This window comes from Cavia porcellus, unplaced genomic scaffold (assembly GCF_034190915.1).
Source record: "Cavia porcellus strain 051 isolate PalLab524CR breed Dunkin Hartley unplaced genomic scaffold, mCavPor4.1 scaffold_2, whole genome shotgun sequence".
In the NCBI taxonomy this organism is placed as follows: domain Eukaryota; kingdom Metazoa; phylum Chordata; class Mammalia; order Rodentia; family Caviidae; genus Cavia; species Cavia porcellus.
The window spans coordinates 122,894,053-122,966,141 of NW_026947485.1; positions in this window are offsets into that span (position 1 = coordinate 122,894,053).

A 72,089-nucleotide genomic window follows, 5' to 3' on the forward strand; every position below is an offset into this window, starting at 1 on the left:
TATCCTCGCTTTTCTGGATACAGTTCTGTGGATTTTCATGTACAGACAGGTTGGTGAATCTACAACCATGATCAGAATACAAAAACATTTGATCACTGTCAAAATCGTCATTCTGTATAGTCACTTCCTCCTTAGATATTCACCTTTGGCAGTCATTGTTCTGTTCTCTCTCATTATATTTCTATTTCTCCAAGAATTTAAATAAATATCATCGTATCACTACTATTTGAGCCTGATTTTTGTTCCCTTATTATGCTTTTGAAATCCATCTAGGGTAGGTTATTTATGAATAATTCATTCACTTTAGTTGATTTAGACCTCACTGTATGGAGGTACCACAGTTTGTTTACCCATTCATCAATTAAAAGACATTTAAATTGTTTCCAGAAGTCTTATAAGCAGGACAACCAAAAATATTCATATACATGTTTTTATAAGGACATAAATTTTCATCCTCCAGGGTAAGTACTCAAATGTAAGATTAGTAGGAAATATGTAATTTTAACTTTGTAAAACACTACAAAACTGTTTCCACAGGAGCTGTAGTCTTATTCTCACTGGCCTACGTATATAGGTTCCAATTATTCTGCAACATCAAGAATTCTTGCTATTGTTAGTAATTTTCATTTTAGCCTTTCAAATCTGCATGTAGTAGTAAGACACTCTGGTTTCAATTTAAAATTTCTTTCATATTATTGCATGCCACTCCTGCCCTCTTTGGTAAAGCACTCATTCAGATATTTTCTCAATTAGGTTATGGTTTTGTATTTTTATTTTTGAATTTTGAGTGTATTTTATATATTCTGGAATGGCCTTTTAAATATGTAAATAGCAATATTTTACCATCATCTGTGGTTGGGAGTTCATCATTTTAACTGTTTTTCAAAGAGTAAAACTTTGTTTTGTTTAACATTATAGTCATTTGCTGTTATAATCTATAGTGATAAACATAAATGTACGACTATCTGACTGATGGCTTACCTCCATTGCTGACGTTCTAACTTTCCTTGTGAAGTGATTACACTTTTATCTTACAAAATCCCTTTCAAAAATATTCTAAAATACTTCAACTGATGATTCTCTTAATTTTCTTTCATTTTACCTTTATTCCTGAAGGATATTTTTCACTGGAAATAAGATTCTAAGTGGCTAGAAGTTTTCTTTCAGTACTTTAAAACTGCGACATTTTCTCTGACCTCCACAGACTGACAAATCCTCAGACACTCAGCATGAAAGTTACCTCCCATATGTAATGTGTTGATTTTATCTTGATGGTTTCAAGGTTTTTTGGTTTTTTATTGTATTCGCTCACTTGCCTGTTTTAGGTATTTAGTTGTGATTATGATATGCCTAAGCAGAAATCTCAGGCGCTTCATTCTGTATGGGGTTTGCTGAATTTATTAAATCTGTAGATTTATGTCTTTTACCCAACTTGAAATATTTCCTGGAATTATAGCTTCAAATATTACCTTAATCCTGAGTATTTTTCCCTCTTACATCCCTTTCAATGGCACAACTGTTATGCCTGTGTTTTCCTGTGTACCCTTAACTATTGTTAAGCTTTTCAGTAAGTTTTATCTCTGTCTTTCAGGTGGAAAATTCTGTTTTTATAGGTTGAATGTTTGTGTTCTCTAAATTGACTTGTTGAAACCCTAACTCCCAATGTGATATGATGACATCAGAAAATAGTCTTTGAATGCTTGTTAGAGTAAGATGATATCATGAGAGAGAGCCCTTCATGTTGGGGTTAGTATCACTGTAAGAGTTCTATTGATTCTCTCTGTCTGTGGCTCTCTCTCTCTCTCTCTCTCTCTCTCTCTCTCTCTCTCTCGTTAAAAGAGGTAAGGAAACAGTACAAAAATAGCTCTTTACAAGTCAGGAGAACCTTCACCAACAAAAAAATCTGATAACAACTTGATCATAAACTTTCCAGCCTCCAGAACAGTGTTAAGTTCTGTTGTTTCAATCACAGAATAGTCTGTGTTTTTCATTTTTATTGCCTCCCATGTTCACCAAGACAGTATTAGGCATATCTTATAATGAATTATTTGATCAGAGTGTGCCATCTGTATCTTGTTAAGCAGTATCTATTTTGATTTATACTTGTGTTGGTTAGTTTTCTGTTGCTGTGACAAAATGCCTGAGTGAATGATTTGAAAGGGGGAAAGACTGACGGGACTATGGTTTCCAAGGCCTCCATCCATAGTTGAATGGTTCCGTTACTATGGACACGATGGGCGAAGAGTATCTTGGTGGGAGTCTGTGGCAGATTCAACTTCACACCTCATCCTAGACTGGAAAAAGAAAGAGAGGGAAACAACAGGTGCCAGTGGGTTTTCCTCTAGTCCTCCACCCTACCAGATAGAGCCTCCCACATCCCGGCTGGTTCTCACCCTAACTTTCCTCATTTGCATGACAGTTATCTCTGGGAATCCTCACAGTCACCCCCAAAAGTGTCCTTTATTGGACTCAAAATGTAGCTCAGGGTAGAGCCCTTGCCCAGCACTGATGAGGCTCAAAAGAAGTGTGCCTCGCTAATGTGCTAGATATTTCTTAATTCAATGAAATTGACCGCAATGAGTCTTCAGTCGTTATTTTTATTTGATGGACTTTTTAAAACATCTTTTTAGTTGCTGATACTTTCTATCACTTTCAGTAGGTTAACATTTCCATATTGAATCATTTATTTAATAGTTGCTTTTACAGTACTTGTTAGAAATTGCCAAAACCTATGTCTTCTGAGAAAGGACTTTATTTATTTTCCCAAGTGAGTTGAAATGTTTCTAGGATTTTGGTAAGTGAATTATTTTAGATTTCACTCCGAATATCTTAGGTTTATATTACTAGAACTTACTTACAGGCTTCTAAACACTCATAAAGCTATGCCATGCATTTCATTCAAGTTTTACATTCTGTGACCACTGAGAGACATGATATGTTCTTACATTTATCCAGAAACAATCCCACCAAACTGCCTTCAATATCCTTCAATATCTCTGCACTGTTCTAGTTTGATTTCTCTTCAATATCAGTCACACTCAAATAATCAAGGAGAGTAAATTTTCAGTTGTAGCTTTCTTTTTATATTTATAGTTGTGGTCCACATAGGTGGACCCGCAAGCAATGCATTCATGATGATAACCTGCTACACCAATAAGAAATTACAGGCAAGAATACAAGTATTACTTATTACTAAAGTGCTTATATTTTTAATCATGTTATTTTTCTCCTAACATGTAACTAAGTATTTTTATTCAAACTTAAATAATTTTTATGTCACTCAGGAGCAATAATTCATAGTAACTTTAAAATATGTCAGTGCTAATAATGTACTAAGTAGACTGCTGCACTGAAACCTGGCAAATATATTAACCTTTATGCTGTCATAGGTTTTCTTTCATTTCAATACTATATGAGGTTCTAGAAAAGAAAAAGATCCTGTAAAATTACCTCCTATAAACTTTGAGTTAAACAGCCGCAATCTCAGGATATAGAGTACGTCTCCACTTTGTCCAAGTGGTTTGAATTGAATCTCTTTTATCACCATAAGGATTTCTAAAATGAGTTCAACTATTAATGAGACCTGCTCATGCAGAGCTGCCAGCCACTGTCTGTATATTTATTTTCCCTTGAATAGAGCAAGACACAGCTTAACTTTAAACAGGTGAAAATCCTTCCCATGATAACTTTATACTATGATATGGGCAGTGTGATAAAATACTTCATAGTCACAAATAATAAATCCATTGTGTATTTTTGGGTAAAATTTTTTGCACATTCAGTCACAAATGTAAGCAAAATATTTTTATTAGTGTAAGACATTTTGACTAAATGTTTTAATCATAGGGAATCCTTTAGTCTTTTCCAGTGTACATGACTACCCTTTCTTGTCACAGTTTCTGCAGATTTCTTTGGTTTAAAAGAATATCTACTCTCACACTTTCACGATAAGTTGGTTTGGTGGAACTCGTAGTGCTGGAACTGAAAAATTCATTTTAAAAATCATATAATTAAACCATTCTGGGGGCAGAGGTTATCAGGCTAACTCAGACAGCATTGTGCAGAAATAGGAGACCAAGGTCCATAAATCTTATCCAAGTGATGTTTCTGCACTAAGTAAATTGTTTTGTGAGTCTCCATTTTCTTTGGGAAAGTTACATATACATCCAAACTCAAAATTTAAACTTTCATTAATACTCATGGATGACATGAGGGTCTTCAGATTAGGAAATTCTGAATGAAAGGTAAATTCGTAAAATGCATCTCAAACTAAAATAACAACTAGACATGTTAACATTTAAAATATGAAAATGAGACAACATTCTTAAATAAAATATAGTAGAATAATTCCCTTTATTTGTCAAGTACAGATAAATTTAATGGAAAAATCCATAAACGCAGAAGAAAAGAGAAATAAATCTGACAACAGAAAGGAGAAATATTGAATGATAAATTTAAAAATATATTTTCCTGTTCACACACGAAGAGCTAATCAACAGGTAATCAAAGTGAGTGCTCAGAGAAGCTTTTAATATATCTAGAAACTATAAATATTTAGTAAGACACAGAGGATCACAGCCATGTAATGTATGTTGAAGGGGAGGATAAGCCTGGCAATAAATTAAGGATTAAAATCTGAGCATTTAAGAACAAGAGCATGCCACTTTTCTAACATCTGGTCCTTTCCTTCCTGGACATTAAACTCTCCTCTGATCTCAGACTTCCCTTTTGCTCACAAGGAAGCTCCTCTCTCCTCACCTAGAGGAACCTATTCAATAACAAGAGTCATGAAAATAACAGCAAATTTTCATAACATTCACAAGATAAAACGTGAAGGCAAGTGTTTCACTTACTTTTTACTCATCACTGAGAAAAAATACTTGATGCCCAAAGTTGGAAAAGGAAAGGTTTATTTCTTATAGTTTTTGAAGGTTTCAGTCCATGCTCAGTTGACTCCAAGGCAGGGTGGCATGGCTGGACAGCAGTACATGTCGGCTGCAAACAGCAAGTTGGAAACCACTAAGAGAGAGACACACCTTCTTCCTCCCATTACACTGTATGCTGGCTCCATCCTTAGGTGGGTGTAGCACTGACACCACCAAACCAAGCATTAGACAATGAACCAATCACAAATGCATAATGCAAAGACATGAGGCCCGAGGCCACCTACATAAACCATGACAGCAAGGAAGAGATGGAAGACTGAGCCTTTTCGTTGTCCACTGGATTATTAGCGGATCCCTCCCAGATGGGGGCTTGGCTACTAACAGTGCAACCAAAGACCTGGGGCATGGACAGTCCTGGGACAGTTTGGAGCCCTTTCAAATCCATAGGGAAGGATATAGAATAAGACAGACCGATGATACTAGCAACATCAGGAAAATCCTAAAGACAAAATATGCTAACTAACCATGAAGTCCCTTTAAAATTGTGCAAAAAAGAGTGATAGGGTTGGAAATATGTTTTGGAGATTACTCTGGCTGAGTACACCATATGAATGGATACAGACGATGAGAGGAAAGAGGTCAGGAAACTCGTAGGCATGGACATAAGAATAAGCACCTAGAAACTCAAAATCTATTTTTTGCCTTCTGAAAAATTAGTGACGCTGTTTGGCAGTTGTATTACTTGCTGCTAACCCTGATTAAATCCCGAAATCATTTTTTTAAGGAGAGATTAAAGGAAGAGAAGTAACAAGTGACGACCAAATGGAAGGATCTACAATTTTTCACACATACAAAAAATTCTTTTTCAAAGGATCCGTCAGTGAATTTAAGAAACACTCTGATGCATCTGTGGTTAAAACTCTGATATTTCTTTTCAAGGTGACACTGCTACAGTATAACTGCATCCAGGAATAAAAGAATTTTAGGGTGTCCATCACAGGATATTCAACGTGACAGTAAAGTGTTACCACAGGCTCGCCCTAAGGCTGTTAGACCACACACCTTCTTCCATTAGAAATCTTCGCAGCGTGTGTCACATGCCTGTAGAGGTTCTTATTTCATTTCTTCAAATCAACAAACAAGAGCATTACCAAAGTGTCTGGTCTGAATCCCTTCAGAAATGGAACCAAGAGAGAGACACACACACATTAGCCCTGAAAACACAGGCTTAAAGGACAAGTCCGGGGTCTTTTGCTGTCTACTGGCCACCAGACGCCACTTTTGGCGAACACGATGGGGAACATGGCTGAATTATTAATTAGTGTTTTCCCTCTGCGGAACGATGTAAGGAGAGAATAAAGTCATCAAACCACTGCAGTAACTATTAGTCATGGTAAATTCTGGAAAATAACAGCAGAACCTGATTTCATCACAGGAAATGATGGACAGTAGAAAATCAAAGGAAAACTGGGAATTAGTCTTTGAGGAAAAAGAAATAGATGGTGGCCCTTTTGGCAAGTATCTTGGGACAAAGAGCGTAACTTTGCAGGAATTTCGAAGAGACAGCAGTGCTGGAGAGTAGTGAGCAGATGGAAAAGAGTTGATGCAGAAATGAAAAGCAAAGCACAGCCAGGTCAATAAAATCAAATTTTATTTTAAATGAAATAATGCCCTTTTTCATGGATTTTTAAAAAAATAATTTATAGTGAGCATGTAACAAGATCATTTGGGCTGCTCTGCCGTAAACCAATTCTACAGAGGCAGGAGAAAAAGGTGGAGGTCTTCAAACCACTTCAGGTGACTTCTAGACAATTTAACAACGTAGTCCTTGCTCAGTTCTCTGTTTAATGGTGTTGAAGAGAAATGGGAGGGAAGAGGAAGGCCGTGTGTGTTTACAGCCAATAAATTCACACCTTTAAACTGATAAACACTTAACCTGAAATTATGTTGCTGTCCTCAACATGAGAACATAGCAGTGGATAATTATGATCTTATAAATGAAGCCAGGGCTATAAAATCACAGGTGAAATTGGAAACGAGAAGAGTTCACGGTGATTTATCACCTCCTACAAAACGGAAGCACCATCAAGCGCTGGTAGTCTGTACCACAGGGACCCAGGCACAGCCTGAAATGTGCATAAGGGATTAATAGGCACCTTATTATCCTTGTGCAGTGAGGAATTGTTTCCCCCACGAACGTGAATCCTCTCTCATATAATAGCATGATAAACACTCCAAATTCCTATAAATCCAGCTTTCTCAGTGCAGGAGCCTTGTCTCACTCATTTCTCTGGGTCAACTGCAGGTCCTTTTCTGATCTACAGTAAGAGAATGAACACAGAACTACCAAGTTTTGAAAGAAATCCAGCTCTTCATTTATTTTGAGCCCAACGATCTTTAACTAGCAGAAAAGAGAGAAAAAGTTTTGCCTGCTGTAACTGATTCAGGGTCCCTTTCTTTTGCAATTTAAAGCAGTCGAGCACAGTTATCCATGATACAGTTTTACAGAGAAAGAAATCTATTTTCCACAAAAAGTAATACATTATATGTCCCTGTTTCAGGCTTCTACATTAATGAACAGCTTAAGCACTATTGAAATTGAATTAACTGCCTCAGTACTTTGAAATTATTCAGATGGCTTACTGAAGGCTTTCATAGATTCCAAGTACCTGAGTGAAAATGAAATCATAAAAGGAATATTAACAAACAGATTAAGAACCTTCCAGTTGGCGATAGAACCCACTGGTATAAGTAATTAAATGAAATTAATACTACTGATAATATTTCCTATACTTGATGTACATCATTATCTATTTCAATTTCCAACACATCTGTCATACTGCACTTATTTTTAAGCTAATACAAATAGCAGTATCCTGCTATCCATGTAATAATACTAATAACTTTTATGCCATGCTAAGCCTAAAACTGAGTCCATGAATACTAAGTTTGCTTATCAAATATCTGCATATGTGTATAGTGGACTAAACAGGATCTGAGTAACACACTCAAATTTTAAGTACTGAGGCCTGACAAACATCAAAAGCTTCACTGATTTTCTTTCTTAACTCGAGGCAGAAATATAGCAATTATTTATTCCTTGCTTTGAACTGGGTATTTTCAGAGGGGAGGATGTGTGATTCAAGGTGAGGGTCCAGTTTTACCACAGCATGAAGAGCAGATGAAGAAAACCCAGTTCACCATTCCCATTGCTGGGACAGGCTGTAAGTCACCTTCTGATCCTCTCCTGGCCAGACAGTGATGTCATACTCTCTACCAAGTCTTCTTTCTACAGCTGCTGCCATTAGAAACCAAACTCTAAGAAACTGGACTTGCAGAGCCAAGTTTCTTCATTCTCATGTATTCATCTCTCTCTTTCAACTAAGAGATGATATTTTCTTCCTATCCCTGTAGCTAATTCCCTTTAAATAATGCTTCAAAAGCAATATATAACTTTATTTTTTTATTTTCTTAGAAAATTCACCAAATGTGCCTTCAGAGAGCAACACAAGTAAATTAGAATTACGGCCAATTAAAATTTACTGAGAAGAAAAATATTTACAGGGAGACATCAATCAGGAGTCTATTGTTCAGTGAGGAGCTACAGCCAGTCCTGAGGTTAGAAGATTTCAGCAAGTGTTTTTATCAAGTGTCCACAATTATGAACTCCAGAGAAATGACAAAAGCCTTGTATGTCTAGCGGCTTCTATCAAAAATTAACATTGAATTATGTGGATTTTGTACATGCATATCTCAAGATCCAGCCTATCTCCTCCATATTTCACTGAATTTTACATGAACCCAATTAAATTTCTATTTTTAATTTCCTGAATTGGACTAATAAGAAAATAGATTCACAATGTTTTAATGGATTGCTCAAGATCACTGGGCTTGCAGCTTTGAATCAGAGACAGGCTGCTTTACTCTTACAACTGAATTTTCTAAAAATATTTAATTAGCATCTATTATGGTTTTTCACAATCCTGTGTGCTTGACTGCTGTTATTTTCCTTCAGTGACTGAGAAAACTGAGTCAAAGAAAAGAAGCAGCGTAATGAAAACATCACAGGCGATCACTGCCAATTCTAAACTGAAAAGCTGGGAGCTCGTGTTTTGAAAAGCAACCTTACAGTGGTTTGCGTTAACTTTACCTGATTTTCTACAATTAAACACCCTTGAAAATTTTTGTACTTTCTAATATAGAAATTGAAGATCCCGATTTCTATAACTCTTTGCCACATAAAAACCCACTCAAGAGTCTTTGTTGTATATCAGAAGCCAGAATTATTCCAGAAGAAAAGACAACCTATGAGAAACATGGGTTATTTTCCATACAATAAACCAAAGAATCAACAACCTATATGCACATGAAAGTGCAGCTTGTATGGAAAATCTGTGCTCCTTCTTCTCAACTTGGCTATAAGCCTAAAATTTCATTAAAATGCTCAGATGATGAATTTGTACAAAATATGCCTCCTAACCAGATATCATCAATTTTTGGGCATCCAACCAAATGTATAACCACTTGTAGCTGAAGGTCAATTATGAAATTTTCCCTTGGTTTCTGAACAACAGTATCTATTGGCATCCATGTCTGGCTCACTTAACCCACAAAATATCACCCTTGACTGTGGAATGTTTTGCAGACAAATTCATTCATGTCTCTTTAGGTTGAGGGAAATCAAAGTTGAAAACCTGAAAGATACTCTAGAGTTTGGTTTTGTATCTGTCAAAATAAAGCAAGGCCACATTCAAAAGTATTTTTGTTTTACAATAAAATGTAAAAAGCAAATTAGGACCTGGAAGATTCGAACTGAACAGGGGGAGAGTTCAACTCAAAGAGACCGCACAATGGCTTATAAAGCAAAAGGACAGGAGATTGGTTAAAAGCATCTAGACCATTTTGAGAAGCCAGATAAACTTCCATCTATGTTTGTCCAAAACATTTAGAAAAAATTAATACTTTCAAGAAACAAATGAGGTTAGATTTTGTTTATGTAGCCTAACTTGTTTTGTCCACTCAATGACCTCTTGAGTGTGGTCCGCATTTTGTTTTAAGAGTTCTACAGGTGATTGAGCTCTCATGAACCTAACTGAATAACTGGAGCAAGATGCAGTCAGGTCTTACCTGTGCTGAGTGAGTTTCTACTGGCTGCAGTATTAATTACATTGAGTAGACCCTGAATTTTTCAGAAACAGGATATAAATTTTGCTTATGTGGAGGAGGTTGAAACAGTGTGATAATAAACCTAGAAGACCAAACTAATTAATTCACTAAAGTTTGGATTATGCATAGAAACAACTATTTAAATACCCTAGGTCAGCAGAGCACAATACTTAGAAGTGTGAGTCTAGTAGCTCCACGGCCTAGGCTCACATATTACCTCTACTCCTCCCTAGCTGAGTGATGCCTGTTGAGAAATCGATAATATATGCTCAAAACATAATATGATCTCTGCACCACTGAAAGTAACACATATTTGTTTACCTTGGTAATGCTCTTTTGCAAACAGGTTCTGCAAACTTAACTTAGATGCTGCATTTCCATTCTTCTTAATGATCATGTGACACTCATTTTCCCAATAGTAATTGTTTTTCTTGCCCAAACCAAATAAAGTAACTATTTTTGCCTTCACTTGAACTCTGATCAATACACTGGCCATTCTATTTCCTCTTGAGTACCACTGATGCATTCCAAATATTCAAGAAATTAGAGGGTGTGGAACACTTTAAAAGTCAAAAAGAAATTCTATAAATTTAGTCATGAAGGCAGGATTAGGAGCCACATCAGTAAGGTGAATTATTTCTACAAAAATGGTTGTTAAAAGTTTGAATATATTTCCAGGCATGCTCCTTCAGGTACAACTCCGTACAGCTGTCACCTTTAAGGGCTCACTCCACTAGCTCTTTTGCTTCATGCTGCTAAACTGGCAAAAGACATCATCAGGAAAATCTTGCTCAACTATCAGACCACAGGAAAGAAAATTTCTCTGTAATTCTCACTTATTCTTAAATGGTTCTCGACAAGTAACTCTAAAATTAATTAGTAAATCATACAACTCCACACTATACTGCATATTCCATGTTTCCCTAAATTAAGTAAGCATTTTAAACTTGTCAGAAACCTGGTTACCTGGTCTCAGTGTCTAGAAGTGGTATTATTCTCCCAGCTTCTACAATCAAAAGCTCAGGAACCATGCCATCATCATTTTCATATTTTTCCTTATATCTTAGTTCCAGCCCATCTGATTTTGGACCTGACTCAAACTATATTCTGAATGAGATCTTTTATCACCATGATGTCAGCTAAACAGTAAGGTCCAGTGAAGGAAAGAGACATCATTTATTTCAAGAAAAAGTCAATAACCATTGCACAGACTTTTAAAAATGCTGAAATCTCACTTTGAAACTTGGACATTTCTAAATTATTTTCTTCAGTGTCTTCTCTATGTCTTACATACCTGTTTTCCTCACTTTTCATTCAGTGGTTTCCAATATATTATCCACTTTCCCATTGCTAAAAACGAAATCCCAATAACCAAAACTCAAGGAATAAGAGATTTATTTTAGTACCTGGTTGTAGATGGTTCTGTCCTTTTCCCCAAGGAAAAAGATGACCCATAATAGAGGAAAGATAATTACCTCATGGCATCCAGGAAGAGAGAGAAAAGGAGAGAGATGGGGACAAGTATACACCCTTCTACACCATAGTCTATGTGCCCCACCACCACCCCTTCTGACCGGGCCCCATCAGAGTATATTTTATCATGAAGGTATCAACAGACTCATCCACTAGTGGGTATACTGACCCTGTAATCAAATTCCCATTACATAAGGCCCACCTCTGAATGTATAAGATTTTGGGGAGACATGTTAAGTCTAAATCATGACATTCTATCCCTGGTCCTTAAAAGAGTCATGTCTATCTCATTAAGCAAAATGCATTTAGTCCATCTCTATGCGTCTCAACATCTCAGCACTTTTAGCATTGCTGAAAAGTTCAACTCCTAAGTCTCCTCAGATACACAAGGCAAACTATTAGCTGTGAGCTTTGTAAAAATCAAAAGAAAGGTGAATGCTTCCAGTATATAATTGCATAGCGTAAGTATTCCCCTTCTAAAAAAGAGAAATAGGAAACTGGAAGGGAATCAAACCAAACAAAAGGCAGGCAAACATTAATTTATGAAGCTTCAGGTCCAATTTCCAGGACAAATTACAGTAAAATAAGAATGCCACCGGGTATAGTCAGCCCGTTATAATGGTTTTGTGATTTGCAACATACATAGCATGTCTTAGGATGGCTCTGCTCACTGCCTGCAGCTCTCCTCAGCAGAATTCTCTTATTCCTTCCATCTCCAATTTCTGAAAATCTCTGTCACTCTGTAGTTATACAATCTCAGCTGCAAGCACTATCTTTTGGGGGGGCTCCTCATTAGGGCTATGACCTTATCACACATTTTTTGTTTGGACTTCTACAGTTTTTTCTGAAGTATGGATAGAGGTCTCTTGTATTCTACCTACCTGAAAAATCAGCTCCACATTGGTGATGTGAAGATCTACCATAAGTACTCACTTAGACCAAGGCTTCAGGAGCATCTGACAATCTTGATGGCTAAACTTGGGCAAAGAATTCTCTAGTTACCAAGAAAAACCAAGGCATCCTGAGGCACTCTTTGCAAAACAAATTTTTTCAAAGCAGTTTACCCCTCTGTACCCTGGAGCCTGGGATAGGGAATCTGGTCATTTCCCAAGATATCCTCATGTCATCTTTCCTATTATCTTGAAGCAAAGCAGTTGACTTTTTATTACCAATCTTTTCAGCAACTATGCTCTCTTTGGCTCGAAAATTATACATATTTCCTTTCTGGCTTATTTGCAATTTTTAAACATATTTAGGTTCTGCATTTTGCTCTTGATTCTGCCTATAAATCTGGATAAAATAAATCAGCAGTATCCATGCTACACCCTGAATGTTGTATTGTGCTGTAATTTCTTCCATTAAATCAATTAGTCCACCATCTTTGAACTGAATCTTATACAAAATCTTAGTGACAAGACAAAATACAGTTAAGTTATTTGCTAGGTGCTAACATGAATGACCTGTAGTCCATTTCCAGTAAAAATCTTGTTCCCAGCTGAAACCTTTTGAGCCTAGACTTTAGTTCCTGCACTCCAACCAAGATTCTGACTTTTTGAGCACTCACCATTATCTCCCGCCAACTTCTTCTTACAATTTTCTAAGGCTTTTCCTGTCAACATCTCCAAAGCTTTCCAAACTCTCTAGAGTTTGGAAAGTTCCAAAGGCTTCTAAAGCATGCAGTCAAGTACAAGCACATTAACAAGCCCAATTCCATGTTGCTGTAAGCAAAGCCAACACCTTCAACCTAAAGGAAAAGAGCTAGTTTGTGTTGGGGTTTTGGAAGGCCAGCCCATGGTTTGCTGATTCCAGGGCAGAAATGACATGTTAGAAGGCATGGAAGAGAGAAAGGCTGCTCATCACATAAGGCCAAGTAGTGAGAGAGAAGGGAGGCACCATGGTCAAGAACACATTCTTCCATTTCACAACCCATGTTACCCACCCTTTTCACCAAGTCTCACTGCTTAAGCACACTCAGCTCTGAATGCTCCCATGGTCTAATCCTTCTCCTCTGAAAGCCCATATGCAAACACATGGTGTCTTTTATGTCTTTATGGTGTCTTTATACTCATTAAACTTAACCCATAGCAATAAGAATCATGTAATCTTCACAGATGCTGAAATCTCACTTGGTCATTTTGACATTCCTAATGGCTTTCCTTCAGTAGTCTTTTAGGTCTTACGTGGATCTTTCCCACACTTCACTTTGATTTCTGAGTATCACTTTCTCCCTCCCTGACTGCCTCTCTTTCAAAAGCACACCTAACTCTTGCCTGTAGTGTTCTCTGACTCCTCCCCTTGTTTTTTGTTCCTGCAATGCATATATACATATAATATTCTTAATGATTTGATTATTTTACCTCTCTCCAAATACAAAAAAAATTTATCAGGAAAGTAAAAGTTCTATGATGCTCTCTATTGCTTGCTCAGAACCAGAGCATTACTAGGAATTCAGTACTATATTTAAAGGGGCAGACTATATTAATTTTTGTTTGATTATTACAAGGACCATTAGTTTAATTAAAAGTACCAGAATTCTAGATTGCTCTACCTTCAACACCACAGTGTAAATCATATTATTGGTCCAGGTCATATTTTGCACTTTTTCTGACGGCTTCACACACTGTATATAGTAGTGAACACTGGGTCCAAGACAAAAATCAAGACTGGCTAAAGAAGGAATCCTTTAAGTGAGACACTTACCATTCAAAAACTTTTCTTAGTGTGGACTGGTAGCAGTACAGAACTATTCTAGAAGAAAGGCATCTATTCTAAAAAAAGTTCAAAGAATTGCTACATATTCTATCTAAAAGCTTGTCTTTAAGTTGCACTGCCATAGTTGCCTTAATATCCTGAGTAAATGCAAAATGTTTACATTTCGGGACCATTTTGTCTTCAGGAAAGAGTCAGCAGTACAGTGTTTGGCTGAGTGAACAACATAGATGAGGTCACATCAGTATTTTTTAAAGCTTCTCTTTTTCTTTGGGATGACCTCATGACTCACATTCCCATATTTTAGATCAAACCCAGTAAAGATATCCTGAAAGAGGACCCACTGGACAGCTTGAGAAAGTGGAAGAACAACGAGGTAAGTGTGTTAGAAGTGAGTGGCAGTATTTGAGCAGTACTAGTGACCATGTGTCTTTTGATGTGTTGAGGCTTCTAAATTTACACATCCACCTCACTTTTCATCGTCCCTTGTATGTTTTGGATTCTCTGTTAATTTTATTTGTATAATCAAAAGTGATTTCCATTATAATAGGAAATAAATGAACTCAATCTGCAATAATTCTCTGGATGTTATTGTCTTTATGTTTTTCTCTGAAATTTGTCTGTGCATACATAGCAAGTTACTATAATATAGAGTTTTGGTATTAGTATAAAAATCTCTCTACATATGTTAAAAGAATGTCCAGGAGTAAGGAACATTCTTAGGTAAAATTTTAATTCTTTTAGCCATCAAGCAATTTTCATACTGAATCCTGAATGAAAATTTATTATACAAAGCACACTCTAATTGGGTATTCAGTAAGGATCACTTCATTAAGGCTTGAAGAAAAAGACATTATTTTCCAGCAGGGTCAGAGGAATAAATTAGGTAACGAGAAACGTGATTGACTGTAAGTCGTCTTCTTAACTTACTTTCATTATAATTATCAGTAATAAAACCACCCAATCAACAGGATTAATTTCTCAGAACAAATTGGGCTAGAAAAATGAAACTTATTAGGAGGCCAGGAGGCCAAAGAGAGACAACTTTTGAGTTATTCTTCAACAACTATTTGTTTAATAACGACTACATTGACTTTGGTAAAGTATTATGAGGAATACAATCCAGGCAAATATGCTACCTAGTCCTAAGAGCCTCACCATTGCAGCAAGATCTATAACATGTGTAGAGAAGTATATTTTGAGACCTTTTGCTTTTGTTAATATTGTCAAATGTGGTACAGCTCTAGGAGTTCTGAGAAAACGTTACACCATGTTACACCCTGAAGAAAATGCTTTATAGAAGAGTTATTGAAAAGTCCTAGAAACACTGACAGAACTTACTTGCAGAAAGTTAGTGAAAGAGATTTCTGGGTAGAAATAAAAGTATTTACAAGGATGTAGAAACAGGATATAGAAAAAAGTCAAATTAATTTGAAGCCTGCAGCTTACAATAGAGTGTAGGTAAGGTGAAAAGTTTGGAAGAAGACTGTGAGAAACACTTTCTACACCTAAATTGCATCTAAAAGACAGTAAGAAACCAAGAAAAGATGTAAGTAATGGGCTTGCAACAGTCATAACTGTGTTTTAAGATAATAATATTGTCTGACTGTAGTGATACAGGATCAAGGACCTCTATCCAGAGGGCTTTAGAAGAACTGAAAGGTGAAAACAGTAAAATTTGCGAATCCTGAAGACAAGGTTGTTCTCATTATGTATCATTATTATTAACAGAAATTAATTGTTGCTCATTAGTACTCTTGAAAGTAGAACCCCTACCAGCCTCTCATACTGTTTTTGTCTGGTATGGAAGTTTGGTTTTTGATCCCAAAACTGATGAATATGAGGAAATGTCATTTTGTGATTAGGATATTGCAGATGACCAAGTTCACTTTGGCAGTTGTAAACTATCTCTGGTGAACCTTTCAAAGGAACTAGTGATAAACAGAGATACAAATTGTGAGAAGATCTTGATACAGGAAGATTCTCCACTGATACATGTGATGAAGAGAAGATCTATGAGGCCAAAAATGTGGGTGACACTGAGATGGCCAGCAACCTTAGATGCCACCAGGAAGAAATGTCCAAGCACAATCTAACTCATAACTACAGAGAACTACATTTTTATTATGATCCAAATGAGTTTGGAATCTGATTCTTACCCAAAGCCTCCAGAAAGAAATAGAGCAAAGTCAAAACCTTTGTCTCCATCTGAACCGAAAATTTAACCATGCCATAATTGGGTTCTTACATAGTAAGTAATTATCTGTTTAAGCCACTTGAGTATGTGACAGTTTTTGATGCATTAGAAAACTAATATAGTCTAGAAATAATGAAAATGACCCATAGTGTGTAATAGAAAAGATTTTATATTGAGAAAAACCAAGAAGTACATTAATCTTGAGCTAGCAATGTAGAAACTTTTACCACTTTAAATTGCTACAAAATAAAAACTCATTTGCTTGCCTTGAGAATACTTTTTCCTTTTTCCTTAAAAGAAAAAGTTTTGGTCATATTTATATGATTGTTCTTATATGTTTCTATGGGCAAAATGTACATTTCCAAAGTCAACTGTCAACAAAATTGTGTGTTAGACTGTAATGTATTATGCACACTCCTCTTGTTTTGGTTGAAATTTTCTCCCTAGGATTCCTTCTGAGCTATGTCTCAAAAGTCTGGAGCACGGCCATGTGGTACTTATAATACACTCTAAAAACTCCTAACTCCTACTACATCCACCACTGCTTTGCTTTCCTTGCAAGATTCATAGGTGCATCTGGGAGTCACATTTAACCCTTGTTAAAGCAAGAATATATAATTCTCCAAGGAAATATAATGTTAATTATTGAATGCTTTGCAAGAGGATATCTTTGACTATATAAATGACTTTAGTAGCAGACACAAAATCACTGGACAGTACGAAAAAGACAACATAGTTTGTTTGGTATCTTTTTGTATGTACCTCGTTACACGCTGTCTTTGAACAGAGTTGATTCCTCATGGTTATCTCACCTGTCATTAGATATTTTTCACTAGTTTATGCCTTCTGTCATACATGAAATCTTTAAACAATAATGATATTTGATTGAAAATTTCTGATTAAAAAAGTACTTTTCTCAATGATGAATAGTTAAAGAAAATGATAAAAAGCTGACTTTTTAACAGCTATTTAATGAGAATATCTTTGCATTAAAAATTACAATACACTTAAAGGTAGAGAAAATATAATTTCTGTTTCCAAAGGAATAGTCTAATGAGGAAATCAGAGAAAAGAAGGAAATGAACATTAAAAACTAATTACAATAGTTAAGACACTACTACTGATCAGTGATATACTGTATTTTTTATTTTAAAGAGAACAAAGCAAAATAAAACGTATCAGAACACATCAAGACAAGCAATACAGACTTCAAAACAAGACAACAGGAAATCAGCAATGGCTATCACATCTTTTGTTTTCTTCAAAATAGCTGTCCACATCTTAACAATAATGAAACCAAATAATAGAAAACAGACTAAAATCATTCAAAACAAAAGAATGAAAGCATCATTGGACTTCAGAGCCAGATAATGTCTCTTTTTCTTCAAAACAAGCTTCCTATCACACACAATAAGATCAAATAAAACACAAAAGAATAAAATCAGTCAAGAAAAAAAAGCATTACAGTACTTCAAAACAAGGTGATAGGAAATCAACAATGGCTACCATGATATACTGTATTTTATTTCACTATACATTGTGAGTTTGTTCTCTACTTGGTAGCCAAACAATGTCTTTGTCTGCTGAGTCACTATAGCACAATACCACAACCTAGATGCTTGAGACAGAATGTTCTGTCTTGAAGTATAGAGGAGATATGTTCAAGATCATGATGCAAGCAGGGTTGGCTCCTGCTGAGAATGATGAAGGAGGACCATTCCCATGCCATATCATACCAGGCTGCAGGTGATCTTCTGCATCCCTTGGATTGTGGAAACATTACCTGATCTCTGCTTTCATCTGCATTCTCCTGGTGTGTAGTATGCAAATGTGTGTGCCTGTATATGAAATTCCCTTTTATATGAGGACATCAGTCAAGCCAGAGTAAAGGTTGATTCTATTACACAATGACCTCATCTGAACTGATAAACCTGGAATCATCCTGTTTCCTACACGGTACTATTCTGAGGTACTGAAAGTTAAGACTTTTGCCTCATGGCTTTGCAGGAAACACAATCAAGCCACTGACACACGGGAAACACAAAAATGAATGACAGTGTTCTGCTCTAAGTGAATTCATAATCAAGAAGGAAAGATAAAAACACATGATCAAATGTGAGCTCATGAGATAAGTGTCATTAAGAATCTGAAGAAGATACTTAAGAGAACATGCAAAAATAGGGTGACAATGTGTGAAGATTAGTATGAATGAATCCACAAAGAAAAACTATCATTTAAATATTATTTTAAAAGTCAAATTTTTCATAACACAAGAAGAGTAATGGGTATTTCAAACATGAGGAGGAACATATTCAAAGGAAAAACAGGGCCTGAGTATTAGAGAAAGCAGCTTTCTTGATTTGTGGGGTGCTAGAGTGAGGGGTGAAGGTGACAAAAGTGAGTGGTATTGGATGGAAATCCAGTTGGTTCTCAGAGGGACCATGACGGCCGCTATGAAGAGCTCCATGACTCCCAGGACAAATACCCTGGTGTTGATGGAAATTAATCAGAGCTTTAGGTGAGGAATTAAAACTTGTCGCCGCCATTTTACACGTACGTTCTAGAGAATGAGAGACAGGTCACAAAGAACTTGAAATGGTTTGACAACTACTATGTTTCTATGGGCAAAATGTACATTTACAAAGAGTTAACAGGGAACTAGTTCAAGTTTTCTGTTTTTAAATCTTGTTTTATAATAATATCATTATTCATGTCTGTATTTCTAAGGGATTAAGTACATTAGATCCCCACAATTATTAATAGTATAACATTTACCTATCATAGAGAAACTGGAAGATGCCATCTGGACAGATTAATCCATGTTAGTGCCATGCATCCACTGCTATCATGTGACTCCTGAATAGACACCATCTTTTGTACTAATTCTGCCTACTTTATTCTTCCCGCCTACTTAAGAAGAAACATCAGACATGCCCAGATAATAAATAAGCTTGGATGTTAACAGTAAAGTTAATAATATGATAAACAAAGAGGTGAAAGAACTACTCTAAAATAGAATAAAAGAAGCATGTGTGAAAACATGTGTGAAAACACGTATGTGATCACGGGCAGGATGCTTGTTCAGAAAAAAGTGAGATAATTTCAAAGTTTGACTATAGTCTGAAACACAGTATATTTATATTAAATTTCTTGACTACTAAAAGTAAAAGAATGAACTGCTTTTAGAAAATACACTGAAATGAAAAGGGATGAAGAATCTAACTGTCAAATTAGAGAGAAAAATATACAGGCATGTTACATGTATGTAACATGAGGAGCAAATGCATATCTGTTCTAAGTTTAAGCATATGAACACATGTACACATATATATATACATGCAAATATACACAGAGAAAATAGCTTAAATAATACAATGAGGCAAAATTTTTACAACTTTCAAATCTATACAGGAACTATTTTTCTGCTCTGACTTCTCTTTAAGTTTAAAATTATTTAAAATAAACCTTTCCAAAAAGCAACATAGAGTTTTTTAAATCAACAAGTGTATATTTGAGTTTCTTATTGTACCTTCCATTCTCACTTTTAAAACTTATAGGTAATATTATGTAAGCTTGATTATACTATACATCAAACTGTAAATTATTAAATTCTGCCTTTCTGTAAATTTTAGAATAAATTATTAATTTATATAAAAACTTTGATTTAAAAGTATCTAAGATGATATAATTTAATTTTCTATTCTAGATCTTAAACTTAATATATATTTAACTAACACTTGTCTTTAAGACCGGTATAGAACATATGATAAGGTGCTGATCATTTCCTTCAATACAATTGCTCTGAAATTGAACATATAACATTTATAAATGTTATCAAATTCAGTCTTAATTAAACTTTGATTCATTAGCAATATAATTCAGTATCTGGAATTAAATTAGATGAAAATATGCCAGTGCACTATTAGAAATCTAAGGCAGTTAAATTGTGAGTCACCAATCCTTTGGAAATAAGTACATATGGTTCATTTTATTGAAGTCTCTCACCTGAACTGGAATAGTGACTGAGAAGGGCACAGAAGTGTTTAATCCCTTTAATGCTCTCATATTTTAGCAAACAAAAATTGTCAACACTTTGTATGGAAGCGTCAGTGGAAGTAGACATGACATCTGGTAAATTAAAAATTTATGAAGCCACACTAAAATGTTTTGAAATTATTATATTGATAAAAACTATTGGCTTTAAAAAAGAAAAAAAGTCATGAAAAGAGAGAAGGAGATATAAACAGAGTAAGGGAGGGGAAACCAGCAGGGCAGAGAATTAGAGAAACAGTAAGAAAAACGTATTTTTATTTATCAACCTCTCCTAACAAGGAAGACGTTGAGTCAAATAAAGAGAATCATAGCATCCTACTTACAGACCTATTGTAAACTGTTTTAAGATCTTCTGGTCAAAGGAACAATAAAATCTATCTAGTGAGAAGGCAGTGTAGAATCCCAAGATGATCACAAGCAGACTGCCATTTTCCCATCAGACAGTTTTGGTGGCCAGTACCACCTCCCTGCTGCATCTTCCCTCATCCATCCAAACCCTTATTTTTCTTTACTTATCCCTTCTGCACATTGTTTTATGTTTTACACACACACAATGTGCACACACATAACACAATAATTTATTCTAAACATTTGTATAATCATTTCACCTTTTAGATGAAAATCTCCTTGAAAACTGATTCCAGCTTTATGTGACTTTCTATTATCACTATCTAAAATAAGTCTGGAATGCAGTCAGTAGTCACATTTTAGATGGATTAATGGATATATGGACTGTTATTTTAATAATTATTGTAATTATGCTTCCCAGCCCAGTGCGTTTGCCTAGACATATAAACTCTGTTCTGAAACAGTTGGTAAAAAAGGAACTGAAAGTGCTGAGGGTAGAAGGGACGGCTATCTAATATTCTACCTTTGAGAAGTAAACACACTCAAAGTCTATCCTTCTTAAAACTTACTATTTCAATAAGCGCTACCATTATTCATTATTTTTCAGGTCATCTAGGCTGAGACTGCTTCTATCATGATGAAGACTAGATTTTCAGAGGAATGATCTGATTATAGTAGATTAAATATGTCTTATAACTAAAGGACATTTATGCATGCCTAAGATATGGTATGTAGTTAAGGAACTCATGAAAGTGTTCTAAGAGAGCCTCTCCTTTTCCATGAGCCAACACCTTCCCAGGAGCTGGGGTGACAATGTGCAATTATTCTGCCACGCAGCTTTGACAAGGAATGCACCATCATCAATTAGGAATTAGCACACGTATGGCTTCAATTATATTGATTTATCACTAGCAACTTTTTAATATGGAATTTAGTTACAGCCTATCATGCCTCGGTAATTAAAATGTACTTTCGTTTATTATTTCAGATAGACACTTGGGGAAACAAGTAAAGTTATAAAATCTTCTGGCATTGTCTGCTCCTTTATTCCTGCTAATTATGAGTCAGTTTGTCTGTGCACAGAGCACTATAAAATCCAGACAAATATTATCCTCTCATTACTGCCTCTATCTATCACATCTCCATTATAGTTTTCCTAGACAACATCATGGACAGGGAAACATAATTCATGCCCAAATCCCTTTTATAACTTGTTGAGAGGGAGGGGAGGATGGACATCTTTAAACTCTGAATTTAAACTCCAATCTTCTGGACCCTATCTGCTTCTCTTTGATTGTGCCTACCATCGCCCAAATCCGGACATGGACCAGGATGTTCTGTTTTCATATCACCACCATGAAAGTCAGGAGATACTTCGTACCCTCATTGTGTGTGCTTATTTCATAAATACACTTAACAGCAAGTGAGTTTCACTGGAGTGTGAGTCCCGGTCAACTTCATCAAAAGTTGAGACATAAAAGTGTTACAGAATGAAAATTACCCTCCTCAAAGACCCAAGTAGGCAGTAATTTTCTGAAGGAGGATGTTTTCTTGTTGTCCTTGAAATATTAGGGGCAGTTCAATGGCCTATATGAAGTCTAAGCTTAATTTATTTCTTTTAAGGGAGTGTTTTGGTAATAAAAGCAATGAGTCTGAAAATGAACTAGCTGCAGTTACACAGGTTGTTAGGAATGGGAAAATTATGCACTCACACACATGCACGCCCAAATTTTCCAGGCCCTAGTAACTGAGTCTAACCGACCTTCCCATTTAACTCACAGCAGTGATGGTACCCATCTCTGTTTAGAACTCCGAACTCATCTCTTTCTTTACCAACCTTCCTTCCTTGTATAAATAGTGACTTTCTCTCCATCTTAACTTTCCTTCCCCTCCAGTTAAAGCAACTAGGCCACAGAAGGCTGAGATGGCAGCATTCTCTGGGTCCACTCAGCAGGCAAGCTGGCCACTGACAGACACACAGAGCCCCCGCTCTCCAGCACCCAGGAGAGCTACAGAAGAGGAAGCTGAGCAGAGGCAGAGATTGCACTATCAGTTACACACTATAGATGTGTTGGGACCTGGGGCCTGATGTTTGTATCTGTTCACTGTTTGAGTCACTCAATACCTCTTTCAGGAAGGTATCAGCCTTAGCCTATTTCCTTCAGATTAAAAATCAGAGGGTCATGGTGGTAGGTGCTGTTCAAGTTTACCCACTTGAAGAAGTAATAGAGATTAATGCAAAACCATATATCAATGACTTCACATCCTATTCTTTTCAAAATGATGCTTTATTACTTTTCCTAGGTGAGAGCAGCTCACATAAAGGGAAAACAGGTCTTAATTCTGGGTTGCGGTGGAGGGAAACCAGAAGAGAAGAGAAATTTGTATTACTAGTACTTCAGTGGTGGAGGAGCCTGACAGAACTTGGGGATGTGGAGAGCAGCTCTCAAGTCAGAATGTGTGTATATGACTGGCGGAGATTAAATTTCACATGGTTTTAGATAAAAGTTTCAGGACCACCAGTCATGAAAGTATGGAAGAAATAACAAAGAAAACAGAAGAACTGTAGAATTTTAGCCTAGCTATGAAAAATTATAATCATCTGCTGAGCATTCAGGCTTAATTACCATGTAGCACAACAGACATTATGAATGTCATTAAGTAGATGCTAGATTAACTTATGTACATCTTATTTGGTCAAAGCTGTAAAATGCAGTTTGCAGTATGTTCGGGGTTTATGGTTCATGGCTTAACACAATAATCTACAAAGTTAGGAATGTTAGGATACGTGTTGATTGTGAAATTTTATGTTATCATATGGACCAATCCTTTTTATAACCTTATATAAACATGCAAATACGCTGTTAATCTGGTTATACCTTACCAACACTGTTCAAATATTTTATAGAAGAAAAATAGCATCTTTAATAGAAGAAGCAAAGTCTGGTTATTATCTTTGAACTTCAGCCTTCTTACTAGTATCATTTCCTAAAACTGCTCAAAATTTAGAATTTATGTTATGGAAGTAAATACCTTAGAAATGCATTAATTAAATTATGTATACAGATCATTTTAGATATATACTTATGTATCTTAAATTTTTGTGTTTTTCATGATTTTAACTTTATAACATAATGAAGAACTGATCGAACTGTGATATTATCAATAGATTGAAATATTAAAATATAGTGGTTCAAATTTGTAAGCTCTAGAGTATATGATGGAGTTGAACCTTATTTCTTTTTTCTTTTTTTTTTTTTTTCATCTTTTTATCGGTACCGGGGATCAAACTCACGACTGCCTGCTTCCAAAGCAGGTGCTTATGCCACCTAGCTAAACCTCCAGCCCCATGAACCTTATTTCTAACACTTTATGTAACTTAGTTTACCCAGAACTTAGTTCCTCACCTATAAAATATCTGTTAATAAACGTACTATTTAATAATTATGATATGAAGTCATTAGGAAGAGAGTTCATTTCAGGAACTCCATTCTGTTTCTGACACATCATAAATGTACAACACATGTGGCCAACTATTACAGAGTGGCATTATTTCTTTAAATTTTCTTAATCACATGTAGATCTCTCATTATCAAATGCGAAACTGATCAACTGGCCTGCCAGCATTTACATAAAAATTATCAAGTACAGCTGTTTGAAAGATTTTTAAATAAAAAAAATTCTTGCACACTTTAAAGCTAGAACTAATTATCTCTGCTACTCAAGCTACAAGGTGAAGCCTGTGGACAGATTCTCAACTCTATGCCTGAGAAAAGCAACTGTGAGGAGAGTGGAGAATCACCCAGAAAATTTGCTTTCATGTATGGCAAAAGTACATATAGTATACTACTATGAGTAAGGCATGGCTTTATTTATTTTGGCCTCAATTTTATCATTTGTAAACTGAAAGATTTAATCTAAAAGGATTTATAAGGTTCACTCTTCCCCTCTCGTGTTATAAGACATTAAGAAAAATCTTAAGGTCTGTGGTCTAAAGTAGGAAAGAAAGTTCTTTGTTCCACATTTTCCAGAGGACACAATCAGAAATAGGTTATGTAATAATGAAACTTACAGACAGATTTTATTTTCCTATAAAGAACTAGTATAATTACCAAAGAGACGAAAGAGAGAGACTTATATAATTATGAGAGAGAGACAGAAAGAGAAGAAAACAACTCTTAAAGATTTTAAAATGCATGAGCATTGATTTAGGTAGACAAATGGATTAGTGAGCTCTGCCTTCTCAGGCAATTTCTATCTTATTCATGTTGTATAAAAGATTCTTATTACCTATACATTCACTTGAAATCAGAAAATCATTACTTGAGCTTTTTGTGCTCAGATTCTAGGACCTAAAACAATAAACTTTTGGAAGTAATGAAAATTCTGCACTGTATGCTCTATATTTTAGAATAGGTTGTCCTTCCTATTAAGTATTTCAAGCCAATCAATGTTAGAGTAAGAGTTGACTTAAACAACATTTTTTCAGTGTACAAAAATACTAGAAATTGGAAATATCTCTATCATGTACTTATCTTACTTTTTGACTTTCTTCTTTGTATATACACTTTTAAACATTCATGAACTTGTTCCTAATTCTCTATTTCTTATCCTGAACTATGTGTACTGACACTGTTTAGATGTAACTAATGATCACATTCATCATATGAACCTCGTACTAGTATGTTGTGATTCTTATTTTTCCCCACTCCCCTCCCCTCCCTTCTACCCCTCTTCCTCTTCGTACTTACAAAAGATTTGTTTTATCTTTGTTTTCTTGTTTTTAAGGATCAAAATGTATAATAGATATTACTTCTACATAATAAAAACATTTAGAAAAATCTCACTTTGAATTAATATTTCCAAAACAAAAGTGCCAATATGTTAATAATTTCTCCTGATATGTGTGTGAAATATCTGTAGACGTGTACTCTTATCTCTCCAATTACCTGTGAGCATGTAGCTGTTCATCCCTCTAAGAGAGCCCACATGGCCCACCAGAATGTGAAGCAGGGGTCAGCATCCATTATACTCCCTACCACAGGATGGACATCACTGTAAAGATGATACCAAGTAAAGATGGCACTGCCAAAGTCAATATCCCACATCGGCGTGTCTACATAACAGCTTTCTCTGCACTAATAGCGTTTAGGCCATCTGTCTGCTAGCAATTAAAGTCCACTTTTGATTTAGTGCCCAGATGTTCCATAATGTGGGGTTGTTTGGTTACCCTTTTACTCTGCCTCAGAATTGCTATATTGACTCCAATATTGCAGCTGTTTTCTTTTCCTTCTTTTTCTTTGTTATCATATTTCTGATTATGTGATCTAAATTTTTTGCAAGTAATGAAATAGATTTTCCATTTGTTTCTTTTTAAATTGTATTACCATAAAGTCATGTTTTTCTCAATGTGTATAATTTTTGCTAATACTTTTTAACCCATCCTGCCTATTTATCTGTTTTGTAGTTACATAAATGAAATTCCAAATATAAATAATCTACGAGTCATAAATTTAAATAGGAATACTAAATATATGATTCGTCTGGGAGAGGCAAGTTACTATGTCAATCATTTTTTTCTGTTTTCTTCCTTTAACAAATTTTCTGAATTCTACCCATAAATCTTGCATAATTCCAACCCTAACTCCCTACAACTTTTTAAAATTTGTTCCTATTTGGCTGATAACCTAATTTTGAAGTTCTGCTTCCAAATTGGTGATCTATTCAAGTTGCATTTATTCTGGAGGGAAGTATTCAAAACCGCTCTTGAGGTTTTGGGGTTGCTACCCCTCTCAGAACCACAGCACACTGCCAGTCCAGACAGGAAGGTAAATAACAGCTGACATGAGTAAGCTCGCATCCTGCCACTGGCGTTGGTAGGCAGCTGGGAAATTTCTTTGTAAATGCCCCCATAATTACCACCTTGTCATGGCAAGTATCCTTTCTGGCAATAGCACCAGGTATTAATATTTTTCTCAGATCTATAGAAAGCAGGCTTTAGAAATGCTATTATTTTAGTACTGAAGCAAAAGCAGCAAGGATACATGGATGGCTACTTGGCAGAGGCCACCTGGGCCAAGTACTATTTGAAATTGCCTTGGACTAGATCACCACACACTATGAGTCTCTATTTTCCATTTAGAAATACAGATCTCACATCAGAGTCCACTGCAGGTATTTGAATTTTTTAATCTTCTCTGAAAATACTGAATATCTCTAGTTAGATTTCACATTTTGTGCACTCTAGTCCAAGGCAATTTCATCATCCATGTTTATTCCATTCTTTACTCTCACCCTTTCTTCTGTCTTGGTGAACAAAGGTTTCTAACATCAATGCCCAGCACTATCAGCCTCTCTGCAGCTTCACCATCCACATTCTATCTTTTTTCAAGAGTTAGGACTAAACAACAGGTCCTACAAGAAATTGTATAAGAACCCTTTCGCACCTTGGGAGTCTCTGTGCTCTGTACTCCCTACACACTTTTCCCACAAGTTTACACTTAGTATAATTGAATGTTTTTGGTTTCCAAATTACCTCCTTTATACATTATAAATCTCATCATGGGAGATAACAGAGCTTATCTCTAGACTTTTCTATAACAGAGAATACAATTAGCAAGACTCATTTCTCAATTAAATTTTCTATTTACTCAAGCTCAACTAAGCCAAATTTCCTTGTAGCCTGAACCACCTCCATAAATAAAATTTAGCTCTTTCTGTTTCACTCATTATTGGCTTTTATGTTCTAGAAATTACTCTAATAAAAGAATTCATGGTAAATTGTTCATAGCTATTTTATTTCTTTCTTAAGCAGCCAGTTTAAGGTTAACTCAATTTTGATATTTCTGTGTCTGCAAGATTGATAATGAAGCTCTTTGATATTCCCAGATGGCCTTTGGAGTTCAGAGATGGCAGCCTGTGGCCAAATGTAGCCTTCTGTACTTCAGGTGAGGTGCTCTTGTTTATTTTGAATCAGAGTATTCTTTAATTACTGTGGGTCTATTTACTTTAAGAACAGCAAAGTCTGCTTTGCATAACTTATTTCAATTTCATTGCAAAAATTCATTGCTGATTCTCAAATTTTAGGGTACGTAGATTAACTTGTCTGAGTTTACCTAGAGAGAAGATATAAAGATAACAGAGTTCAGAGAATTTCTTCATGGGATATTTCAAGAAAGGTCATGCCTAGAACTGCATACACCAAGAATTGTATCAAATATAAAGAAAATGAGCAGAATTTTATCAACTACAATGAAGATTGAGGCCCTTAAAAATAATTTAAAAGAGGTGTAAACTAATTTTTAAGCAGCTGAAAATGGCTTTTTCTTTCACAGACTTTTTTTTTTTTGAGAATTGTATTCGATTCTGTTCCCACTGACGCAGTGTAGGTTCAATCAGAGATTATTTCAAAATTGTGTAATTTTCTTGGAGCTCAATCCAAAAGAGTGACTTTTCCTTCTGAGAACTTCCTTATACATCTTATCAATCAATCCTAGACAGAGAGAAAAAGATAAAACCAGTGGCAAAGATAAATATATTCAAAACTGATGGGTTATATTGAAAGTTCTGAATACGTGCAGAAAGTTCTGCTTGCTTGGTGGCCTCCATAAAGTAATAACAAATTCTAACATGGTTAGAGGGAAAACGCACACCCTCATTCTTTGTAAAAACACTGATTTTGTATTCTATCTCTTCAGGGCTACACATAAGAGATATTGTTGGGGTTCAGAGAATGAGACTCCAGAGGATGGAACATGCTGGCATGCTGAGCAGTGTAAGCTAAAGAAAATTAAAAGTCCTAAAAAGCAGACTCCAAGTGAAGCTCCTGTTAACCTTGCATTGTTTCTGCCTTTTCCCCAGCAAAAGAAGATTTGTGTGAAACTCCTTCTTTAGCTACAGTTTGAGCCTGCCAAAGAAGAAATAAAAACTTCCCAATCCTTCCCTGACTTTCATTATCTAAATCATCAAAAGGAAAAATGACTAAGATGTGTCCACACACCTGGGCAGGATTTGGTCACACATCGTTAGACTCCTTTTCGATACCGCAGAGAATCACTTCAGTATCGTGTCTGCATTTCAGAGAGTTATTTGCATACAACAGACATTCACAGATGTATGCATATATATGTATTGAATTTACACATGTACACATGGTCATAATATAATAATTATAAATATAAGAGATTCCCAAAAAGGGTAGTAGAAAAAGAGGGATGGAGAGAGAGACAGAGGCAGAGATAAAGACAGAGAGATTTTGCATTCCTGACTATAACTTTACTATGCACTGGAAGCAAAAACCTGAAAATGTGAAATGGTATCCATAACAATGAATGTAAAAAGAAGTAACAGTGAAATTGACATTCTACAACTGGAGGTCAGATTTCATTCTGCTATATGGTTTATTCCTTTCTATGAATCTCTCTAATAGAATTGATTTATTCTTTGGATTCAAATGAGAAGATTTTTCTGCATACAGACTGCATGAAATGAAAAACTCATGATTATTTGGTAACAGTAGGATCAGTTCATGAGACAACAAACAGACAGGAAGAGTCCATGCAAGATTGCGCAGTAAGATACAGAAACAATCCAGAGAAGAACTGAGAGACAGAGAACAGTAATAGTCTAAAGCTGGAGGTAAAAATGCCATCATGGAATCATGCAAAATGGTGATGATCACAAGAACTTTTTAGTAAGTTTGAACAAAGCAAAAATTGGTAAAAGTACTGTTGATTTAGACTAAAATTTGAAATCTGAACTATAAGTCAATTTAGACAAAAAAAAAAATTCAGCACCTTCTGATACTGCCACAAACAAAAGCAATGTTTTCTTAGGATGTGAACAGAAGGAAAAAGGGACAACCTTTTATTTGTCCCCATCTGGCTAAGGACATTTCCACTTGTTGTATGAATAAAGAATGTCATTTGTAGGAACATGGATGCACCTTGAAACCATAATTTTAAGTGAAATAAACTAAAACACAAGCTTAAATATCACATGATTTCCATGTGAAAACTCAAAATGGAAATAAGAGATAAATAAAAGATAGACTGTAGAAAATAGAGAGATTTTACAAAATGAAAAAGACCAAGAAATATAGGGGGGAAGAGGAAGGAGAGCAGAAGGAAATTAAAACAAACAATGTTCATGGACCAACTCCTCACAAGGAAGAAGCAAATGTGTACTAAGAAGAATAAAAATGGAAAAATATATGACATGTAACAGTACATAATAACAAATTGTGTTAATTAAAAATACTTGCTTGAATTAAAGTTTAGTAATTATCATTTGTAGCTGGGTACTAGTACACTCAAAAATCATAAAATAGTACTGACATAAAATCAATATTGTGTGATAAAAATACAGGTAATACGCTGATGATGACTTTGATCGATTACCTTCATTTCTATACGGCAGAAGCCAATCAGTGTATGTTCTCTTTACGCAATGAAGTTCGAATCAGAGTGCATCCAGTAATCTAGAGTGAATTTTAATTGAAAATATTTAAAAAGAGGGGTCCTGGATGCATAATGTTAACAAACATGAAGTACTGTGAATATTATAGTTTTCTTTAAAATGCAGACACTTACTCACCAATTTGAATTTGCCAAAGATCACTGCTGTACTTGGATTTTTTTCCTTTCTCCAGTCTTTTCCAATGATCACAGAATTTTGGCCATTCACATACATCAAGTCCTTCCACAGCATTCAATTTAATTTCTATTGCATTACTGTCTCCTTATGTAAATCAGTAAATTGCATTCAACATACCCAGATTTAATCAATCTGTTACCTTTGCTTAACCTTTTGTGTTGTAAGGAGCAAGTGCTACTGACAAATCTATTACAACAAATCTTCAGTGCAGAAGGTGGGAATAAATATTTTTGGCAAAGTAGAACATATCCAATAAGCAACAAGCTTTCAGCATTATCAAGGATGTTAAACAGCATTTTATATGGACAATGTAACTCCTATGTCAATTGATTACAAAAAGGTTTATTAGGAAATCAAGGATAGATACATAAATGTATACATTTATATTTACAAAAAGATGGTATAAAGGAAAAATAGAAAAAGAAAATAAAATATCTTTGAAAATTATCTAAATGGCTACTCATATAGCAAAATGGTATAGTATTTGCCTACCATGTGCCAGACCCGGGGTTTAGCCCAGGCCCCTCCACACACTCACACACACACACACACACACACACACACACACACACACACACACAACGATGTTAATGATTTTTTTTTAATTTAGGAAACAAAAATCTTCAAATCTATCATTCAAGTTTTTCTCAACACAGTATTTATTTTGAAATAAATGTACACAATCTACAGTAGTACATAGATTATAGATTATATGAAAGGAAAATGTGAAAAGGAATAAAATGGTTTTGTTAATAAATCTACATGCATTTCACTTTGTAGCACTGTTTTTGTTCACACTGTATTTCTATAACAAGATAACACACCCTGGATAATATTGGGAATCCAAGAGCATGGCATCAACATGAATTTGTTATCTGATGAGATTCTTCCTGCTGCATCATCACATAGCAAAGAGCATCAGGTGGAAAAGAGAACAAGGAGCTAGATCAGGTGTCTCCTCCTCTTCCTTGAAAACCGCTACTACCATCACAGAGGCCCCACCCTCATGATCACATGCAACTTGTCTTCCAAAGGCCCCACCTGCAAATACCATAAACATGAGTTTGATGGTTACATTTATAGTACATGAAATTTTCCAGTGATAGCTATTGCTAACTTGTGCTAATCTGAAAATCAAATAATTATTAAGGTGTTTACTTAGAAAATCTCTCAAACTCTAGTTACCACATGATTTATTAAAGAAACAAAAGTTCTTGAACTGAGGAACTGAGAGGTTAGTGGTAGCTTTTATTAAAATAAGAAAAATTCAGGAACAAACAGATGAGGAAGTATACAAAATCAGTTGTTTTGATCATATTAAATTTGAAAGATTACTCAAAATACTGGGAGTAAAAAAGAAGTGAACAATAAATGTGTGTCACAGATGACGACCTAAGGTTGGAAGTCTAACTAACAGCCTTAAAGTTACCCAGCTGTGCTGTAGCTTTTGTCTATTTTCTCTTCATAGCTTTAGCTCTTGGAAAAAATGAACAGGTCCATCCCCCAAACAGTTTCCCAGTTCTTATGTAAATTATCTCAAAGATTAATATTTCTACTGAATCCTCACAGTGATTCTCTGTCTTCTTCTGCCTAGGGAGGACATTTTTCAGTTGATGTCATGGGGAATCTAGCAAAATCTGATATCTGACAGGATGCAGTGGGTAGGGCTAGTCCTTGACCTCAGGCGCCTGTCCATCTTAGATCTACAGCTTGTTGATAGATGGACATGAATTTTAACCCAACCTGTAAAGTGCCTTAGATTTTTATGTAGCAACACTCAACTAGTCCACAATGAATTATGTCCTTATCCAGACTCGGGAAGTGCCTGAAAACACACTATCAGGTGGGCTGTCCCTTTCTGTTCTATGGGGGAAAAAATTAATATGATTCTGTTTTTATTTTTGTTCTAAATCTGTTTCTACAGACTGCATATTGGTATTTCTCCTATCATCTAGCAATGCTTTTCTGTGAGTTGTAGAATTTATTACTTGCATATATTCTCATATTTATTTTTCTTAGTCTACATTTAGGTATCACAGTAAGAACTGGTGTCAGTTTGCTTAAGGGACTGTATTCTAAAGTTGTTTTAAATAAGACAATTCATCTTTCAACTGGTCTACAAAATATTTTTATGACTTTTTTTTTTAAAAAGTGTCTGGTTACACAGACAAAATGTTATTATTTTAACTGTCTCACCAATCCTTTTAAGTAAAAAGTCACTAAAAGTCTGCATGTCAAAAAATCACTTATATGTATAATAAATGAGAGAAAATAATTTATATTTACAGCAAAAGACTGAGTTTTGCAAGTCTGTGAAAGGAAAATGATGCCATTTTTAAAATCCTCCAAGCTATACCACTGGATGTAATCCAGAAGAATCCTCACTCACTAATAATTCCTATGAATTCTCTGTGTGTCCTAAATTCAATTTGCCCTGAATAATCCTGGAGTCATGGCATGCTGAGTTTTGAAAGTTGCATTGAGCTGTTTCTTACTTGGATTCACACTTAAGCCAGTTCACTTTGGCAGAAATCACCTGCTGTTAAATTACTCACTGGTCATTGTGACTACTGTTGTCTGCCCATTCTTGTTTAAGCCGGGATGTTACCAGTCTTCTGTAACGAGATCCTGTTGAAAAGAAATTTTGTTTATTGCTGGCTGTCAGACCCCTCTGATCAGCAAGCCTCCTATCTATGAATGTTAAATTTTCACCCACCCTTCCATAATACTGGCACAAACTCTACCGCTGGGGCAAAAATCTCTGTTCATAAAGGCAGTTCTGAAGCACATAACTTCGGAAACCTGGTGGCAAGGCAGTGCTTATCAGCCTAACAGCATGAATGCTTCACGATATATGTACCAGAGACTAACAAAAAACTGATAATTGGCTTAAAAAATTCAACCTGTGCCAAATGGTTCTTCTAAATATTGAGGGAAGGAAGGTTAAACACAATGCTGTGCTTTACACTAATGAATGTGTCCAGCGAAGCACTTTCCCAGAGCAGAACAACATGTTAATGACTGCACTTAATGTCATTTTTGTTAATGTGACATCCAAGGAAGTGCTCCTCCTGGAGCCATAAACTGCTTGCAGGACTGAGATCAAAGCTGCTCATGCCCGACCCTTGCTGGTGGCTCTAGCCAGAACCCTGTGTCAGAGTGCCATCATGCCTCCGAGTGGCAGCTTGATTTCAGGTCTGTATACTGCCCGCACCATTCCCTCTTCTGGGGAACAAGCAGATCACATGTGTGTATTTGCGGAAATATTTCACTACAGCTTTCCAAGACTTCCAAGACAAAAAGCTCCTCTCTTTCAGCTTACAAACTCCTGGATGGTTACTTTCTCCTTGCTCTTTGGAGCTTGAGTCAATGTTATGCTTCCCAAAAAAGAGTTTTCAACAGGGAGAGGAAGGCATTTCTGAATCCATATGCAAGAGAAGCAAATTACTAGTGAAATCTAACGAATAATTAGTAGAGTTGAGGGCAAGGAAGTGAAAGTGAGCTGGTAGAAATCTTCATGCTAATGACTGCAGTGTGGATACCAGTCACACACGCTGAAGATGGAGATTGGAAAAGAAAGATTGTGGACGTGGGATTAACTCACTAGGGCCTGTGACAGACTGCAGAGGAGATCTGTGTGCTGGTCAGTATGACCAGCGTGGCAATGAAGCCCACTAGGAGGCAGTAGCTCAATTGGTCTTGCTCCAGGTTTCTGTGTTCTTGAAAAAGCCAGCCTTGCTGGCTTCTCTCTTCTATCAGTCTGGGTGTTGAGTGTTCCCTGATGAGTCTTCCTATGAATTATACCGTGTATCTATAGCAGTCTAATTGTTCAAGACTCAAGTGAAATTATGGGGTATTTGGAAGTTATGCTAGTAAATTTAGATTTCTCTTACTGATTGATTTAAATTTTCATGATAGCTACCTGAAGCAAGATGATTGTCTTCATTTTGAAAGTAAAGGCTCTGAGGCTTAACACAGTTAAGTAAAGTGGCAAAGTTGTTAGAAATAGAACCAAGGCTCACAATTCTGTTGACTTAGCTCGGAAGCCTACTCTACACTTACATGCATAGCTCCACCTGCTTCCATTGCCCAAGCAATGTCAATGCTCAGATGTTTGGTGGCTCTTTCCTGTGCAGAAGAATCTGCTCTTGTTCCTCAGCCAGGGGAATGAGACAGCTTTAGTATATGTGAGGGACCGCCCTCTCACCCCATGTGCTTGTGTGTGCGTGTGTCTGTGTGTGTTTAGACTTGAAAATACAGCATTTCAGTTAACAAAAACTGTTCCCACAGAGTGATATTGAATGATGAAAACTTCATCCTTTCTGCAATATTTTTAATCTTTACTCCAGTCCCTCATTGCAATTCTCAGAGCTTTACTAAGGTCTGTTTGTTACTCACTGCATCTTAAAAAGTATTTAGTGTCATGGTGTGCATGATAATGGTTGTTTTTTAAAGAGACTATGCACAGTAGTAGTGGGACAATGGGTAAAAATAAGTTATATAGCTTTGTTTCACACATGATTGAGTTAGCCGGGCGTGGTGGTGCATTCTGTAATCCCAGCACTCCAGAGACTGAAGCATGAGGATTGTTGTAAGATTGAGACGAGTCTGGGCTACAAAGTGAGCTCAAGGCCAGCCTGAACTGCATAGCCAGGCCCTGTTTCAAAAAGAAAAAAACAAAACAGATTTGGATGAGTCGATCATGAGATTATCTGTGTACAAGGAAGTAGCCATATTTCAACGAATGCCTTTGTTGTTTTATTCTAGTGCACAACTGAGCAGAGTCGATGATAATATATAAATGAATCAAGTACTGTGGCTCAAGTGTAATCTTGAAAAGTATTTCAGGGAAGCCTTAAGTAAATATCATTGCAAACAACTATTCATACAATTATATAATTAATATAAATAAGAAAATAATAGAAGTTCTCATACCAGTAACATCCTTACCATGAAGCCATAATACCAGACCTAAATTAGTTGATAGCATCTAATGATGTTTACCTTAAACAGTTCCATTCAGTGATTCAGTGGTTTCTTGGTTTCTCCCACCTGAAGTATTTATTCATTCTGTTTTTTCCTCAAACACATGTTGTACTTCAATTGCCAATGCGCCAATTTCCAACATGCATAAAAGGAATCAGAGGTTCACTCTGTAAACACCTCAATACTCCAAAATAACCTTTATAAAACTTTCTTTTTAATTTATAATATTTATAAGTATATGCAGTGGACATCCATGTGACTACTGCATCACTGTTATGTTTAACTCATTAAATACTTATTGTGCCACGGAACATTTGATATCAATACCTATGTGTGATAGTATTGTTATCATCTCCATTTCACAAATCAAGAAATCATCCATGATCACGAAGTACATGGAGAAATCTCTATGATTAACTATTTCTGTGTATGTATATAAAATATGTTTAGTCTTCACAGATACTGTCATTCAAAATATGTTGGCTGCATATGAAAATAGCTCCATCTGAATATACAGAAGCTTTCACTGTTTATGATTGCATATTTCTATTCTGATTTTGTAGTAAATTTTCTATATAGCTTTTGGCATTACAGTCATGTTTAAAATGTAAACAGTTTTGTTTTAGTTGCATTAGGGAAATTTGTTCCAAATAATAGAATCATAAATCAGCATCAGAGAGGTAAACCATCATTTAAAAATATTTGGTGACCCATAACAATAAATTAAATAATTAAATACAGAATCAAAAGATTTTTGAGTGTAGATCTTTTTTTTTTTTTTTTGGCCTAGGCTATAGATGCCTAAAAACTCTCATTACCCTCCAGCCTCCTGATCATAGCTAGATACAGAAGGAGTACGTGATAGGAAATGAGAACGGAGACATCCACTTCTTTAAAAAATAATACACTGTCAAATCATAAAACTTCACTATCATAGTTGACACTAATTGGCACGCTGGTTAGAACTCTCAAAAGAGAGGTCAGCCCTGGAAGCTTTGCAGAGTGGAATTGCCCCTTCTTGTAAGTGGTCCCTTTGGGTTGAAGAGCAGAGATGTGGAAAACCTTAGCAAAAGTTTGGCAAGTAGCTTTATTATAAGAAAAGCAGCAGTCATCAATGTTTATCCATGACCATGGATTATTTAACAATTGGCACAGTGTTATACATGAAACTTGCAGACAGATGTCTAAAACGACTGAACCAATCAGGCAATCGTGTAACAAGCATGTACTTTGTTACCTAGAGACTCTGCAGCTAGATATGGATGCTTTAGAAGGGGTGAACAAAGAGAGTTGTTTTATAAAAAGACTGCATACACCCTAAGCTGTATGATCCAAAACAGAGCGAGGGGTGCCATTACACTATATGTCTACAATAAAGCACATGGATACACACAGTAACTGCAATAAAAAATTTCTTCTTGTCAATTCAGATCAAAGTTTGCCACCAAAACAATGAACTCATTTAAGTTTAGGATTTACTGCCAAACATATTATGAAAAGAACACGTTTAAGAGATTTTGGAATTTGTGTATTGTAGAGATGGCACTATGGACTTGTATAAGAATTAAGATTATTTCTGGGTGTGATGGTGCACATGTGTAACGTCAGCACTGCAGAGAAGGCTGAGACAGGAGGATAAATATGAGTTTGAGGCCATCCTGAATCAAAATGCATAGCAATATCCTAGCACACACACATAAAAGGATAAATTTGGCCGGGACCCAAAGATTGAAGTGTAATTAAAAATATGGACTTTATTTGTATTTTTTAGGATTTCAAAAGTGTTTACCAAGCATCTACTCTACGCCAGCTATGGCAGATAAGACAGTGGTAAGAAGCCAAAAGTGGTCCTGTCCTTAGTGTCTGGTAACCAGCTTTATTCAACTCCTGTGAAATTCTGAAAAAGGGCATATGTGTTTTTAATGTATGTTAAATACAGAAATAAAATAAAAATAAGAAACAGTCTTTCTCCTGCAAACAGTACAAAATAATTATAGGCAGCTTTAGCTTAGAAATATTTTCCTATTATGATTCCAAGTCCAGATTATAACATTTGAAATATCTGACAAAATAAAAATACAACCTTCTGAATGTGAAAAAATTGCATGAATAAAATCAGAAAACCAGGAGAACGAGGTGAAAGAATTTTCTTCATGAATAATAAGCAAAACACAAGCACTGCAAATGTATAAAGATCCTTAAAAATGAATGTTATTTAGTCTTCAAAAGGGAGGACTCCTGTTGGGTGACACAGTCTGCATGAACCTGCAGAGCTGTATGCCCCAGAAGACATAAGGCAAACACAGAAGGACACGTGCTGGAGGATTCCACCGAGGTGCTGCCTGAGAGTGGTCAAAATCATAGACCGAGAACACTCAGCCTCACAGCTGCCAGTGTGGGAGAGGAAGTGGGAATTGTTTCACAGGTACAGGCCTTCAAAGATTTGTGAAGTTGGATGCAGTGATGGCTACATAATATTAGGAATATATTTAATACCACAGGATGTTGCACATCTAAAACAGTTAGGATGGTAATTTTTAAGTTGTGCATAGTTTACCAAGATAAATAAAAAAATAAGTAAAAAGGAATGTTACTCATTTCCATGGTCATTAAGTGCAGAAAAATGTTTTCTAAGAAAATTACATAATCTGCTTTCATCTGGAAATGTTAAAAGACAGCTATCTGTTTTGGATAACGTGAAGTCAAAAAAAAAAAACAGTGCATATTTTTAAAACCCAGTATAAACCAATATTCCATAAATCAATATTTGCTTTCCAAGCTCTGATTCTGAAATATTACCATTTCATATTCTTTTTCAAGGTAGCATCTATATGTTATTATAATCATAGAAAAATTTACTTATACACACAGATCTAAATAACTAAAATTCAACAGATTTGATTCATATAAAAAACAAAAATCCACTTAAATCTGTTAACTACACTGAATAAAAATAATTGTCATAAATATATGAGATAAGGTGAAGAAATAAATATATGAATTCTAAACTCTCTCATTTTCAATTAAGAATGTTATAACAAATAAAAATTAAGTACTATCTTTTCATTTTTTAAAGTACTAAGGATGCATATTGCTGTTATTTTTATCCACTAATTCATGACTCAAGAAACTCAAAAATATAACCAATCATACCACTATTAATTACACTAAAAAGACATTTAATAGTCCACATCTTTCTAAAAATGCCATTGACAATTCACTAAGATTTTCAGAAAATCAAAATGTAACTATTGATTGTGAAATATTATTAATATGTAAAATTATGTGATATTATTATACAATATTATTAATATAGAAAAGTGTTTCTACCTTTTCTTAAAGGTTTTCTCAATATTCAGTAAATGTCACTTCCTGTAGCCACACACACACACAACTTATTAAAACTAAGAGGAAATTCTATACTGTTTAAACACAAAGGCACTTTTGTCAACATATTTATATATAACTACAGATAATAAAGAAATAAAATTTGGATTTTATGCGCTGTAGCTCTGCCATCTTGTAGCCCCTGGGTAGAGTCAGCTGGAAAGGCAGAAGGCATCTTCTAAGGAGACATGACTTACATTCACGAGGGTACGAGTTTTCTTCTGGGAAGACAATAATTATTACTTCTAGAGCAAAACAGAACCCTATTAAAATGGGTCAATTCCTAGGCCATTCCGTAAAATAGATGTTCTTTTGTAAGTTGAGAGTGAGACATTCTTTAGACTATATATCATCAACATAGGAAAATTTTCAGTTTATTTACATTTCCACTTGGGCATGTACTCTGAAACATCAGGAAACATTAAATGCAAATTCTAAAGTGCCACTAACTCATTAATCTAATCCTTCTCCCAAGCAGCAGTAATAGATTCAAAAACAACAAAAATTTGATGGCTTTTTTATGATGAGTCACAAAAGTTAGAAAAGAAGATGTAAACACTGTTCATTCATTAAGAATACTAAGGAAGTTATTTGATGAGTACTGCAAAAGCCAGTGTGATAAAGCAGGTGGTTAATGTATTAGCTGTAACTCCATCACGCTAAGTGCCAGTCTTTTTCTCAGAATAAGTCATCAGAAAGTAAATGCCCTTCGTATTTGTTGTCCTGAATTATGTATGTTCTTGGCCTTGGTAGACATATGTTAGTCCCTTCCTGCTGAGTAATACTAACACTCAGGAAAGATGAAAATCTTATGTCCTTTAGGAGTCAAGAGTAGAAGTTTTGAATTTGAAAACCCAAAAGTTCTCTTGCAGCAAGATTCATCCTAGTTAAGCTACAGAAACAGACTAGATGACCATAAACAAGGAATAAAGTAAATGGGGGTATGCCCAGTAGAATATGATTTACCTATAAAGAAGCATCATCTGCAGAAAAATAGATGGATCTTGAAACCATAATAGTAAGTAAAACAAGTCACACACAGAAAGCTAAACATTACATGGATTCTCTTCCTGAGAAATACAAAATATAAATAAATTAAAGAGTAAGATAAAGAGAGCTAATAGGAAATGGGGAAAGCCATCTTGGAGAAGGGAAAGAAAAACGAGAAAAGAAAAGCAGAGGAAAGAGAAGAGGGGAGGGAAAAGGGACATAAAATGATCAAGAAATTATATAATAAATACTTATATGCATGTGTTTATTTATGCATATATATACACATACACATTCTCTCCAATGAACACCAGTATTATATATCACAAGCACACACGTGAACAAAGAAGATTCAAAGAGCGACGATACAAGAAGATTCGTCAACAATCAAAGGTTGTAAAACCAAACTGATTAATCCTGAACCCCATTAAAAATGTTTCCTGTAACATTACATCTGGTTGGACACTATGCCGAAAATAAGTCACCTTGAAAGACTGTCATTTGGTATTGGGAAAAATTATTTTGTGTAAAACTCCTTCTAAAAACCATTAATTAAGACCAACTCGAGGTGCTGCATTGCATCTCTTTTGCTCTTATTCAACAAAGAAAAAACTAGGTAACCTCTGATAAATTAATCTCTGCTTGCTTCAACTTATTCCCGCAGCTGTTACATCAAAGGGCCCCAGCTCTGAGAAATGAGGGGTTTCATCCTGGTTTATAACACAGATTTGCCTTCCATAAAAGCTACTCAAAGGAAGAATTAGTGAAATCTCCTTCATGAGTTGTCATGACAAAGAAATGAATTAATGCAAGGGAGAAAGTTCAGTAAATTTGCACTCCTATTAAGAATTGTGCTGTATGCTGTGGGTTACATGTGGTATGTGTTCCTCTTTAAGTACCATTTTCCTGTCTGATGTCCTGTGTTGTTGAAGTGGATATACTGAGTTATAAAGAGCTCCAGACTAAAGATAGGCAAAATTCCTTTGTGGTATCTGACTTGCCAGGAACTAATGTTTTATATGACCAGGAAAATTCACTTAATCACTACCAGATTCAGTTGCCTTGTCTTTATTACAGGAAGTTGGGTCAACATTCCTAAATTATCTTCTTGACCCCTGGGATTGCTTAATTCCTATGGTCAAAAATATGCTTCGTGGTTTATGAAATCATAAAGAAAACCAAGTAAGTGCACCCATTGTATGATTTGCTGGATGCCAATATTTAGATATGTATTTCTATTTTTCTATAACTCCCTACAGTGTCATGAAATACCTTTGTCTATACACTAATGTCAGAGTTGCCAGCAATGGCATCCACACTGACAAATCATCCTCTTCTAAGACTGAACGGGCAACGTCACCCTCTAAAGTGAATACTATTTCAACTTAGGATATGTGAAATGGCTGGCTGGCTGGCTCTGGTTTTACCATCTAAGAAAATTCAGCTAATACCTCATTACATCAACACCAGATCAGAATGAGCTGAGCATATCTGAAATTTGAGGCTCTAGTTAACAGTAAATGACCTGAGATATATATATATATACTAAAAACTACCGTTTTTTCATCTTTGCAAAATAAAAAAAAAAAAAACCCTGACTTTATTCTGGTTGGCCATTAACTTTCCACTGGTGAATACACTCTATCTTTTCAAGTGATTGATTTCAAAAATAAAAGAGCATAAAAACCAGTTCGGGGGGTTGGGACTTATAGTAAAATATCCAGAGTGCACTTCAGGAACAAACTTCTGGACTGGAAGAGAAACGTTATTTTACTGCCTCAGTGATTATCTTCTTTGTATGATGTTTTGAACTGCAGGAGCTGTGTGGTGACCTAAACATGAGACAACTTAAGAGGCTGCAGAGTTCAGAGAAAGGAAGAGCTAATATAATGCAGCACAGATAATGTGTCTAAACGTGTCCCATGACCTAGCACACTTATCTTACATGATTTGTATGTTCTTTGGCCTATTAGTCCTGTTTTCAGTTTTTATATATGAAAATTATCTAGATAAGCTCTTACAAAACAAATAAATGAAGCTGGTAATGGAAAAATAAAAGGGGATGGAGGGAAAGGGGCAAAGAAGGGTTGAAATGTGTTGCGTACATGTACCTATTCCTCCCTACAGGGAATGTAACCATTATGTACCATAAAAATGTACTAATAAAAGTAGGAAAAAGGAAAATGGGAAAGTCTAGATCTTTCACAATTTAACTGGTCATGCACCTTATGAACCGTGGCATTTTACCAACTCCAGACTTCTTGTTGTGTAATATTATGAATCATTTTTTGTTTGCGTCATTTTAAGATGGTCTTCATGTTACGTCTGAAATCATCCTGCCCAAAGCTTGTTTTTTTAAAAAAAATTTGAGATCTCAGTGGCTTCTCCCAATAGAAACGTATGTCTTGCTTACCTCACAGTAGGATCTGAGTCAGCAAACTTCTCTGTAGGCAGGTATCTATGGATAGTGAAACTTCTACTTGTCATTCTGCCTTTTGTAAGTGGAGAGAACTGGTAAGTAAAAAAGATCAGGCAGGCCACACTTCAGTGTCTATGCTTTTGCCATGTACCCCTAGTTAAGAAGACGGAAAATGCACCCAAATAATATGCTCAGGAAAAAGAGGATATAAGATTAGGAAATACAACATTATAACACTGCCTAATAATATACAGTTTCTATATACAGTTTAAATGTAGACATAACACTTTAATGAACATTGTCTAAATAACTTGAAGTAATGAATGCAAAAATTGGCTGCTGTGCTCCCTACCTCCCAAAAAAACTTCAGCCAAAGTGTGTCGGGTTTGGAAAGATAAATTTTCCATCCTTTGTTTCTACTCCAATTAAAAAAAAAAAGAGAGAGAGAGAGAGATTTTCTCTAAATGCTAGAAAGTGATCCAAAGTGACCAGGATTAATTACATGTAATCTTTCCAAAGATCAGGGGTTTTTTTGACTGGAAAAATGCCTATTCACTTTGGGCAAGTGGATAATAAAAAATGATTACCTTTGATACTCAGTTTAAAATATAAAAATTAATGTCTACTTACTAAGTGAATCTCTAATCTGATTGTATGGTTTGTCAATACTAGAAGGCATCTCTAGTACCACTCTGGACTTGTCTCTCCAGGAATATTCCTTTTGTTATGCTGCCAAGATTAAAGATTAAACACAATTGCTGAGTGCAGTGCCAAGGGTTCCTCACATGTCCTTGGCTGTATACAAGAGCAGGCGTGCACATTTAGATACTCTCAGTGGTCTCATTTTGCATATTCTGCTTAGAAATTCAGTTTCTGGTGCATCAAAGCAATCCAAAGATCAATCACAAACTCTATCCAGTTCTTGTCATGAGTCAGTATCTAATACTTATGGGAGAAACAAAAACCCGAGGAAAAAGATAACACTAAGCCACTTGTGAATGATTTCCGCTGTCTGGTTGGTGACAGAAAGTGAAGCAAGACCAATCCCATTACCACTAGTTATGCTTCAGCCCCTCCAGCTTCATTCATTTTGCTTTTATTTCGGATGTGCAGAGGCTGTTTGATGAATTCCCTTCTGGGAACAGGCAGGTCTTGGAAGAGTGTACGTTAAAAAAGTTATGAAGAGTACATAATTTATTAAAGCCAACTCATTATGGGAAACTGCTAGCACACAGTTCATTTACTAGGAACCATTGGTGGAGAAAATGACTGTTGTTTTGATCCAATCACATAAGCCATGGCATAATTTTCCTTGTCTAAGGTGATTTACCGAATCTTGAACAACACTAACACTCACTTAAACTCTGTTTGTGGCTGCAAAGCAGACACACGTGTCCTGTTACTCATGAATGGCTGTGACTTTGCATTTTTATTATGTTCAGTAACAAATAAGCTTTCTGTGCTTTCAGTGAAATGATTGAAAATTTGAACAAAGTCACTGTAGCCTGGAGGACAAAATAGACAAGAATAAGGAACTGTTTTCTTAAGGATTTCCATCTGGTAGCCAGGAAAACAACCAATGCTAAACAAGGTCCTGTCTGGGTATAATGCATAAAAAAATAAGACTCTTTATTGTGGAGAAAAAGCATAGAAGGTCAAGGGGCTAAGAAGATAAGTTATACACATGAGCATAGCTAGTTACAGATATAGAATAGCATGTCATTAATTACTGGAGTTTACGGAAAAACACTAGAAAAGGTCAGCGAGGTGGTATTTCCATCACACCAGATGGCCAAGGGATAATCTTTATTTATGGGCCCTTCCCCTAAGACTTTTTTTCATATAATTTTCTAATATCATTTTGCATGGCAGATATCATTAACTCTGTTAATGACCGCATAGTTCCAAATTACATTAAAATTTATTTAGCTAAAAGATTTGTTTAGCCTTTATCCTAATAAATTAGAACATTTACTTTAAGATTTTCTCACTATGAAAACTACAATTATCAACTCTACAATATTTCATTTGTTGTTGGTTTTAGAGGATACATTCCCAAGATATGGTTGCTAGTTTAAAATGTAAATGTATATTTTTTAAATCTAAATACATTGCTGCGTAGCTTTCCAAAAAAAGAAAATCCAAGTTCACGTTGTCCTCAAAAGGTGGGACATATGTTTTGCTCACAGAAATAACTGTCATGCTTTCTCTCTTGTGCCTGTCTGATAAATGTGAAGTCATCTCACATTGCGACCTTCCCATTCATTGCTCAACACTTCTACTGGCTTTGGGATCCTTTCATATATATAAGATGGCTATTTGGATTTTTTAATAAAATTTTTATTATCATTCTTTACTCATTTTTCTATTGATTTGTATTTCTTCTCATAAGTGGTAAGTTTAAAGCCCACCTTCTTACTTTTAAATTGTGGTCAAAGTATCTATAATCAGATTAAACTCATGAATTCCACAGCATCACTAAACACCAGCTTCATATAACACAATGGGAGGGAAATCACCATGAGAAATGGCGCCTGCTCCAATCTGGTAACAGAGCTAAAACCAGGATGGAAATATACACACTACAGGGCAACACATAATAAATACTCCATAAAATGCATCAGAATTATTAATGATGTTACAAAGGAGAATTTGTTTCTGGTTAATACTGTGAAGGTTTCTCAGAGAAGAGAACATGAGTCTGGCTATAAAAGATGGGAATGATTACAGTAAGTGTCATGTAAGAAAAAAAGTACTCCTTGCAGGAGGAATAACAGATTTTTCAAAAACAAATGAGTAATTTCAAAGCCAGGAGCACTGGCTTGACAACCATGACTTTATTAATATCTGGTAAAATATCTCAGTGTGATAATATATAATTTTCATGAATACAGGTTAGAAGAATGCAGATGCTTTCCAGCTATAGTTCTTTTTAATATTGTTTATAGTTTTAAAAACACAGAAAATTCCTATTTATCTGCTTAGAATTCAAAATTTAGCAATTGCTTAATGTTATCAGATACTATTACCTATAAAATTACACTATAATTTTTGAATGACAGTAAAATAATCAACTACATTAGAATTTTATTTGCTTCAGAACCACTAAAATTACAAAACTGTAACTAAATATTTTAGACATTAAAGCAGATTCTAAAAATATCTATTTTGAAATGAAAAGGAGCCTCTCACTCGCCCTGAGTGGTGGCTCTCTCTCTCTCTTCTCTCTCTCTCTCTCTCTCTCTCTCTCTCTCTCTCTCTCTCTCTCTCTGAGAGTATTGTCTCTATACATTGCCTATTGTGTATATTGTCCATGGGTTGTTGAAATCCATATTTAACCTAAGTTTCTAAAGAGCCGTATCAACTGCATGCAGCAAAATGAGTAATAAGTAAGTAATAGTGATATCAGTGACTCACTTGGGGCTGTTTCTTTTAGCTATGGAGATCCAGATATACACATTTATCGACATGTCTAAATAAAAACACAGGAGTCCTCGAGGACCTAAGCCATTCTGAACAAATGCAGTGTTCACCTAATTCTTGGTTCATCTAGGCTTGAGTTCTCCCCCTTGGTGTTTCCTACTGCCACTTCTGCTTCCAGGATCTCAACAGGGTCCTAGTGCTTCAGCCGTGGACACCTCTTGGTCATAAAGCCACTGGCTGCCTCCATCTGCTCAGCTCAACCTCCTCAGTTTCCCACACCTGGCACTAGAATCTTCCAGGGACTCACTTTTCTGTAGGTGCTGTCAGGAACACCTAACAGGAAGCACTAGAGATCATGAGGACCCACAATGTGTCATGACTGGTGACATCTTCCTACGTGTCAAGCTATCAGTTATTAATTAAAACCAAGGGTGAGAGTTAGAAGATAAAGACAAATTATTGCAATGTTCTTACTATTGTCCCTGAATCCTCCTCCCTGTTGGTAAAGGCAAAGTCTCCGGGATTCCAGGACACACTGGAGGCCAGCTGGAGTCCTCATGAAAGAGCCCTCAAGCCCTCAAGAATGATTCTGACTGAATCAAAGGAGGGGACCGTAGCAAGCTTCAGGCCCTTAGGAAGAGCTTTGGAGAGGAGTTCACTATCCAAGCTAGCGAAACTCAACACAGTGGCCACAGGGACTGCTTCCCAATGACATAACAAATGCTCACCACAAAACAAGTCAGATTTTACATCTGCATGCACAGACTTTCCCATACAAGGGCCCAGGAGCACCTAATTAAGACTTTGCCTCTATTGTCTCTGTTCAGTCCTACAGATCGCCAAGTTCCAATCCTGGACAGATCAAATTGGGACTAGAGAACAAGGAAAGAAGGTCAGGAAATGGAAAAGATGCTGCCAATACTCCGTGTTCCTCACTTACTCATCAACAGACATAACACTGGTTGAGACGAAGGGAAGGTTTATCTCAGCTCATAGTTTTTAGAGGATTCAGTAGTAGGCAACCAAGCAGAGGTGGGTTGTTGGTGGCGCAGGATGGAAGGGTCTGAGCAGAGGGCAGTTGATCTAAGCAGAGAGACACTGAGGAAAAAGGAGCCAGGGGAAATAAACCCTTCATTCCCCAGTGACCGCCTGTCCCAAACAGGCCCAACCCCTAACAGTACAGCCACCGAATTCATTAGTGAGTGAATACCCTGCCAATTCCACCACCACCATTGCCTGGTGACCTTCCTGAAGCCCCACCTGAGAGTGCTTGAGAAGTGAGGTCACCTGGGACCTATACCGTGGCACTCACTTTCCCGCTATGGACCTGGGGCGTGAAGCCTGTTCATTCTGGAGAAAGAGACAGTCTACAATTCTCACACATTGGTAAAGCATTTTTGTTCTCAAAATGAGATTCTTTGACTGAAATTGCCAGAAAATTGTTTTAACTATTATAGAATGGATTGTGAAAATAACTGGTAGAAAAGTACCACTTACACAGAGCTACTTAGAAAGATTTTTTTCCTCCTGGAAACCAGTGTATCTTATTCTTCCATTTCAACATAATGACGATTGAATTTCAGTATACGCAGGCACTCTTCTTAGTAAGGAAGATGAAGAAAAATTTAATCCTCAATCAAAGTCTATGAGATGAATACTATTATTATCCACCTTGTCTTGTAGAGAAGAGAATTTAGGAACAGAAAATTGAAATGAATTGCCAAAGAGCAACCAGGCAGTGAGGGCCACAGCCGGACTGAAGTGTCCACCATAAAAATGAGTAAAATCAAAAGCATTGTAGAATAAATAGACACTGAATTTCAAGGAAGGCAATCTGTATTTCTACAAAGACTATACTTTCCTTTGAAATAGGTTGTGTGAACAGACAAAAATTGTTTTAAAAACTTCCTTTAGGTTCACACAGGAGAACTACACATATAAATCCAAAGTAAATTACCAGTCAGTTGTGATGTGAAAATAGGGAATAATTGAATTTATGTTCTTTTAAACTATGATTGCTGAATTTACATTCAATGAAGTGAAAAGTACATTTAATTTTGTATAATATCAAATTAGTAATACACAGGAAAATATGAGACATTTTTCTGAAGCATAAAGAGAAGGAATAAAATAATAAAAATAAAAGGCTAAGCCATATGCAAAACAGATTCCTAAAGCTCAATCAAAATACATAAAAATAGATGAAGCAGAATCAATAACCAAATAAAGACTGAGAAATTTTTGTCATCTAATACAGCCTCTTCTATGTTTCAATAATTCAATAAACAAAAAACAATGGCAAAAAACATCTTGTGGAATTGTTCCAGTAAAAAGGCAAAGAAAGAATCCTACAGCCATCTAGGGACAAAAAATAATATGTATGAAGAAATAAGATTCAATTGGTCCAGATTGCTGAACAACACTAAATGCCAGCAGACCCTGAAAAGTGGTATTTATCACAGTCAGAAGAAGGTATCCATTAATTCTTATTCCAGGAAATCTGTCAGTTCATATGTGAAGATAGCAGAAAGATTTCTGATATAGAAGATACCACAATATTTCCAGGTATATTCTGACTATATACATCAAAGACATTGAAAGACAAGAATTAAAATTTAAGAAAGATACTACCATGTTTCCAGTGATGCCAATGGACACTGACCACTTATGCATAAAAGCTATCTTAACACATGAAAGCTCTCAGCTAACTGTGATCTCTGCTCCCCATGTAAATCATACTAATTCTTTGTGTTTGCATTAATCTGCAAAAGATGGTGTATTGAAGGTCTCACAGACTGGCAGCTCACACAGCAGAAATTTACTTTCCTATAGTCCTGAAATGGAAAGTCCAACATCAAGATGCCAACATGAATAGCTTCTAGAGATCTTTTCTCCTCCTGGTTTGCCAAGGACCGTCTCTGCTCTGCGTCCTCACATGACTTTTCCTCTGTGAGCATGCACTCCTGGGTCTCTTCTTATAAAGACATCAGTCCTATCAGATGTATGAGCCACCCATAAGGATTATTTAAGATAAATTACTTTTGGAAAAGGACATACCTCCACATATAATCACATTCAGTGTTAAGGCTTCTGGAAATGAAGTGGAGGTGAGCACTCATATCCATAATGGTGCTCTTAATCATCATCTACTCCCAGCCTCTCTTGGAACCTACTACCTCCAAATGCTTATCAGTAAGGGTCACTCTAGGAAAACAAGTGACCTCTATTTTACTGCCATCACTTAGGTTACAAACTGAGCAACTCCGGGTCCTTCACAATAATGTCCAAATATTTTTATAATAGTTATAATTATCAAATAAATCATCAAATTATTGTGTTTGACAAATATACTTATGTTTATTCAAATAAGGTTTCTAACCAGTTTCCATTAAAATGAAATTATCAGCATGACTTAGTAGACTGCGTGATGTTTACATTTATACTTAATTGTTGAGTTGCTTCAAGACCACCTGGGACTCTCTTGGTTAAGTGCATCAAAGGACAGAATTAGAGTCTGTCTAGGCAATGTTCAGAAGGAACGGAGTGAGGTTTGCCATGGAAGGAAAGCAGGTAGGCCCTATGTGGCTAAAATTCTTCTCATTTAGGCGATGTTTTAAATAATTGGATTTGTGAAGTTTATGTCTGGTGGCAGCGGGTTTTATACTGATACTGCTTCATGCTATACTTGTAATATTCAACAATAAAATTGCTAAACTGTAATTTTTCTAAATGATCATGAACAATGAGTTCAATATTTATCTCCCCTCAGTAGAAACAATTCAAGTGAACAAAAACAATATATAGAAAAAATCATTGCTTGAGTACTTTAATCCATTATTAATATGTATTGTAATATACATAACTACAAATAAATTGTTTTAATTTATATAAACTTGCCAAAAGAGTAGACTATTGGCATGCCTTTTAGAAAAAAAAAAACTCTAATTATTTTCCACTCTCTCATCCTTATTTTTATGCTTCTTGTTTCCTTAGAGTTACTCTGGCATGGTTTCCAGGGAAGGAAAGTCAATTGAAATACATATTATTGATGTTACATTAACAGACTCCACAGCTAGCAGTGTGAACTATGAATACAACCACATAAAATACAAATGGCCTCAACACGGGGCGGGGGAGGAAATAATAAATAACAGCTTTAAAATGTGTGAGAGGAAAATAAAACATCTTTCCAATAAATTAGCAAACAGGGCCCATCAGACTTATAAAAATGCAAAGCACTATGTACTTTAACTGAAGTTAATAAAACCAGATGGGAAATATTTTATTAAGAAACTAGAATTTATAAAATAACTGTGAGTCTAAGGTATGAACTGAAGCTAAATAACAGTAATATTTAGGTTGGGAATGTGTGTTCTGATAAGAAAAGCAAAACTTCTCATGTCAGTATTTCGTTAGATATGTATGGAGCAGGGGTGTCCAGGACATACACAAGGTGCCTATGAAAATCCTCTTTCCTTAACCTCCTGATGAGCTGGCATCACGCTTGTTAAATTAGGCTTATTGGTCACAGGGGATTTGTGCCTGTACGTGATTTATCTGGACTCCTCTTTTTTTCTCATTCCTCTCCCCTCCCTTCAACACTTTTTCCCTACCTTATTCACAAAGCTATGTTCCATTGTACCTTTCTTTTCTCATTTTTTTCTTTTCCTTCCTTCCTTTCCCTCTCCCTGTTCCCCAATTCCCTTCCCTTTTCAATGGTTTCTTCCTGTTTCACATATCTGTTACACATTTTGGTCCTTCTTTGTCTGAACGAGACTCAAAATCTAGTAGCTAAGAAATATAAGCAAGCACTGTGTACAGCTGATCTCTCTGTTTGTACCTAGCACAGTGCCCATCTTCTCCATCCACCATGAGTTTTCCAGGTCTAGAATCTCTACTGGCAGGTTCTCCTCTGTATTTCTAGCCTCGTTCAGAGTGACATCGTTATAGTCAGCATTCATCTGGCACACATTAATTACTGCTAAGCTCAGTTCCTTACATTTTCTTTCACTGAGAAAAAATAAGCTTTCTTGTATATTAGCTGAAATACTTTTGGCATCCTTGTTGACTCACAGAGAACATCTGAGCAGATCATGAGAGCAAAGGATTCCTCAGAGCTGATTCTGAAGCACAGTCAGAAGCCAATGGATCCAAGAGTCAGCGGGTCAGACAGCTGGTGGCTTACTTGGTCTCACTGTTGCTCTTTTGTGACTCAGAGAAAAGCTTGTGTTTATGGTTCACAAAAAAACCCTTCCCCATGTGAGTATGGAATAAAATTCATTCGAGAGCAGAAGAGACCCATGGGTAGCTCTAGTGAGTTGCAAGACCTTGGATTCACTGCAGCTCCCCAGGTCCTTCTGCAAGCTGCATTCCAGTGCTGGAGATGGGCAGAATCTGCCAGAGCTTTCTAGATGTTTCAGGGTATGAAATCTTCCAGGAACTCTTTAAGATCTACCTATCTTGATATTTCAGGCTGAGATCTTTGATGAAAAAAAAGTCTTCTGATATTTTTTCCCCTCAGCTTTTCGAACAAGTGTATAACCACAGTTTACTACAGAAAAGTTTTTTCTCCAAATCACTTGTAAAAATAAGTGAACAATTCCAGATACCACTGCTGTCTGCAGCCACTCCAGATGTTAAGCTGAGAAAGCTCAAGAGTAGAAAACATAATCGCCTTTATGTCTACATAAATAGACAATAGTCAAAGGCAAAGTTAAGTCTAAGGAAAGGAAATAGTCCACTCTGGTTTCCAATAATGAAGCCTAATATGTTGGAGGACTGCTCTAATTTCTTGAGCACATAGGAAAATGAGTTCACATTGTGGTTCTGCTCCCCCATTAGAGGTTAAAAAAAAAAGTCAGTAAATGAGCTCCTTACATAATCAATATTTTAAATGTATGTAACATTGATATATTAAATTAGCATACTCTTCCCAGCTCTAGGACTCACCTCTTCTTCTCCACAATTATATATGGCATTTTGCTAGTATTTTCAGCACCCAAAGGTCCCCGCCTTCACCAACAGTATTTCTAGAGTACTTCATTCTATATCCAAGTGACTGCTTGACATTGTTGGCTTTTTCTCTTTGCTGCTATCGACTTCCATGGTTTATAAGGGTAAAATTAGGTTCTAAATACTTATGCATTGACTAAAACAAAGTACCTTCATGATACTTTTCAAAGACCATATTTTAAACCATGTTTCTAGTACCTCTGAATGAGAGACACAGTCATTTGAAACTGCTATGCATAGAAACGTAAGTTAAGAATTTTTTCCTCTTTATAATCAGGTCCTTAATTATTGTACTCTGGAATATTGAATTACCTTACTGTAATTGGCCTTTTCACTGCCAACTGCTCTCCTTTCTTCATTTTGAAACTAGGCCAGATCACTTGCCCTTCATTCTTTGAGGTCAGAGTAGACCTGTGGGTCAGTTCTGATATAGATATTGGAGAATTGTGTTTTCAAGACTAAGACCCCAGACACTTCCCATGCACTACACTGAAATGCACAGGATTGTGGATCACATGAAGCCCTTGGAGTTGTTGGAAATGGCGATGACTGTATGAGCATAAGCTTTCCAGTTATAAACATGGACTAGAATACAGGAATTGAGTGTCTTCGGTAAGCCAATGAGATTTTAGTGTTACTGGATAAGAGTATGACATGTTAATCTTATTAAACATTTGTCCTTTACATTTAATCTCCAATCATTCTGAAAAATAGAATCTACATATTGAATGATTTTCTAAGATGTGAATCCAATAAACCATTTAAATATAACCTTGTCCTTCATAGATATTGATCATAAGAGTAACTAAATTAAACCATTAACATGATCTTAAAAATCTAAATACACAAGCCAGACATGGTGGCTCACACCTATAATCCCAGAACTCAGGATGCTGAGGCAGGAGGATCCTTGTGAGTTCGAGACCAACCTGGGCTACAAAGTGAGCTTAAGGCCAACCTGAACTGCGTAGAGAGACCCTGTCTCAAAAAAGACAAAAAAAAATCTGACTACATATACATGTATATATACTATTTTATATATACTATATAATAAAATATATAAATATATTATAAATTTAAATATATTAAATAGTATAGCATGTATAATAATGCTATATATAATATTATAGTGTATATATAATAGTATTGTATTTATATAGAGAGAGACAGAAACAGAGACAGAGACAGAGTCTACCAAAAAATGTATACATCAGGAAAAGAAATGCAACTAATATTTTAATATTAAATTTATTGTGACATCATGAGATTAATACAAATTACCTTTGACCCCTACAGTTACAAGAGGTGCTCAGAGTGGTGGCCCATTAGCTTCCAGACTTTTGTTAGTATGATATGTTATGTTAACTGCTGAAATGTGTATTCAGTTTTCTGGCGGGCTCTGTATATATATGTATATCTACAGGGTCTAAATTATCAGGATCACTATTTTTGGAAATGTGTGTTTGTGTGCATACAACTATGTACATTTAAAAGTCATCATGACAATACAGTAAGGTCTTCCTGGTAAAGATAAAGGTATTACATTTTACAAAACAGAAACTCTCACCTGCACCCTGGGTCTGGCAGCACTTGTTTTTAAAATGGTCTATAAAAGAACTTCTTTTAGAAGTAAAAGACATTCCAGCTTCAAACAAAATGCCAGACTTCACATTCTGTTCATACTCAATACCAGGGGGCATTGGACAGAACATTAAACGGAGAACCGAAAGTTTACCCAACTTTTGAAACTGCCTCTGATTTTCCTTATTGGCATAAGTAATCTTCTCTAGCTGTGGTACTGATATGTAGATTTTATTGATGTAAGTGAAGTAGAATCCACAGACAAAACAACGGGCACCCACTTTGATGAGTGATGGTTTATTGCTACTGTCTGCTCACATATTAGAACTATATAAATGCTCTTACACTGCTTGATTCTGGATCTTAAAAAGACAGATACTCTAAACATGTGTACTTACTGATCAGCCAGCACTCTGGAGCATGCAAGACATATCCTTTCTGCTACATGAGAGTTGGCTTCATGCTTGGGAAAGCATAGAGCCTTGAGGCTCCGTGAACATTTGGGAGAAACAATCTGTCTACTCACGGCATCATCTGTTCACCGTTAGTGTCCATCAAAAGGATACGAGAGCCATTAGCTGGTGAATGATCGCACAAGAAGCCACTACATCTTTCTTGTTTAGCAGATGAGTAGCAGAAAAATGTCACTGTGCTAAAAAGTAGGCTGATTTCCTCTTAGAAAAAATTGTGGAATTTTGAGTGCCCCATTTTGAGTCATTTCTCATCAATATTTAAATTTTTTATGACAACCAAGAGGTCAGGTTTAGTTCTTGCTTTTCTGAGCAGCTGAAATGAACAGAAATGGCTACAATGGCTTGACTACGGTGTTGCATCTTCATATCCCAGATGCTGCCTTTCGAAGTTTTTTATACACAATATTTACTGGATTTAATTGGAGAAACTGATGGGGTATCTGAGCAAACAAATTGGGAGCTTTAAGAAAATATAAATTTATTTACACTAAATAAATTGCTTGCCTCCTGTCTTGTTTTGGCATTAACACAGTACAATAAAAAAAGAAAAAAGAAAAGAAAGGAAAGATGAAACTCTAGTACATATTATTTTGGAGACGGACAAAAGCAATATAAGCCCTGCTGTGTGTGAACATAAAAAGAAAATTGCTTATCTGAGTCAGAAAAGAGATGGATTAACTCTGAAAACATCATTCCTTTTGTGCCTATTTCTCTTTTTCTTTCTAAGCAACACTGATTTTTTGTCCTGTTTTTTAAACTGAGATCATCTATGTGCAGGTTTGACAATATGGTTAAGTAGGAATAATGAATAAATAAATTGAATGAATTTTTACTTGCAATTTGAATGTCAATGGGGTACCATTTTCCAGAAGTCATGATTCTAATTATGTGTATTCCCCAAGATTTTTATCTGAAGCAATTGCATACCACAATTTTAATTACACAGAACAGTACATTTCCCAAATCACTTATATTGAAAATATAGAATGTATTTAAGGAACGGTTGCATCTAAATAAAAAGGTAAAATGCTTTTATCTAATCCTATTTACTATCAAATTCTACTGGGAAAAAATTAAATAGGCATTCATGAATTATTTCTGGTGTTGCTGTATTTTTCTTTTATTCACAAATTACCACTTACTTATATCTTTGGGATGTTGAGTGTTCAGATAGTGACACTACCACTAGAGGCTCATGATAAAAAATAACTGAGAAGATGAAAAATGATTAGACCAAGGAATGATGGAAATGAATAATCTTGATCCCTTTCTGCCTCAAATATGAAGCATGCTAATGGTCACAGACTAAAAATACCTAGGCTTTTGCTTTATTAGCCCAAAGGGACCAGGAATGAGCACCCTAGAAACACAGAAAGCTTTAAGGCAATGATGACACTACTTCAGGGCAATTCCAAATCCCGCAGCAATATCTGGTGTCATCCCAGTTCAGTCCACACCACAGAGTGGAGAACCAGGATTCCCACCAGCACCAGGTCAGGCCAAGGTGTGACAGCCCTGTGCTTAGAGTTTCAGGGACAGCTGAGTGAGGAACCAGGACATTTATCTCTTCAGGAAAGTAACAAAGCACCTTTCCTCCTCCTTGTAGAGATGGCATCAGAGGAGATCTAGGAAAAGTGAGGCTTTCCTCACTATGCAGCCCCTCCAGAGGCATCCCTTTCCCAGAAATTCAGAGGAGGCCACTCGGGGAACAGAAGCCCACATCTGTCCCTCCAGCCAATGTAAAAAGGCCCCAAACAGGGAAACTCAAAATGTCCATGCAAAGACCCAACATAGCTCATCTTCTGAAAACTAAATACAATGGAAAAAATTTTGGAGTATCTGTGAAAGAACAGACTAGTGATACCAGAGTTCTCACCTGAGACCATGGAGACAGAGAAGGTGGCACACTAATTAGTCAAGAATGAAAGAAATTCCAGTGCAGAATTCTAAGTCCAGTGAAAATATTGATAGGAAAATATTGCTAGGAAAGAAGAGAACGTGAAGACAGTTTCAGAGGAAGACTAATTTACTTTAGCATACTGTGAAATGTAAATATGCTAAGTATAAAAGATACATTGGAAGATGGATAAAACTCATAACAGAATTATATGCTACCTAGAAGACAGGTGGTTGAAATATAGTTATATCCATATAGGTTTAAAATAAAGGATGAAAATTATATACTCTGCAAATGTTAACTAGAAGAAAGGAGGATGACCTAATGAGTGTCTGGCAAAGGAGCATAATAGCAAAGAACTTATCTGAGAAAGACCCACATTGCATCGAGAGTAAAGATCAATTCACCAAGAAGACACAGCAGTGCTAAAGGTGTGCACACAAATGACAAAAATGTCAAAAAGATGAAAAAAATGCACAAACGGAAAGGAGAAATGGGCAAAGTGACAATTATAGTTGGACATTTCAACAGTCCTCTAAACAATTTTATTTTTAGAGCAACTAATTTTATAAAACAATTTAACAAAATTCACTAAAGACACAGGAAGCAGCATCAGTCAATGGGATTTATTTGACATTTACAGAATACATAACAACAGAGTCCATGTTCTTTTTAAATGCTTGGAGAACGTATGCCAACGTCAGCTATAACCTGTTTTATAAAGCAAATCTCAGCACATTTCAAAGAATTAAATTTTATAGTATGTTATATGGGGTGACATGATCAATTTAAACTAGAAACTAAGCAAAAAAGTAAAAGAAAATCGATAAACACAAAGAAACTAAATTACACATTTATATGGAATCCAATGTCAACATATAACTCTCAAAAGAAATTGAAAATATGTTTAAGTGAGTGAAGATAAAAATGCAAACTATCAAAGTTGTGTTAAAGCAGTGCTGAGACAATTTTATAACACTAAATATTTATATTTAAAGAGATAGAAATTTCTAAATCCATAACCTACAGTCTTATCTTGCATGACATTAACAAATCCAGACAAACACTTTTAAAATGAAAGAAAAAGCCTCCAGTCTATTTTCTCTCAGAATGTATGTTTCTGGTTTTTGATTGTGTTAATGATTATATGAATGAAATAACATTAAAATGTCATAAAACCACATACAGAGAGAGAGAGAGCGACAGAGACATTCCTGTGTATGAATATTAACCGATATCACAGTTTATGGCCTGGAAAAACTGGATAAACTACTCTATAATCTTCGCAATGACCTATGAATTTAGAAACCCACGCAACAGAAAATACTTTTAATGAGTTCTCAGTTTTTATATGAAACTACTGGATAACCTAAATATCTGTAAGAGAAACACAGGACCCATTAGAAAATGGACAAGAGATGAAAAGAAACTCCAAGAGGAGGAAATGATATTAGCACACACATCCACCACTGTTCATTCAGGGCACACTGCATTACATGTACATTTAGAAGATTCCATTGATAAAAATAAATTACTCCAAGTGTAACTGATGAGGTGAATATAGCTTTTCATCCTCTCTCAAGAAACAGACATAAGAGTAATAATTATGTCAATTAGAAATGTGCGGAGATGTTGGCTAAAGAAGGGATTGAACCCAGTGAATAAGGGAGCAACTTTGGGCAAAGACAGATTCAATGCTTCTGGAATGCACACTTAGATTTTTGAGCAGAATCTGTAGCAGAATTAAGAGCCAGTAATTGTCAGAGGTGTTTGTTCGGGCTGAAATGTTCCCTCCGCCTGGATAAAACTGTTCAAACTAGGCAGACATGTGTCATGCAACCAAGCACCCCATTCTGGACCATTCCCCTGACAAAAATTCATGTACAAAATATTGCAAAATGTTTTCCTTCTATGTCATTGTTCTCATATCCTTGAGTTACTAGTAAATAACTCATTTGGTAGCACCTTCCTGAGACTCTCTTATGCACAAGAAGCAGCCCTCTGAAGTTCTTGGTAACTTAACTACATTCCACCAGCAAGTAATCTTTCTCATCCTCTGTGAAGTCATGGTTGCCCACTGCAACACAGAAATTCTTTAAAATGCTAAACCTCAGTGTAACCATAACACCATTTCTAAACCACTTGTAGTACCAAACTCAAGATCTCTTGTTTTCTAACTACTTATAAATAACAAGAAATGAAACAAAAATGTCATATGTGATGCAATGCATGTGTCACATGTATAAAGGGGAGTGTGTGTTAAGAGAAACAGGGGTATAGGGGTGCAGTCTGGGTGGGCACTGTAGTTTAGAGAGCTACATAAAACTGCAGGCTAAGAGAGTTCAGTAACTCGAACTGACCAGGAAATTTTTAATTGATTTCAGGTACTCATTTTTAGCAACAATGCCATGATTTCTGTCTCAATCAAGTGAAGTTATCACGTGTGTCTACTTCTGACTTGAAAAGAAGGAAACCTGCTAGTAAAGTGTCTGAGCTACTTTCTATCATAAACAGATATCTCAGCGCTTAAGATTAATGAGAAAATAAATCTCAGCACAAGAGTAAAGAAAGAAACATTCCATTGAGCAAACTTAATCAATTTGGTTTTCAGTCTAGCTTCATAACATGCCCGAGGGGAACACACAATTTCTGAAGCAATGTACATTTCCAGGAAGGGAGCATGCTGAGAAAATACAGGTATGGCAGTTTTAGTGGAAAATTTAGCCTAAGAAATTCGTATGAGAAGAGTCATTTCTGAATTGATTGAAGATTAAAACAATTAGTCCAATTCATGGTGCTACCAGATTCACAGAGTCAAATTTCCTGACAGGGCTGGATTTTAGATATGAATACTATATATTCAATAAGTAACTGTAGAGGATTAATTCATTAGAATAAAATGGCAGGATCATTAAAATAAGATGACAGGATCATTTAGGGGAAAGATAGTGTTTGTCTTTCATGCTTTCACAAAAATTTAACTTGGTTTGTGATTCTAGCATGCTTAAGGTATCATTAATTTTAAACACTTTGGATAACTGGGTTTTAGCTTAATATGGATTTGTTTACAGTATGCAACAAATGAATCTCTGGCAACATTTGGAAAAAAAACAGATTTCTCATTATAGTATTTTTTTAAGATTTTCAGAGAAGTTCTCCATTCCAGACTATATATTCCATAAATGAAGTGTGTGTGTGTGTGTGTGTGTGTGTGTGTGTGTGACTTAACTATGACGAATTCCAAAGTAAAAGTCTTTATCATTGTCTGCTAAATTATTAATCATTTTTTTCAGACAGCGAGGTTGAAAACTCTGAATATCAAATACCACTTTGAACTACAAATTGGATTTAAAATACAAAGTGAAACAAGACAGTCACAAAAGGTTAAATGCCACATAATTTTTAAAATATGAGATACACAAATATGAATAATTTACACAGCAAAATAAAAGAGCAGTGTTATGAAACAGAGAGGCAGGCCCCCTAAAAATGGGAAGGAGGTCGTGTGAGAGAAGAAGGAGCAGAAGTGATCAAAATATCCTGTGTATGTATAGCAGCCTCTGCACTAATGTAATGGCTATATACCACGAACAGACACTAATAAAAATTTCTAAACCCTAAAATAAATGACAAATTCCAACCCTTTCCTTCCACCTATGGGAACATCAAGAACTTAAATAAACTTAATGATTTACCTTCATTTTTATTCGAAATTTATTCAACTTATATTTTTATTCAAAAATATATGTTACTGAAAGATAATACTTAAGCAAAATAATAATTTCAAGGTCATTATTAATCATGTCCTTCATTTTAGTTATTAAGATGGTTTTCGATGTATTTGCTCTTTTGCACCCCTCTCTCCTGCGTTGAAGAAAAGAATATTTCAAAAAGGCTACCTGGCTTAATAATTTATATAAATTAATACAATTGTACTATTAAGAAGGAATTAGTGTACACTACAATATCTGATAAGATGGCTCTCCTCTATTTCCTATTTCTAAGTATGTAAAATTGACACCTTTTCTAAAAAGTATGATTTCTATATGTACATATTTCTTGTACCCAGCACAAGTATGATAATTGTATGTAGTTTTTACTTTGAATTCATGTTGCCTCTAACTTTTATGAAATCTATCTGTTTAAGATACAAGAATATTTTCTTATTTACTGCAATACCAAGCATTAAAACTAAAGCATTTCAAAAGTAGCCTGAGGGGGGAAAAACAGAATGGATACAATAATTCCAGAAACAATAAGCATTAAATGGGTTTTACGGCAGTAGCAAAACTTTTCTTTTAAAATAGCCAAAAATATAATTACACATAATGGCTTTATAACCAGATATAGCAACTTATAATATTGTAATCAGATATAAACCAAATATTGACTGATCAAGCAGGACCTTGATATCTCTGAAATACATTATTAAAAGTAAAATGATACGTTTGGTGAGATCTACTGCATGTGTACCTCTAACAACATTAAAGCTTAACACAAAAATCAAAAGAAAAATGAATCATATGAGATGCTAAAGAATAGAAAGAACAATTCCAAGTGTTATTATCTTGTCAGTTCCTGTATAGCCAGACGTATTCTGTGGCCATTCTTTTAAATAATGAAGACTAGAATATGCTATAGGATACAGAAAATTTCTTGCTAAAACAAGTACTTCAATTTTCTCTTCTGTCTTTAAATAATTACATTTACGCCCATAGTCTCAGATCAATTCATGAATTAATGATGCCATAAATTAGCTCTGTCTCTAGATTCTTTGTGATCCATACCTGCTATAAACAATGCCTATTCAATATCTCTATCTAGCTATTTTAGGAGCTCCTCAATGTTAATACATCCAAAGTTCATCCATCCCGAAGACCTTCCAATTTACGTCCCAAGTTACCATTCTCTCTATTCATTTATCGCTATTGCCATTAGAAACATCTTGGTTAACCCTATCATCTGTCACCAACTCCACTATCCCCAACAGCCTTGAAAAGTAGCTGCTCTCTTGGTCTTACTATAACCATCAACAATCAGAAACATCATTTTTATAACTAAAACAAACACTGAAATAGCTTTGGGGAAAGCAGGCGGTTAAGTTTGTGTTGTACTGCTTTCAAATAACAAGATAGCAGCCTAGATACACTCCAACAGGGCAGTGACGAAGTGTAGAATCTTAAGCTTATTGTTGATGACTTTGATGCGATTAAATTCTAAAAAATGGTAGGGCTGGAAAGCAATCCAGGGAAAGAACTGAAAATGCAGAGTGGAGAGAGCATTTGAAAACAACCATTTTAAGGACTAAGAAAACTAACACAGAGAAACAAAGCAACAGCACCTCTGTAATTTACTAGGAAGCAAAGTTGTAAATATTTGGACACTAAGGGGGCCATCATTCCCCAGCTGAACAGAACCATTAAGTACAAAAGGCAGACATTGGTTACCGGTTACCGATGGTGTAATTCTCCTAGATCTACCTGATGGGCATCTCTTCACTCCACACTGCTTCTCCTTGGTCAAGACAGTGGCTTACCGGGAGCAGTTCAGTAACTGAGACAAGGTGTCCTGGCCTCCTCCTTCATCACTTCAGGATGGGTGAACTAAGGTGCTGACCTGCTTAACTAGATCCGCACTAAGTATTCTCTCTGAGAGGAAACAGCGAACCTCCACAGACCACGGACTGCTGCCCTTCATAACAAATGAGCCTTCATAACAAATGACACAAATCAAAGCAAGACCATTTGCTTGGATGAATGAAGTATTTACTGAGTAAAGTTTTCCATTTTTTGGGTGAAGAAACCATACCCCAAAATTTGAAGAATCTTCAAGTTTTTTGCCATGAAATCCTGTGAGAAGGTCACAGTGGAGCAGTGACACACCAGCCACAGGACCAAAGAGCAGATGTTTAAAAAACAGAACAGGATTGGCTTCTCTACCAGTGAAAAGGCAGCTCCTCTGGACTTCTGCTTGAAGTCCAGGCTCCAGAGTCAGCTTTTGTTCAAAACTCATGTAGGCATCACCACTTACCAGCAGGGTAAATTTGACTAATCTGGGTCAGGAAAGGTCAGGCATTTTGTGTTTTTGTTGTTACCATTTTTGTCCAAAAAGTAAGCCAAAATTATAAGGCTTTTAAGATTTGAATGAAGGGGCTGGGGATTTAGTTCAGCGGCATAAGTGCCTGCCTTGCAAGCAGGCAGTTGTGAGTTCAATCCCTGGTACCGATAAAAAGGAAAAAGGCAAAAAAAAAAAAAAAAAAAAAAAAGATTTGAATGAAATACTGCATGAAAAATACTTATAGTACAAATACTTACCCTACAACCTATAGTACAAAGCAAGTATTCATGAATGGCATCATTAGTTCATTTCTTATTATTCCAACTAATAAGAATAACACACAGCAGCAGTAAGTCATGTCTGCCAGCTAATGATGGTGTATGGTGACATAAATATAAATTTATAAACAAATAGGTTCATATTCACCCTTTGTACTAACCACATACTGAAGCTCTTAGTAGTACAACAGATAAAGTACAAAGCATAAATACTTGAAAATAGATCAAAACTGATTTTATCTGAAGATAAATTCTTTCTTACGTATAAAATCTAAAGAAATCTACTGGAGAAGTAATACAACTAATGCATAAATTTAGGAAGGTCATAAGGTATAAAATAAATCTGTCAGAAATAATCATTTCCTATATGTGAGTTAAAAAACAATGAGAAAATAGTTCTTTTTCTCTTTCAAGAAAATAAAATTTAAAGGTAGACATAATGGTATATGCCTATGTCTAACTACTGGGAAGTCTGAGGCAGAAAGGACATGAATTTGAGGCCAATCTGGACAGCACAGCGAGAGCACTTTTAGGAATTTAACAAAATACGTACAAGACTTCTAAATCATAATAAAATAAAACAAAGCACAAATCTTTGATGAAAGAAATTAAAGATGACTTATACAAAGGGGAGATACAGCATGCTAATAAAATGAAAAACATATTTTAATAAAATGTCAATTCTCCCAAAATTGATTTATAGATTCAATATAATTCCAGTGAAATTTCTGGTTTATTTGAGCACTAGTATAAAACTTGACATAAAAATTTGTGGAAAGAAGATTAACTCTCACTAAGATGGAAATCAATATTTACCAAAGAAAAAAACATTTTCACAAATGCTTCTGGACCAACTGTATAGATATGTGAAAACTGATATTGTAGCCACTTACCACCTCATACCACCCAAACAATAAATAAAAAATTCAAGGTGACTCACATTTGAGCATTTGAACATAAATCTCTTAGGATAGAGTGTAGGAAAGTGTCTTCACATCTCACTAGAAAAACAATCCACTAGATTTTATCAAAATGTGAAACGTTTTACTTTGAAAAGAAAGTGAAGGAAGTCAAAAAAAGGCAGACCACAAAGGGAAGAAAGTATTCACAAAACAAACCTGACAAAAACATGTGTCCTGAACATATAAATATTTGTTGATATCTATGGTCACTTACATAATCCATTTGTATTAAATTTATTTGCATACTTAATTATATGCAAATATTGTTCTATTCTAACACATAGCTTGTCAGATACATCCTACGTCAGGATATTTCAGCAGTGTATGCTGTACAATAGCATGTGTCTGAGGCATACTGTGTGACTCTCCTAGTGTTACCCAGTGAGTGGGTCGATGTCTGCTCACGTGGACTCGAGGAAGAAGACTGATCACTCCAGGAGCCGGAACCTCTTGAAGACAGGATGTTTTGCCAAGTGCAGCAGATGTGGTGCTTATGAGAAAAATAAGGAAGCTCCTGGGGAAGATCAGATAACAGTTAAAACATGAGCCAAGTTGTCACCATGCCTTGCAGACCTCTGGGCTCCGGCAGCCCTCTGTGCTTTTGTTGTTCCTCAGTACATCTGGCAGTTCGAGTCAGCTTGAGGCTTCATTTGAGGGGAGTTCCCTGAACTCTGGACACAGATATCGTATTCTCTGTCTCTCTCATTTTTCATTTGTCTATCAGGGTTTGCCGATCTTCATCCAGCAGCATGATTAGACCGTCTTATGTAGGTGCTTGTGAGCACCCTGGAGAGCTCACACAAAGTCAAATGGCATAACAGTGCCCTTCTAAGGATGCACCCAGTTAAGTGACATAGATATCACCATGTATATGAATATATTTGTACTCATGTATACTTTAAGCGCCCATGTTGATAAGTTGGTACCAATAAATTAGACTTCATTTACATAATAATTCGTTTAATGTTATCCATTGATTCCCTAATTTTGTTATGTACTGAAATTTGAAGATTCACTGGATCCTGTCCACATAACCCAATACTGTAACCAATGAACTTTATTTTTATCTCTTCCTCTGCATCCAATAAGGTAAGTGGTTTTATTTACTGGGTTTAAAGGCCTTGCATTTGCCACACATTATATGTCTCTATTTTCACAACTTTTTAATGAAAAATATGCTTTGGCAAATTACAGATCACAGATAAATTTGTGCTTTTCTGTTTATATAAATAGAACTTTGGAGCATATCCACATCTTTCATTAAGAATTGTGTACTAAAAACAGTGGTGCATAGCTGTATCGTCAGGTAGACTGAGGCAAAAGGAGTGTAAATTCAAGCCCAGCCTGGGCATTTTAGCAACATCATGAGACCTTGTCTCAAAGTAAAATATAAAAATGAAGGTTGGGAGTGTAGCTCACTGAGGATTTGGGTTCAACTCTGGGGTAAGAAAAAAATATTAGTGCTAATAAAAATAAGAATGAAAGATTATCTATAGCTGTCTTTGGGCCCTATTGGAAGAGATGAATAGTTCAGGTCTGGTAAAGACCATAAGCCCATCAAAGCTAAAATGTTTATTACTTTCTGACCTTTCCCAAGAAGTATTTGCCAAATATTGTTCTCCATTAGTCTAGAAAGGAAAAACTAATATATCTTCTATTAATCAATTATTGTGGCATTTCTTCTTCCTCATCACTACATTCTGTAGATACAAAGTGTGGCTAGATTTAAAGGAAATCAACCAAAGCTAGTCTTTCTTAAGTCAATTTTGCACACAAGCAGCGGTGTTGCGAGTTGGTAGAATGAAATTCATTCATATTCGTAGCATGAATAGACAGAAGAAACCTTTGTCTGGCAAATGTGAAAATTTTACCTCCTCAAAAGAGTTATTTTATTTTAAGGTTAATAATATTAAAAACAACTCATTAAACTGGCTGTCTCTTTACAGTTGACCCTCTGATGTCACTTTTGAGCTGGCATCTCCACTTCTGTGTGCTTAGTAGAAAATAGTGTGTTTTATTAGCTTCTGGGGGGAAAAAGCAGCATTCTAAGCCAGGATAATGAGTGACACTTTAAAAAAAAAGTAATGAGCAGCTTATTGCCATTAAGACAAGAAAATTACTATCACAGGCAATCATCTCTTGCCACCATAATTGCAGGCATTCTAAATTACCTGCTTAGAAAAATTACCTTTAGGATATTTAAAGACTGCTTTGAGATATACAAATTACAGATTGACAAAAATTGTCTTAGGAAACTAATCAATTATAGATAAATACAGCTTGATCAACAGTTCAAAATAAAAAGTTGCTACATTAACTTTAGAAACAGTATACTTTATTCTTCCGCCTATATTAATGTTTGTTTTAAAACAGCTCAGATATATGTCTGACAGAACTTAACTAAGTGCCTCACCCCAGAAATAACTGTCAACTTTAATGAAAGAATGACTTAATGAGTGGATTAACAAAATGGCAAAGTAATGAGAGGAGAAATTTAGAGAGTCAAAAACTAAGTGCTTTATTAAAGGATTAATTTGAAAGTATTGTCGCATTTTGACTTTTAATCTTTATGATGTCAAAATCAGCCTGACTACTGCCCTCCTTCTCATCTCTGCCATTGTTTAATCTTGCCCTGCCCAGTGATTATAGTAAGTCGTGATGACTTTATCTTGCAACAAACCTTGTTCAAATGGTATCTCATTTCTCCTACTAGACACCAACCTGTTTTAAGTCTATACTCTATTTCCGGCAATGTAGGATTATATCTACTGTCTATCATTATACTACTTAATAGCAGTTAAAAATTATTGAATAAATTACAAACTCATCTGGAATGGGGAGGCTTACTATGGGGAGAATTGCATCTTGAACAATGAGGAGATTTTCAGTAAACAGAGGAAAATGTTACACAATTAAGACAAGAAATGTATGAAGATCCATAAAACTGGGGCTTGGAAATGTTTATATAGCACACAATTTACAACAGTTAAATGATGATAGTGAGCTGCATGGCTATAGACAGATGAATGAAAAAAATGAATGGGCACATATACACAACACAGTACATGAAACGGGATACATTCATGCAATTTAAGGGAAAATGATGACTCTTCCATAGTGCTTATTAAAATAAATCAGGTGCCATGGTTAAATATCACGTTCACTTATCTTATATGAAAAACCTAAAATATAAAATATTTAGAGAAAAAAAGGATAAATATTGGAAATCAGCTGGAGATAAGAAAGGGATTTAGGGTAAGAAAACAGGGGAGAAGAAGGGAGATGGGAGTGATTAAGAAGAAATTTTCCAATTGCACCAAATCTCCAAAATGTATGTAGTTAACAATATCACAGTTTACATAATAAGTTTTTCAGTATGTCAGTAGTTTAACATATCTAAAATTCAAACTCAGGGGAAACCAAGAGCATGGAAAGATGGTTACAGCTGATGCTGTTGGTGCCCAGGCCAGATCCTCTTTATTTCACCAGTGACCTATCATCACTGGTTGAACTGTATCATCCAGAAAGATAAGCTGAAGCCCTGACTCCTGGTTCCTATGAATCTGACTTAATTTGTACATATGGTTTTTGCAGATGCATCCAAATTAAGAGGAGTCATTTAGGGCAAACACTAACTCAATCCAACCAGTGTCCTCAGAAGAAAATTTGTACACCAGGAAGATGGAGATAAGGCCAGTTAAGATGCTTAAACAGATAAGTGAATATATATATATATATATATATATATATATATATATATATATACATCTGCATTAATCAAGCCAATTTCCCCTTAAGTTTCTTGGAGAGAATGTTTTATTTTAGACTTCCTATAAGACTAAGAACAATGTCATCTTATTTCCTAGAAGATTAAAAGAAAAGGGCTACTGTTTAAGCCCGTAAGATTTTTAGAAATCCTTCTGCCTAATACAAAGAACTTCTCAGAAACAACTTTAAATTATTTTGGGATCTGAACAAGATGAAACTCATACCCCTGACTTCACTTTTACCCTAAGACTTTCTATTTCTCATAACCTTCATGAGTTGATACCTGCCCAACTCTTCTCTTATTTTTAAAATCACTTCTAACTGGAAAATTTTTCTGAACCCTTTAACTTTTTCCAAATTTTTCTTGAAGTTTCAGAATGTGTCCCATTTTCCTTTCTCCTATTCTATTTTCAGCATTTAGAAAAAGAAATTTTAAATAGTCTGTGCAAAAATCTTTTTAGCTCTTCTAGGACATTATGTACATTTATAATTTTCATATCATCACAAAGGAACATGATTGCAAAACTTTTACCTCTTTATTTCTTCCCCTCAATATTCAATGACAGTTCCTTCCTTTAATCCTCATCAATAGCATCCTCAAGACCCCTCCTAGTCACAAAAACAGTGACGTTATTTCTTCTCCAAGTACCAATTTCTGTTCCGATCAACCCCTGACACAGGAAAGCCCATCCCACATGTAGTGGTATAAACAGTAAATTCACTGCGCTCATGGAAATTAGTGAAGAATTCGTTTTAATTAAGGAACTACATGCAGCCCGTGATCTTTTAGTAGTGCATCTATGGAGACCCCAAATACCTGAGAATCACATTCAGAGAGAGACTAGGTGGCTGGGGAAGCACATGACCTCACAGATGTGAAATATCTTTGTCTGGACTTGTACCTTGCACCTACATCTCTTTTATTCTTTGAAAACGGAACTTACTGATCAGTAATAAAATCTGAAATCTGAGTTTCCAGCAGGAAGAACATGCCCCTACCACAAACATCTTTTTCCTTATTATGGTTAATTTTCTGTTTAATTTCTCCAAACTGTTTTATAGTTCAAAGTCATACACACTTGTAATTAAAATCCAATAAAAAATATCCATCATGCTTTATGATTTCTAGGACCATTTATACATACATAGGCAAAATATTCACAGTCTTAGCAGATGAGGTATTTTTTAATGTGGTAGTAAAAAAAGAAGAAAGAAATGCTAGGGAAATATTAGCCATTTTGTTTCTCTCATTTACATTTTTATTAGATCTGATATGTTCTACAAAAATATGCACTACAAAATAGAAACTGAGTACTTGAATTCGATTGGATAAAAGAATTGACAATCTTTAAACAAAATCAAAATGAAGGTAATTAAATGTTGAACATCTTCCAAAACAGTCTTCTACCCTCTGGCTGCCAAAGAATAAGCTCAAAGGAACCATTGCAAGTATCTCTTGGTTCTCACTGTGCTGTCTGAGACCAGTATGCATTTAGTAATAAAAGGAATTTAAATTTTTGAAATTATACAGTTTGGGAGATTTTTCTTCAAACTTCATACTTAAAAGCTGATTTAAGATTTTAAAATAAATGTCTGTTTCAAGTTAACAAGTATTAGCCTGGAGAAACAGTAAAACTGTGTGCTCTATTCTTTTTCTCAATAATGAAGTCCAATGTATTTGCAACCTCCCAAAATATATTCTAATTTTTATACCAAAATTTGAAGCAGAGTAAAACATTTTTTTGTGTTGCTGCTGCCAACTTAAAATCAACAGATTTAGAATCTATAACTTTGACCTTAATATAAATATTATGGAAAACATTTAAATACTGCTCAGAACACTTTAAATAATTCTAGAAACCCTTTAAGTAATGATAGAAATCTACATGCAACAAATTAAAAATTGTCTATTTACTAATAAAAGTAGAAAATATATTTTATAAAGAAAACTTTTCTCAAGTGACCTCTTCCTCTTTCAAAATATATCTTTAGATTTGTTTTGTTGAATTTTTAACTAATATATTATTAAGTAGAGAATATGCTTACTTTTACATGCAACAATGTAGTAAGCTAGAGAATTCAGACATATACCAAAATTTCTCCTTTTTTAGTTATCTATGTATTTCACAAGGATAAGGTTTTTAAATTTTGTTTTCCTTATTAAGTGTACTGGTACAATTTAGACATACATAACAATCACATTCACCGTAGGTAATTTGGATCTGTACATGACCTATCCTAATTTCTTTTTTTCCCACAATCCCCTCCTCTCTCTTCAACCACTCTTCCATTACTTATTTACAGTGCTGTGTTTCCATTTTATCCTTCTATTTTTTCTTTTCCCTTCCTTTCTCACTCCCCACAACCTACTTCCACTTTCTTCTGAATGATTTATTTCTATATCCTAATAACTATTATATACTTTGGTCCCATTTTTATACTTCATTTCTCACCTCAGAGAAACAGTGAGATATTTGCACAATGTGTCCTATTTGTTTCACTTAAGAGTATTGCCTTGAGGTCCATCCATTTAGCTAGCAATTTCTCAAGTTTGTCTTTCTTTATGGCTGAGTAATACTCCTCTGTGTTTAAAAAAAAAACATATCTCTTTTATTTCATTCCTTGTTTGATGAACATATGGCTTGCTTCCAAGTCTCAGCTGTTATAAACTATGATTCTATAAACATGGATGTGCATATATCACCATAGCATATTTTTAATTCATCCAGGAAGACACTGAGAGGGGGAATAACCGTATCAAATGGGATCTCTAGTCTTAGTTTTTTGAGGAGTCTTTATACTGATTTCCACCAGTGGTTGTACCAGTCTACACTCCCAACAATAGTGAAGAAGGATTCCTTTTTCCCCACAGCCACTCCAGTTTTTATTATTGGTTGATTTCTTCATAACAGTTATCGAAAATGCCCTGAAGGATATTTTAGAAAGAGACATAGAAAACCACAATTCCAAGAACACCAATAGAAAGAAGCCACCAGGCAGGGCAAGCAGCTAAACAAAGAGGAAAGTCAGGATACCAACAACAGGAAAATAATATGAGAAGGGTATACCAATACATAGAAGTTATAACCATCAATGCAAATGTTCTCAATTCACCAGTCAAAAGAAACTGATAGAATGGATCAAAGAATAAGATCCCACAATATACTGCATACAAGAAGCACATTTCACTCAAAAAGAAATTCATAGACTAAAAGTTAAAGGGTGAAAAACAATATCCCATGCAATAGAAACCTGGAAAAAAACAGGGTAACTATTCTACTTGTAAACAAAGTAGATTTCAAACAAAGACTTATGAAGAGAGACAAAGAAGGTCATTACATACTTGTTGAGGGAAAACTCCAAGAAGAGATAATAATCATAAACATATATGCACCAAATACCAGTGCACTCAACTATATAAAACAAATTTTAATGGCCATTAAAAATAAAATAAGTACTAACGCAATTTTAATGGGATATTTTAATACCCCACTATCACAAATATACAGATCAAAAAGATAAAAAATCAACAAATAAATGTCAAAATTAAACTGAACCTGTGAACAAATGGACTTAATAGATGTCTACAGAGTGTTCCAACCCACATCAAGGTACATATTCTTCTCAGCTACACATGGATGTTCTCCAAAATGGATGACATACTAAGTCATATAACATAGTTAAGTAGTAAATGGATGACATACTAAGTCATAAGACATAATTAAGTAGTAAATGGATGACATACTAAGTCATATAACATAATTAAGTAGTAAATAATTAAGCACTGTAACATAATTAAGCACTATAAATAAGTAATGGAAGAGTGGTTGAAGAGAGAGGAGGGGATTGTGGGAAAGAAAGAAATTAGGATAGGTCATGTACAGATACAAATTCCCTACGGTGAATGTGATTGTTATGTATGTCTAATTAAGTAAGTGCAAAAGAATTGAATTTATGGAGCTGAGGATTTAGCTGAGCAACATAAGCGCCTGCCTTGCAAGCGTGCAGTAGTGAGTTCGATCTGTGGTACCAATAAAAAAAAAAAAAGAATTGAATTTATCCCATGCATATTATCAAACCATAGTGCAATTAAATTATAAATCAATGACAAAAGAAACTACAAAGATACCTGGGAATTAAATAACACCTTCCATGACAATGAATGGCTCACAAATTAAATTAAAGAAGAAATTAAACAGTATCAACAATTAAATGGTAATGCTGATGCAAGATACAGAACTTATGAGGCACAATTAAAGCAGTGCTAAAAGGGAGTTTATAGCAGTGAATTTTCATATCAGATAAACAGAATGAGCTCAAATAAACAACCTAATGTTGAACCTCAAACTTCTAGAAAAAGAAAAGTTCAAGCCTGAATAGTTGTACAAGGGAGGAAATTATAAAGATCAGGACAGAAATTGATGAAATGGAGGCCAAGAGAACAATACAAAGAATCAGCGAGCTGAAGAGTTTGTCCCATGAAAGAGTAAATAAAACTGATATTCTTTTAATCACCTTTATAAAAAAAAGACTCAAATTCACACAATTAGGAATAAAAAGGGCAAAATCATGATGAATCTGTGGAAATCCAAAGGGTCTTCAATATTACTTGGAGAATATGTACTCTAATATCATGGAAAACATAGGAGAAATGGACAGATTATTGGATACATATGTATTGCCAAAACTGGAAAAAAGTATAAAAAATTCTAAATAACCCAATATTAGTCAAAGAAATTAAAAAGGTATTTTAAAATTTACCAACAAAGAAAAACCCAGGTCCTGAAAGATTCACTCCTGAATTCTACAAGGAATGAATAGAAGATCTAATAGCAATACTGATGAAATTCTTTAATGAAATTGAAAGGGAAACAATACTGCCAAAGTAATCTGGAAGCAAGTATTACCCTGATAGCAAAACTACAGAAGAACCCAACAAAAAAAGAGAACAACAGGTCCCTAATAAAGAGGCACACACACACACACACACACACACACACACACACACACACACACACAGTGATACTGGCAAACAGAATGCAGTAAGTTATCAAGATTATTCATCAACACCAAGTAAAATTCGTCCCAGGGCTTCAGGGATGGTTTAACATATGAAAATCAATAAATATAATACATTATATTGACAGAGTCAAAGACAAAAATCACATAGACAGAGAAAAAACACATGACAAAGTCCAACATCCATTCATGTTAAAAACCATGCAGAAGGGCCCAGGATTTAGCTCAGCAACATAAGCGCCTGCCTGGCAAGTGTGAAGGCATGAGTTTCATCCATGGTACAAAAACAAAACAAAAAAGAAAACAGAAAATTGCAATAAATGATCTTTATCTCAATCTGAAAAACTCATC